At 41.2% G+C, this 72,089-nt stretch overlaps 3 protein-coding genes across 6 annotated transcripts in view; 2 read left to right on the forward strand and 1 right to left on the reverse strand.

Moving 5' to 3' along the window:
• Positions 1 to 427, reverse strand: part of serinc2 (serine incorporator 2) — a 22,388-nt gene extending 21,961 nt beyond the window's left edge. Inside the window, exon 1 of the mRNA XM_035992830.1 lies at positions 288 to 427. Coding sequence (XP_035848723.1) covers positions 288 to 326 — 39 coding nt within the window. The 5' untranslated portion in view covers positions 327 to 427. The remainder of the gene's footprint in view (positions 1 to 287) is intronic.
• An 8,089-nt stretch (positions 428 to 8,516) lies between these two features.
• pkib (protein kinase (cAMP-dependent, catalytic) inhibitor beta) lies at positions 8,517 to 39,252 on the forward strand. Of its 2 annotated transcripts, XM_035992833.1 has the most exons (4): positions 8,517 to 8,781; positions 18,346 to 18,445; positions 36,162 to 36,315; positions 37,374 to 39,252. In XM_035992833.1, exons 2-4 carry the CDS (start codon positions 18,425 to 18,427, stop codon positions 37,454 to 37,456), a joined length of 258 nt encoding a protein of 85 aa, XP_035848726.1. In that variant the 5' UTR covers positions 8,517 to 8,781; positions 18,346 to 18,424; the 3' UTR covers positions 37,457 to 39,252. The 2 variants fall into 2 exon arrangements, with proteins under 2 accessions (XP_035848726.1, XP_031134792.1); XM_031278932.2 differs by lacking the exon at positions 18,346 to 18,445 and having other exon boundaries at positions 8,519 to 8,781.
• Positions 39,253 to 68,116: 28,864 nt separating this feature from the next.
• On the forward strand, positions 68,117 to 71,554 carry LOC116035775 (stathmin-like). Of its 3 annotated transcripts, none has more exons than XM_031279094.1 (5): positions 68,117 to 68,263; positions 69,980 to 70,026; positions 70,116 to 70,288; positions 70,493 to 70,684; positions 70,772 to 71,554. In XM_031279094.1, the coding sequence occupies exons 2-5, from the start codon at positions 70,008 to 70,010 to the stop codon at positions 70,829 to 70,831; spliced, it is 444 nt and encodes a 147-aa protein (XP_031134954.1). In that variant the 5' UTR covers positions 68,117 to 68,263; positions 69,980 to 70,007; the 3' UTR covers positions 70,832 to 71,554. The 3 variants fall into 3 exon arrangements, with proteins under 3 accessions (XP_031134954.1, XP_035848725.1, XP_035848724.1); XM_035992832.1 differs by having other exon boundaries at positions 68,121 to 68,196; positions 69,973 to 70,026; XM_035992831.1 differs by lacking the exon at positions 68,117 to 68,263 and adding an exon at positions 69,565 to 69,583.
• Positions 71,555 to 72,089: the final 535 nt, after the last annotated feature.

Below are 72,089 nucleotides of genomic sequence, written 5' to 3' on the forward strand. Positions count from 1 at the left end.
CACCTTCACGTCATTTTGACGAAACATTTTACAAGTCGGTCTAAAAGTTTGTTTAAGTTGGGTGTAACGATTCACTTAGTATTAGGCTATTCAAAATAAATACAATGTGACGTGAGTAAAATGTCGCATTTTAATAGCCAACTAGTTTCACATGACGTCGTGTTGATATCATACCGTCGTGTTTTCTTGGCTAAACAACGCGCAGCTAAAATAGTCAAGAAACTGTATGAAATACTGAGTCTACATAAATCATGTAACAAAACTACAACCGGTAAATATATACTTACACAACTGCCAAGGGAACCCAGAGCCAAACAAGCACCCATGTTTATTAATTCACAATTCCGATGAAAGTCGTAAAAGCTTGAGAAGTTCAGGAAGAAACTGAGTCAAAAATGGCGAAGTCAAGTCAACACACGGGAATTCGTTTACTCCCTTCAAAATAAAAGCTTCACGTCACTCTGTGATACACGTACGTCATTTATATAGCACATTGCCGGGATATTATATTATTTCATTCATAAATTCATATTTGTTTATTCATGTATTTTGATGGTAAATGTCCATATGGAACACAACGAATCCATGGAGTATTATAGCACGTGTTCTTGCTGTATATATTCCCGTATTCATTGGCGTTCTCGGTTTTATTTTAAAGGCACATTCCCTCTACTTCCGACATTGTTTGGGGGGAAAAAAATCTGAGCGTTTACTTTACACGGTTTCGTTGCTGCTTACAGTTTTGCCCGTTGTAATTCAACACCGAGTCTGTGATTGGCTTACTGAGTCGTCACTCAAGCGGTTCGACCAACTGGATGCTAATGCGCAAAAGAAAAACACTCCCTTTATTATAGTCCTTTAGGTCCACCACCTCAAACACTTAAAATACTTAATATCCAAAATGTTCAATGCTAAATTGATTTTATTTTATTTTGAAACCACATCATTCATTAAACTGGTTATGCAAAAGCAATTAATTTTAAACTAACCAACATGTTATGTTTTTTTTTATTGACATTTGTTTTTGTGACAAAGGTATTTGCTATTTTTATGGAGAGAAAAAATGTTCTACATTGCATGTATAGGCCTTATTAGTTAAACAGGCCTTAGTCTCGCATTGCCGGACCTTCCTCCAGAGCGCTGCGGAGGAGGGTCTGGCTAGTCCACACAGCATTCTGGGACGGGAGAAAAACGTGCTCTGGTTTATTGGCATTTCTTTAAACCAATCACAATCGTCTTGGGCGGCGCTAAGCGCTGGATGCAGCAAACGTGCCTCTGCGAAATAGCCTCAGGAAGGAATTTGTTTTGGTGGAACATGTAAACTCAGATTGGACAGATAGTCTAGCTAGCTGTCTAGATTTACCCTGCAGAGATCTGAGGAGCAGTTAACCACAGGCCTCATAAATCCACCGGAGTTTAGAACGCCAACACAAAGAAAGAGGAAGGAAGGAGGAAGGACATCCGGCGGAACCTCTGGCGGCACCTGAACAAGTCCTGCGAATTTACGAATCCTACTATGGCCACGCCAATACCCGCCCTTCAGTCACAACTATTGGCCAGGCGTCCATGCTTATGCAAGGTAACGTAACCTGATTTGTACAGGTCCTATCCCCTGACCAATCAGCTACCCTAACCTTAACCACTCGAGGGTCAATGCCTAACCCCAACCAATCGAGCTGCTATTGAAGGGCAGGTCTTGGCATGGCCATAGGATTCGTAATTTTGCATCCCTGAAATTAAACGTCGTCGATATAGACTGCTACAAAGAAGATGTGTTGTATTTCATTGCTCAGAGTGAGAAAAGTAAAAGGATCAGGTGAGCCATGAAATATGATCAGGAGGGTAATTTTCACCATTATTCCGACACCATATGAATGCAGCACAAATGCCCTAACTCAAATTTTTAACGAAAGCGAAAAATAATTGGTGTATCTGCCCCCGCGATTCAGATCCACTATAAGTTTAATGGGTCCTTCCCTGGCCCATGCTACACCCTTCCTTCCATCAAGTTGAATGAAATCAGGGCCAGTAGTTATTCCCTAATCCTGCTGACAGACCGACAAACTGAACCGAAAACATAACCTCCTCGGCAGAGGTAAATATGGTTTCAACATAAGTCATTTAGTGGGCCTTGTCTAATAACTATTGAGTAACCAAGAGGAGAGGGGGAAAAAGTGATTTGCAAGTGATAATGCAAACTGAGATATGCAATTCATTTTAACCAACTGACATAATCAGAAATCAGAATGACAGGTAGACAATAAAGGTAATATATAAACAATTTATGTAAAGAAGCTGCTCCCCAAATAACCACTTTGCTTAACTTCTTTGTATTCTATTTTTTTCTATGATTGTATACATTTTTTTTAGATAATATTTGTATGTTTTGTATTTAAGAACAATGCAAACGATCACATCAAACTTCATATATCAACACATTAATTCATCGGAGTGCTCTATCATTTGGTAGTGGGCCTATCACACAATAAACTCAAAGTTGACTATTATAAACACACTATATATCTCTATTAGGTGTGTCCTTTCTACTATGTGTGTGCTATATGTATGCATGGGTGTGCAACATGACACATGTTCAATGTACACTTCAATGTGAGGCCTCTGTGCTACTTACATTAAATGTTTGCAATAAACAAAGAGATGGGCGCACCAGATTTAGCTAAAAGCTACATTCCATCTGTAGTCCATTGCTACTGGATAATAGGTTGGGTGTAATTGCATTCGACACTATTGACCATACCATCCTGTTACAGAGACTGGAACATTTAGTTGGCATTAAAGGAATCGCACTAAGCTGGTTTAAGTCCTATTTCTTTGAGCGATCCCAATTTGTTAATATTAACGATAAACCCTCCAAGTACGCTAAAGTTAGCCATGGCGTTCCTCAAGGCTCGGTGCTTGGACCAATTCTATTCTCCTTATATATGCTTCCTTTAGGCAATATTATTAGGAAACACTCAATTAACTTTCACTGTTACACAGACGACACCCAATTATATCTGTCAATTAAGCCAGACAAAAGCGGTCAGTTAGCTAAACTTCAAGCGTGCATTAAAGATATAAAATCCTGTATGACCTACAATTTTCTGATGTTAAACTCAGACAAAACTGAAGTTATAATGCTGGGACCCAAGCACCTACAAACCTCATTATCCAAAGATATAGCTACTCTGGATAGTATTGCCCTGGCCTCCAGCACTACTGCCAGAAATCTAGTTATTTTTGATCAGGATATATCCTTTAATGCCCATCTCAAACAAACTTCAAGAACAGCCTTTTTCAATCTTCGTAACATTGCCAAGATTAGGAACATCCCGTCTCAAAACGATGCTGAAAAACTAGTCCATGCATTTGTTACTTCCAGGCAGGACTATTGTAATTCCTTATTATCAGGATGCTCAAATAAGTCCCGTAAGACTCTCCAGCTGATCCAGAATGCTGCAGCGTGTGTTCTGACAAGAACTAAGAAAAGATATCATATTTCTCCTGTATTAGCTTCTCTGCATTGGCTTCCTGTAAAATCCAGGGTTGAATTTAAAATCCTTCTCCTGACCTACAAAGCTCTAAATGGTCAAGCACCATCATATCTAGAAGAGCTCTTAGTACCTTATTGTCCCACTATACTGCTCTCCCAGAACTCAGAGCTATTAGTGGTTCCTAGAGTCTCTAAAAGTAGAATGGGAGCCAGAGCCTTCAGCTATCAGGCTCCTCTCCTGTGGAATCAGCTCCCAATCTGGGTTCAGGGGGCAGACACCGTCACCACATTTAAGAGTAAATTTAAAACTCTCCTCTTTGATAAAGCTTATAGTTAGGGAGTGAGGAGTTGCAGCGTATGCCTAGACCGGCGGGGCAGGGTGTATAGCTGCAGACACAGCACCCCTGCTTCTCTCTGCTTCTCCTCATAGTCATCAGATCTACCTATCATATAATCAATAAAATAGTAGAGTAGAGGGAGGCAGGCCAGTACAGCCCGATCCGGCAGGGGAGAGTTCTAGCCCGATCCGGCTCCTCTCTTTAACCTGCCTCTCTTAGTTATGCTATTATAATTCTAGACTGCTGGGGAAGTTCCTTCCTTCCTATGACACAAAGAGCTGCTCTCTTATCTCTCTCTTCATTTGGTTCCTTTGTGTGCATCCTTCTCCCAGAAATGCTTGTTACTAACCTAGCTCTGGGGAGTTTACTCCCCGGAGTCCTTATGTTTCTTCTTCACCCAGAATATCGCCTTGGATTAGGGTGGCACCAAGACCTCGTCGTGCCAAGGCAATTGGAGATTTTATAGGTGAAGCAGCAGGTACCTGTTTACTTATTGCAGTGGCAGCCTTTGTTCCTCGTAAAAAGATAAAGTTAAGGATGACTGAGGCTGTTCAGGAGATTAGTGATAAAGGCTGGCACCCCTGGGACTCCAGAATCAGATTGGGTGGGTGGAGCGCACCCGGTGCGATGTCATCATCTGTCTGCCATCGTATGTGTTAACACACGGTAACATGAAGCCTGGTTTCCAAGAAAGAGCACGGTGTGGAACAGATGATAGAAAGTCAGATGACTCACCCAGCGGTGACAGAACAGAGCAGGCTGCCAGCGACGTCGGTGTGAACAAAGTAACTTCATTTCCCATGATATATATTAACTAAGCAAGTTCAAATACGACTAGGGCTGACTGTATTCCCATGTCTACAATACTGCTGCTGCATCAACACAGTTCCACAGCCATATTTTGAAAGATTTCCCATCTTTAGCTTAAGTCTATATTGTAGTTTGCCAACCTCAGAGCTATTTGGTTCACTGTTTATCTAAAAGTCTTATATTCATTTATATTATATTGTCGGACAACTTAAAGCTTTTTTTTGTGGTACTGAATCACAGTATTGATCGGTGAAAGGTGACACGTAGAGTGTCAAACCTACAGAAACGTATCACCCAACCCCAACTATCCCTTAGAGTTTTTGGTGCCATTAGCCTCTTTTATCTTGTTGTTTTGTTTTACTCTCACAGCTTTCATTAACCTTGTTTAGCTTATAGTTGTGTTTAACTCTCTCTTTTTTTTTTTTTTTATTAGATTTTTTTTTTTATTAATTAATTTCTGTCGGTCATCATGATTAGGTACCAGGAAGTACATCAAAGAAGGGCGATACAACAACAATGAAAAAAAATTCTGAATTTCATCAAAATCAGAGTTTCATCAGAATTTCATCTCTACTTTTACATACTATGCTTCCCTCAATACTTATTATTGATTATACCGACCCACCCCTACCAACCCACCTCCCTTCCCCCAACCCACCCTACCATCTGCCCACCTCTCCTATCCCCGCACCCATTTACCCGCCCTCCCCGCACATTGATGGTCCTCATTCAAGACAGGTCCCACATACACACACACACACACACACACACACTCTAGAGTGCATTATAAATTTGGCTCCATTGGCTATCAAATTGTTTCTTTTTATTGTTGTCCTCAGACATTGATCTTTCAGTACACAGGTAATACTTCATTAAGGCCTTCCAGTTCTCTATTGAAGGTGCTTCCTTATTTTTCCAGTTTTGCAATATTAGTTTTTTAAAGGGTGGTGATGGCGCAGTGGATATGACACATGCCTTTGGTGTGGGAGACCAGGGTTCGATTCCCACTGTGATACATCAACCAATGTGTCCCTGAGCAAGACACTTAACCCCTAGTTGCTCCAGAGGCGTGTGACCTCTGACATATATAGCAATTGTAAGTCGCTTTGGATAAAAGCGTCAGCTAAATGACATGTAATGTAATGTTAAAGATAAGAGAGGAAAAAAGTGTCTGCCAGCTAGTTGGATATCTTATTCCCTCTATATCTCAAAAAATATACACATTCTTAGAGAGAATATGATTTTTCTGTTAGTATATTTAGATAACCAAATCTCTATGCTCTCCCAAAATATTCTTAATTCCTTTGCAGTACCAAAAGGCGTGCATGAAGGAGTCACCATATAGGTTACATTTTAAACATCTAGCTGATGATGTGTTATCAAACTTGCTTATTTTATCACTAGTATAATAACGCACTAATATCCTGCATGCACAAAAAGGCCATTGCAAAGTCACTGTATAGCCTAATGATATGGCCATATAGGAGCAAATAGGAACTGGTTTAGTTTCACCAGAAGTAGCAAACAGTGAGGAAACAGGTGTGACAATGAAGTTCAGACAGTGAGTTTAAAGCAACAGGGGGCCAAACCTCCATCTGTTTGTGTCTGACCTTCCTGTGAATAATCAGCACAAAGATAAAGCTTCTGCATTCTCTCTTTTTTCCTACAGTCTAAAGCAGCAGCAGGCTTGTAACGTCCTCAACGGAAAGCAGAATCACGGATCACATGAATGCATGTGTTAATGAGCAGTCTAATGAATTTGATGTAGATAACGGCTTCATTACAACAGTATGCCAACATTCCTCGGGAGATTGATATTGGTCGAAGTGACCACCGTTCTCTTCATCTTTGATAATATTTTATATTTTTATAATAATCCCAGGACCTTGTGTGTCTGCCTATGAGGCTGAATACTATATATGTTACCTATGACTGTCCTTAAGCCTGTTGGTGGCAGGGAGTTTATTGTAATGCAGCTCACAGACGTATCAAGGGTTGACGGTACACTGTATAATTGTTCTCCTCATTTAATAAATGAGATGAACACTACACAACATTGAGATAAAAAACAAATAGCCTGTTGAGTGAAACCATTACATTCCTTGGTTAAAGCACAGTTGACTTTCCACTGTTTTCTGTTTCTATTTAAGGTGGTGGTATCTAGCCTATGTACAAGTGCCTTAGTTTTTTTTAATCTGTGTAATAGGAATGAGATAAGGAGAGATATAGGATTAGTGTAACGCTTATCAGTTCAATTTTCTAAGCACAAACGGACATTTGGAAAAACAGAAAGATGGGTTCCAATATCCAATTTTTCATTTTTTCCATCTTGACAAATTACAAAATTGGATCTTTAAACAGTTTTTCCAATTTTCTTTTTTCTATTCAGAGGATCAGAAATTTAGAAAATTACAAAATTGCGTCTTGGCTCCAATTATTCAATACTTCAATGATAGGCCTATTCTCTCCCTTGTTCTGCCTAGCTACGCCCCCCCCACTCGAAACCATAAGTTGCAAGCACCTCACCAAAGGCTATCAGTTTTGTTTTTTTTGGGTCCATATGCAGTTAATGACTGCTGTAGCGTCCCTTTTCACTACTGTTTAACTTATTTTACTATTTATTTAAATTTATTTTATCGTTATTAATACGTAGTGTGTGTATATGTTTATACTTATATTGTTTATATCTTTTTATCCTTCTTATATTTGTATGTGTGACATGCTCCAACAACACCATGACAAATTCCTCGTATGTGCAACGTACTTGGCAATAAAGCCCTTTCTGATTCTGATTCTGATTCTGCATATTCCGCAAAGTAGAGGAAGAGAATATCATTGCATGATTGAATAGTTGGAGCTCAGACGCAATTTTGTAATTTTCTCAATTTCTGATCCTCTGAATAAAAAACGGAAAATTGGAAAAACAGGTTAGAAAAAGGAAAATTGGATATTTGAACCCATTTTTCTGTTTTTCCAAATGTCCGTTTGTGCTTAGAAAATTGAACTGATAAGCGTTACACTGACCATATAGCCTAATAAATGATCCATGTAATTTAGGACTGAGGACAAATTACTGAGTGACAGGATTCTACCAAAAGACAGGTGAAAAAGGCGATTCCATTTCTTTATGTGCGAATGTGTAGAGACGGTGCACCCCTTACTAAAATAAACAATGGTACAAACCTTTGAGCAGCAGCGGCAAGACAAAACAGCCAGAGTTACACAGGAAACTGTACCACTGTGACTTCAAAATAAAACACATTTGGAAATGACCAATTTAAAAACATTTCCTGCATCGTCATTACTACTATTACGACTAGTTCTACTACTACTACTTTTAATTATAATAATAATAATAATAATAATAATGTCAAAATTTAAAAAAAAATTCAATTGGCTACAGAAATCTATTATCTATTTTGAGTAACCGAATTAATGAGACTAAAACATAGTATGGTATTCTTGAAGCAATAAACTGTATTATGGTTAATGTTATTTCTGCTGAAAAATGAAATGAAAATGAAAACGTGATGTTCTGTAACACTACACAGCTAATTTATTTTGAAATCAATATTTTGTGTAATAGGCTATAGGTCTCTAGGCAAAACATTGTCATCACTGACAGATGCATTAGACATTTTTTTTCTATAAATGTTATATTTGTAGTATAATGCTCCCTTTTTAATTAATTTATATTTTATTTATGTGCATATCCTCCCACCAAAAAAAACTTAGTGTTTTGTTCCACTTTTCCTCATGGACATAATTGAAACAAAAAAGTCGGTTCCCTCTTCTTTCTCGACAGCTGTTGTGCTTTTACTTTGAAGGCCACATCCCGTCTTTTCCTGTATCCTCCGGGCTAAGTGTGCTTACATTGACGCCCCTCCCTGTTGCTGCTGGGACTGAGCGCGCGCACGGTGCTCGGCTGTCCGTGGTAACAGCGCGGTGTAGTCCACTATGCCGCGGGTCCAACGGCGTCAGCTGTAATGAAGCAGTGTAATGTGCCGTACCGGACCGAACCCCTGACACTCTGCACTTAGGCTACTCTTCTTCGTCCATGCAGAAGATGGTGGCTGGCGGCTAGTTCCAGCTTCGGACTCCGTGGTTTCTTTCCTCTGCGAAGCGCACTGAAATCAGTCGGTGAGTGTCCGTCGTTGCGCACATATAGGCTGCACTGTCTGTCACCTGTTCTGCTCCACAGGTAGCTAGGACAGCAGACTGGCTTCTGCTGCTGTGCGCTAACACCGTCGACAAATCTTCCCAAAACAGGCAGAGGAATGAGAGAAGCTGGAGAAGAAGCTGCTGGTTACAGGGAGGAATAAACAAGACTGGAGCCATTATATGCTCAGAAACTCAGAAAAAAATATCTCAACAACAACAGAAGCTGAAACAACAAATCCTAATGTGACCAATCTGTCTGCCAACACCAGTCACCTAGATATAGCAAATGTTAAAAACAGGCCGACAGTAGGCTTCAGTGGACTCCAGCAGCCTACCTGTCACCTCCATATGGGCTCACAGCATTGTGTGTATCAGCTGTTCAAATGAAAAATGCCACTGGCTCCCAACAGAGATCTATAGCAGCTGGGTTATCTGCTTTGGTTTATTAAAAGCATGCAGTAAACCGTGACCTTAAGATGATGATCGTGATATATGGTGAACTGTGAAGTGAAACCATGGTCAGAATCCACCAGTATAAAACTTATATTATTTTACAATTTTAAATGCTAAAACTACCACGAAGAATATGTAATAACATCACAAAGCATACTTTAGGCTATCATGTCATTGAGTCAGACCTATATGGCTTTTCCAGGCTATACAATAGTAGTTAACAAGTTGGTTCAGTCAGGACAAATCTAAGGTCTAGTGGACAGTATTTTGTGCCAATATTTAGTTTTAAATGTGACCACTCTGCATTCCCAAAAAGTAGACACAATCTAGACCTACTACTTAGACCATCATGAGATGCTGAAAAAGTAAAATCTGCAATGAAAACAATATTTCATAACCCTACCTGGCTGATATGACATGAGGTAATTATTGGCAAACCCTTAAATCTAAATCTAATCTAAATAAAAGGTATACTGTGTGTTTTAGCCCTTTGTGTCCTTATCCTTAGGAACGCAATCTATTCCCATTCAGACGAGTGCCTGTGAACACACCTCAGTCTTTATGCTTTGGTGAATGTGTAGCACTAAATGTCTCCAGAAAAACAGTGTTAGAGCCTCTGTCTTTGTCCAGCTGTTATAATCCTGGTCTTCTTATAAACGTGCTCTTTAGTAAATCATTAATGTGATACACAATGTCATGTAGGGGAAATGAAGTCTGGCTCTCCTGGCGCACTTTAGCTCCATGGCATTTCCATTCATTTTATGATTTTGCCCTGTGTTAATTACATTTGCATGAGGTCATTTTGGAAAATCAGTCTCATTGCATGGTCTCTGTGAAGTGGCTGGCTGCTGTAGTGCTTTTGCTCTGCGGTGCAGTGATCACCTGTCCATCAAACAGACTTTCACGTTTCCCTTAGGTGTTTTTGGATTGCTGAAATTTGTGCGTCTTGGTCTGGAGTTTCTGTTCAGCCAGGTGGACTCTCACTGCTCATGCTAACCTCGGAGGTCTTCTTTTGTTTTTTCAAAAACACAGGGATCATAAAACACATCGCTTCCTGTGATCTTTCCTAGGAAATGGCCAACTAGAAAAACATGTTACAAAAGTAAATGTTAAAGCTTTTATAAACTGGCTATAGGTTAAATAATTCTTTTTGGAATATGATTTGTTTACATTAATGAGATATACAGTACCAACACTTATTTGTAATAATAATAATGTATTTCAAGCTGCTTCAAATAATTGTTTTTATTTGGTCAATTGGGAGCAGCTTACAGTGACATAGTATCACCTTATGGCAAAGTTGTTAGCAAACAGATGTCTATTTCCTCATCCATCAGACATGCACTAACACTAGCATTCATTTGAGGTCGTGTTTCTGGCCACCTAAAGAATACTAGTCCAATATTCACTTTTCTTTTAGTCCTGTGTTGGTCTCCACCAAGAAAAATATCTGGCTCTTTAGCAGCTAAATGCTAACTGTCTGCTGTTTGGTGTTGAGACACGTAGCATACAGTAGGTTTATCAGAGCTGTTTTTGTGTTGCTAAAAAACAGCTTCCTGCTGCAGCTGGAAAAGAGGCTAACACACAAAGTGAGAGTAAACCAAAATAATAAGCTAAAAGAGGCTAATAAAAGCAGTGAGAGCAAACCAAAAACATAAGATAAAAGAGGCTAATACATGCTGTGACAGTAAACCAAAACAACATAAAATATGCCAAATAAAAAAACAGTGACAGTAAACCAAAACTATAAGCTAACAGAGGCTAATGAAAGCAGTGAGTTAACCAGAACTATAAGCTAACAGAGGCTAATGAAAGCAGTGAGAGTAAACCAACACAATAAGCTAACAGAGGCTAACGAAAGCAGTGAGTTAACCAACACAATAAGCTAACAGAGGCTAATGAAAGCAGTGAGTTAACCAACACAATAAGCTAACAGAGGCTAATGAAAGCAGTGAGTTAACCAAAACTATAAGCTAACAGAGGCTAATGAAAGCAGTGAGTTAACCAACACAATAAGCTAACAGAGGCTAATGAAAGCAGTGAGTTAACCAACACAATAAGCTAACAGAGGCTAATGAAAGCAGTGAGTTAACCAAAACTATAAGCTAACAGAGGCTAATGAAAGCAGTGAGTTAACCAACACAATAAGCTAACAGAGGCTAATGAAAGCAGTGAGAGTTGAGTAGTTTTCTTTTTTGTCGTGTGTGTGTGTGTGTGTGTGTGTGTGTGTGTGTGTGTGTGTGTGTGTGTGTGTATATGTATATGTGGGACCTGTCTTGAATGAGGACCATCAATGTGCGGGGAGGGCGGGTAAATGGGTGCGGGGATAGGAGAGGTGGGCAGATGGTAGGGTGGGTTGGGGGAAGGGAGGTGGGTTGGTAGGGGTGGGTCGGTATAATCAATAATAAGTATTGAGGGAAGCATAGTATGTAAAAGTAGAGATGAAATTCTGATGAAACTCTGATTTTGATGAAATTCAGAATTTTTTTTCATTGTTGTTGTATCGCCCTTCTTTGATGTACTTCCTGGTACCTAATCATGATGACCGACAGAAATTAATTAATAAAAAAAAAAATCTAATAAAAAAAAAAAAAAGAGAGAGTTAAACACAACTATAAGCTAAACAAGGTTAATGAAAGCAGTGAGAGTAAACCAAAACAACAAGATAAAAGAGGCTAATGGCACCAAAAACTCTAAGGGATAGTTGGGGTTGGGTGATACGTTTCTGTAGGTTTGACACTCTACGTGTCACCTTTCACCGATCAATACTGTGATTCAGTACCACAAAAAAAAGCTTTAAGTTGTCCGACAATATAATATAAATGAATATAAGACTTTTAGATAAACAGTGAACCAAATAGCTCTGAGGTTGGCAAACTACAATATAGACTTAAGCTAAAGATGGGAAATCTTTAAAAATATGGCTGTGGAACTGTGTTGATGCAGCAGCAGTATTGTAGACATGGGAATACAGTCAGCCCTAGTCGTATTTGAACTTGCTTAGTTAATATATATCATGGGAAATGAAGTTACTTTGCTCACACCGACGTCGCTGGCAGCCTGCTCTGTTCTGTCACCGCTGGGTGAGTCATCTGACTTTCTATCATCTGTTCCACACCGTGCTCTTTCTTGGAAACCAGGCTTCATGTTACCGTGTGTTAACACATACGATGGCAGACAGATGATGACATCGCACCGGGTGCGCTCCACCCACCCAATCTGATTCTGGAGTCCCAGGGGTGCCAGCCTTTATCACTAATCTCCTGAACAGCCTCAGTCATCCTTAACTTTATCTTTTTACGAGGAACAAAGGCTGCCACTGCAATAAGTAAACAGGTACCTGCTGCTTCACCTATAAAATCTCCAATTGCCTTGGCGTGACTGAGCAGCAATGGCTAGGTTTGGGTACCGAATACCGGGTAACGGTACTAATATGGGGGAGCGTGCCTATGTTCCCACAGCCCTATGTTCCCACATTTCTAAGAAAAAAAAATTTCACTGAAAATTAGGCCCTATGGTCCCACAGCCCTATGTTCCCACATTTCTAAGAATTTTTTTTTCCACTGAAAATTAGGCCCTATGTTCCCACATTTCTAAGATTTATTTTTTCAAAATTAGGCCCTATGTTCCCACAGTTCCCACATTTCTAAGATTATTTTCCAAAATTAGGCCCTATGTTCCGACATTTCCTTTTTCATAAATTTGTATCAGATTGTATCCCCTTTTCTCCCAATTTGGTAGCCAATTACACCCAACCTCTTATCCAGTAGCAATGGACTACAGATGGAATGTAGCTTTTAGCTAAATCTAGTGCGCCCATCTCTTTGTTTATTGCAAACATTTAATATAAGTAGCACAGAGGCCTCGCATTGACTAGCTTCTGGTCAGATCAGTCGAATGAAGCGCAGGGGGCATAGGGCCTAATTTTAAGAAAGATCTTAGAAATGTGGGCTGTGGGAACAGAGGGTTGTGGGAACATAGGGCCTAATTTTCAGTGAAAAAAAGAAAATCCTTAGAAATATGGGAACATAGAGCTGTGAGACCATTGGGCTGTGGGAACATAGGGCTGACCCCCTAATATGGCACCGGTGCCTAAACGACCGGTATCTACTGGACCGAATAACAAAGCGGATTTCAGTGCCACTGAAATGACTGTGCTTCTCTCTGATGCTCCGAAACGGACATTACGGGCAACCAAAGCATCGCTGCGCCTGCACGTGGCGCTAGTTAATGCTAAACTTGGCAGCAGGTAACGTTAGCCTACCGTTAGCTTGTAGCTGGATTAAACACGGTTAAAATGCTGACAGCTAATCAGTGTAAAGTGTGACTATATTTCACAGTAGGGGATTCCAACACTGTGACATTAAACAGTCTGCAGCTGCCGTTGTCGTAAAAACAACACAGACGGTGCGTTCATTGACACTGGTAAGCCTCGTTGTGCATTCAAAGTAATTGTAAAATACCCTTTTCCCATCTAGTGGTGTTTTTTGTCGTTTAACAGCAATTCACTGGTGAAATTAGTTATTAAAAAGTTATTATTACATTATTAATAAATCATTTAATTTTACCATATGGCCTTAGCAATAAACAAGCCATTCTCTAATGTCGCCGACTGTTGTGCTCTTCTTTTTATCTTATTTTAATCTTTTTTCAAAAGTATTGGTTCAGGCAATGTTTAGAATCGCTTTAGGACCAGTATCGGAAAAAAACCCAAACGATACCCAACCCTAGCAATGGCCCCTTCCCTAATTCCTACTCGGCCTTCATTTTGATCTCTATGACACACCTGTAAAGCATCTTGTAAGTTTGTGACGACATAGCGGTAACAAACAGACACACATACACACAACGCCTCCTGGCAAGTACTCAAAGACACCGTTGGGGTTGTTCCTGCTACTTTAGGACACACACACACACACACACACACACACACACACACACACACACACACACAAAAACCAAGGTCGCAGAAATGGCAATTTAGTCTGATTAAACTTGTGTATTTTGTTTCAGAGAAGTTGTTGTACAGCAGATTGTGTTCAGACAATATTTAGACATTTGTCATCTTTTTTTTGATGTAAAAAAAAAAACAGTGTTTGTGGAAAACTATGTTCATATCCCTCACAGTAAGGTATCAAGAACGGTGGCATTTCGGTTTCAGCCCCAAACCTCGGGTATTGTGGCGTCAGTAGCAACAAAACATTTCATGTGATATCCCTGCTGCAGACTTGTAGAGTGTTTGAGATGAAAAGTGGAGGAATACGTGCTGTTTTTTTTTTTTACATCTCCTGTCTGCCATAAAAGTGCCATTTAAGGAAAGAAAAATGTTCACTTTTGAAACTTGTCTCTTTGCAGCAAGATAAAAGGCAGCCAAGTGTCACCCGTCACTTACAATTTTGCCACCCAGCGCCTAATTTAATTCCTATTGATTGCGGGCCCCACCACTCTGAGAATGGAAACTGTAATTTGCCAGGCTAAATTCCAGTCATTAATTATTCCTATGTATTGACCAGTGACCTATAAGAGTTTGGTCAGAGCCGCTGCTTCTGTAAAGCCCATTGCCCTTTACTCTGACCTATTGCTGGCTGCCATTTGGTGATTGCTACTTTTATCTTTCTGCCATTAAAATGTGTCAGTCAATTCTTTCCTCACCTCTGTCTGGAGGACATATAAGACAGCCGACATGTTTTTCAGAGATGTAGAGGACAAAGGATGATAATAGGAACAGAGGGGACCCGTTTCCCACGAAGCTGTGTAAGACTGTTCTGACCTCAACCTCTCCGTGCCCATTTTCCCAGCAGCCCAGTGTGGCGAGAGGCAGGGGATGGCGGTGTAACTCAATAGACTTCCCCCAGCATGCCTCTGCACGGCTCTATGGGAAAGGAACTGTGGTCTGTCAATGTCATCTCTCCTGCTGCCAGCCTCTCCATACTGATTAGATGGGAAGGGAACAGTAGGTGAGATGGGATGGTTCTTCTGTGGCGACAAAGAGTTTATTGTAATTCCCAAGGCATCCATTCAATCCACAGATCAGTGACCTTTTCACTGTATCCGACCACACAATAGAATCAGCTGCTTAGTTTTTAGTTTTCCCCTATAATTACCGCATGGAATGCTGTCTGCCCTAGAAACTGGCACGGCATCTCGAAACGGTTAGTCAGACATCAACCATTTGGAGAGCTCATTCCGTTGATTGGCAAATGGAGAGGCTGTACGAGGGTGATAGGTGCAACTGCTGTTTTGAATAGCGTCTCAATGGACACCATCAAACACGGTTTTCACTGAAGGTGCCTCTTTACAGCTGGAGCTGAAAGCTTTGCACATTTGCATCTTCAAATGACAGCGAGACGGAAATGTTTGAACATTTTGAGTATCCTCAGCTGGAAACCAAAATAATCTTGTCTTTAATCTTCATCCGAGTCAGATTTACTGTAGATTTGTCCAGAGTCTAAAGCCCAGTTCAGCCCACAGATTCACGACGAGATGAGTTGAAACTTGCAACTACTTGCAACGCCCCGGTCTGCAACGATCTAAAACCTGCCAGTTTACACCAATGTGACGAGATGAGACGGTGTATCATCTCCATAGCAATGTCTCTCTGCACTTCTGTTCTAACTTTCGATTTTTCAGGCTTTTTTTGTAGCTGGATATATCATTTGTTGTGTCTGAATATGAATGTGGATAACGTTAGTGATAGTGAGATGCTTGCTACAGTTGCATTTCTAGTGATGAATCAGGGAAAACATTTTATTTAAGTCAGTGGTTCCCAACCTTTTTTCCTTGGCGCCCCCCCTACTTATGTCTAAGAAAAGCTGAGCCCCCCATCTGAAACCGAAGTTGAGGTAACTTTCCCTTACTTTCTTTTTTGATACAGAGGAGTTATCAGCACTTTTACGTTTCTCCGCCATGTTTCGTTCATAAAATAGTGATGCCGTGGCGGCAGGAAAAACGAGGATGATAGCAGCTAGCAGCTGACCTGATGACAGCAGGGTCCCAGGTTAAGAGGTCCCGGAGGTTTGGCCTACTAAGTAGCCTGCCTACAAGTTTAAGCGAGAACAAAAATATATAGTTTTTATACACACTTTTGTATACATTATATATTCTAGTGTATTATCGTAATTTCTTTAACATGTGCAAATATTTTTTTTTTTACCTCAACCTCAAACAAGATCTTTGCCGCCCCCCTTAGGGGTCCCCGGACCCCAGGTTGGGAACCACTGATTTAAGTGATTCAGGCTTTGTTCTAACGCCGCTCCCTCTCTTCAGTCACTCTCTAGCTCGCTTGACCACATACCTCGCTTGTTGAGCCTCTGTCTAAAACTTGGCCATTTCGACCAGCTGACCATTTCGACCAGTTGTAATATAGAAATAAAAAGGATTATGTATCATTTTATTTCTACAGTTTGTAACTGACTTTACAAGATGACTTGGCTATTGGCTGTTGAAAGAGATAACAGCGCCATCAGCTGGCTTGAGTCGAGCGGAGACGGGCCGGTTCAGACCGCTGAAACTTTCCCCTGCAACGTTCTAAAACGGTTTCGTCTCATCCCAAATCTCTGGTCTGAACTGGGCTGAAGAGTCATTGATAGCTACTGGTGCTCATATACTGTGGCAGAACTTAAAGCTGCACTAATCAATATTTCCATATCAACAATGGATCAAATGACTATGCACAATGTAAATGGTGTCCTCTGTAATGACAAACCCAGAGAGAATTACTCTAACTTCCGTCAAAACACTGGAACCCAGATATGTTCGAGAGTAATTGTAAATCATACAATGTCACAGAATTATACTCAGTAACTGTAATACAGCTTTTTTTCTGACACACAAATACAACACAAGACCTTGACACTGCTGATGCAGTGTGGCGGTATGTGTGTTGGCCTTATAGCATGTGTGTGTGTGTGTGTGTGTGTCTCAGCCGATGCCTCATTTGCCAGGGTTGTTGTCAGAGGGTGCTAGAGGCCCATGGGTGGTAGCCAGCATGCAGGAGCAGCACGTGCAGCTGCAGCCACCCAGGCCGCATCGCTGTTGCAGAGATGGTCTAGTTCGGAGAGCGCCTGGGGTGGAGGACGGCCTCCGTTACACTCTTTCAAACAACAGGCTTTGTGCTAAAATATTGATGTTACAGCAGCACACACTGTCCTCCCGGTGTCACACGTATCGGACATGTGTAGATTTATTGTCCTGGCCTTCATGCAACTACCCGGGAGCAACTGATATATGGATCCTGAAAGCTGATACTATAAGTTTACGATGGATTACGTGCTGAAACAAGTCAAATCAAGAGCAAATTATTTTTCTGATATGATTTAAGAAAAAAAAAATCTCTAAACATTCTCTCGACTGTGAATATTACTGCAAAGTAAATTCAATATCTTTGTGTTTTGGTCAGGCTGTTCTCATTCACTGTTTGATCTACTGTATACCTATCAAAAGTAATGCACTGTAATTCAAATGTAATTGACATATTTATTACTGTAAGCCCCACATTGACTTTTGCTGGAAGGTAGCAACCTCTAGTGCACATAGTTAAATATGACCGGAGCAAAGAAGGATATCAGGTGACCGTAAAAGAGCGCCAAAATCCACGTAAGGAGGAGGTCGGGTGGTGTAAGGGTCCCAAAACACAGGACTTTCACCAGGGTGACCGGTATTCGTGTCCTGGAAGTACTTAATTTAACCCAAACCACAAACGTTTTTCTAATCTTAACCAAGTCGTTTTCGTAAACTTAACCGTCACAGTCACGTACCGGTTACGTAAGAGTAGTTTTGGTGCCGAAACTTGACCGTCACGGTCCCATACTGGTCATCGTTTAACAGCGTTACATAGAACAGTCACATTAAACTTAAATGGTCACACTTTAACTTAACCGTTGTAACAGTGACGGTCACGTACCAGCACCGTTTCACATTGTTAAAAGAGAACATCATATTTTGTAAGATATCATACAAACTCGTTAATGAGAATGCATTTGTTTTGGACTGTTGGTCAGACAAAATTAGCACTTTGAAGATGTAACCATGGACTCTGGGAAAGTTTTTTTTTTAAAAGATTTTTTTAGGGGTTTTATGCATTTTTATTAGATTGTATATACAGGAAAATGGGGAGAGAGAGAGAGGGAATAACACGCAGCAAAGGGACGCTGCCAAGAACTCAACCTACATGGGGAGCACGCTCTACCGGGTGAGTTACAGGACGCCCATATTGAATAATTTATCGTCAGAGTAGTTAGTGATGACAATAATGGTTAGTTATCTAAAATCTCAATACTTGGCATTAAATGTCTGATCAGATTTTTAATTAATTATTTGACTGTATTGTTTATTAATTAAAATGTCTCCAATTTTACACATTTTATTCGGCAAACTTCTCATGCGGCTGCTTGTGTTTTGACAACTTTGGCTTTTTTAAATGGGGAAAAAAAAGCACTGGCTCGGGTTAAGTAGTAGTTAAAGTCTAATCTAAAAAGGTATTCATTTCGTATCAGTATCTAAACTTACGTATATACGTATAATATTGGCACCAGTGTGTTTCCCCCAGAAATCAAAGGATTCCAAATTTCTCCTGCTTCCAGTACTTAGACACCTAGCCTAACAATAATAGGGATATTACTGGCTTTTCATGCATTCTTGTGTGAGCTTTGGTGAAAAAGTGCAATCAATGTAGGTTGCAAGATTAAAGTTGCAGTCTAAATGATTGATCGTTGGCATTACTCTGGTATTAAAAGAGTGCTCCAGTGATTTAGTATTGCACTCCCACAAAGTTGGGGAACTCGCAAGAGATTAAAAAGTAATGGTCAAACTTGATGCAGCAAAGGCAGAGATATCCTGACTTCTGGTTCCTGGTATGAGTTAAGCTCCAGTAATGCTGAGAAGAAAGAATCCTATGCTTTCCATAATGCAGCTCAACAGTGTCATTGTGTAAGACCCTGCCTGCTTGGTAAGCAGCCATGCTGACATCATCTGGGTTATTTCCTCAGATTTACAGCTCCTGCAGAGCCCAGAGTAGTTCTCCTATTGACAAGTAAACTGGCACTGATGCGTAAAATCTGTGGAGGTTCCTTTGTAAACGGTTAACCTGTAAAGTTCAGATTTAACCAAACAGGTAACGATTGGAGTCGAGGGCAACCAATCTGTGCTAATTTGAACAACAATGGCAACACTGGTGTCACGTGTGCAGCCACCACCAGGTGAAAAATAAGACATTCACCATGTAATTTTGTTCATGTTTGACCTTGCACATTGGAGGGCCATATGCTCAGGATTAGTTGATAATCACTTGAATCAGAACATGAAGTGTAAAAGTCGTAGATCCCCCAAAACAGTCTGTTCTTGCTCGACATGTTCTGTTTTCAGATCATCCTTGAGGCCTCTGCCAGCGCTGCCTGCCAGCCATTCTTTATATCTCTCTGTCAAGTGTGCTAATTGCTGTAAATAGCTGGGTGCTCTGCTGTTGTGATTGACCCTTATGAAACCTGCTCAATCTGTCTCATATTTTGCAACGTGGAGGGCAATTTGCCAGCCTCATTTCGTATAATGGCTTGTTGTTATTGCACATTAAACACAGTTAATTACAGAGAGGGCGGATTGCTTTTAGGTGCTATTTGAAGGACTGCGACGGGAGGTCCTCTTTGGACCTGTGTACCAGTAAACAATATAGCTGAGTGATATCAGTGAGCGTTTGTAGCTTCCTTTTAGGCCCTGTTTACACTTAGTTTAAAAATGCGTTTCATTGATCCGAACACAAATCCGACAGCCAAAGACGCACTGCCGTTCACACCTGTGTCCATAATGGGTCTCCAGCTGACCACTTGTGTTCAGGTTTAGTTACTGCCTAAGTCACTTACGCTCAAAGGTCAAGGGGCCCCGTGCACAACTATTACGTCCACATTTTCGCCAGTCACGTTAGCGGTTGTGTCGGTACAGCTGGAGATATCGCTGTCAGCAGCTTCCAACACATCTCCTTCCACAGGGCGAAACGGTGGTACGGTCACGCAACACTTCGTACAACTTGTCGTAAAATGGGCAAGTTATAGAGCGTTGGCACGCTGTCACCGTCCTGCGTTGAGGGCCTATTTACCGGTTAGGTCCTTGTCGGTGACGCATCAGGACGCATTAGCCTTTACACTAAAAAAGATATGTGGTCAAATGCATCTCGGATCACCTCGGCAAGTGGTTTGAGTAGGGCTGTAATGATATGCGATATTCGGCAGGGAGGAGATTTTCGGCACGAACACCGGTAACGCTAACGGAGGTGTAACATTATGAATGGCCACTGTTCTGACTCCGGTGCCTGGGTCTGTTTCCCGACGGTTCAGTAAACTGCCGTTAGTGTCCTTAGCACCGGAGTGCTGACTGGGTTTGGATTGCTGTGTAATGATAGTGGCTGGCTGCTAGCTGGCTGGGGGCTGACTGTGGATGTGTCCCCTGGGCTGTTGTCAGGTCTCATTCCGACTGAAGCCTTGCAGCGCCAGGAGAGTGAGGCAGACAGACAGGGGTGTGCTAGCTGGCTATTTAGCCTGGCTATTTACCCTAGCTGGCTATTTAGCCTGCTAGCACATAGACGACTAATCTAATATTAGATTAGTCGTCTATCTATACAGTTAACATTACTGATGAATTAGTGGGTTAGCCCAGAGTTGTTAACCGTGGTCAAAACAATCATACTAAAAATAACTGAGCGTGTTGAACAATGTCGTAATCTTATGTTACCCACCAAGAATTAGCTAGAGTTATAGACCAAGCATTAGCATTAGCTACTTGTCAACCAGCACCTTTATAGTAGGCTAACCTTAAAGCAACAGCAAAGCACTTTTCCTCTTAGGTCCCCCTACAGGTTGGAAGTGGAATTGTCCATTACCGTTACCATTATTCTTATGTCTCAATCGAACTACAGATCCGCTACCCGATCTGGCAAACTTGCATAGTGCAGTTATAGCCGATAGAGGGACGCAAAGCGAATGCAGAAGTACCGTTCACCCTGTTATGAGTTGAACTTATGAGTTGATTATTTTAAGGTACAAAAGAATCTTTGGTGTTGGATCGATCGATATTGAAATCAATCAATATCAATAAATAAGGTCTCTGTTGTATTACTGTGTTGCAAAGTGGCATGTAATCAATGACAAAACGATGCCATGTGGCAGAAAAAAAGTTGTATTACGTTTACTGAGTATAACTCTCCTCCAACCCCCCCAAAAGAATTGAGGTTTGTATCAAATCGTGGGTCATAAATCGTGATACGAACCGAATTGTGGGTTGGTGTATCGTTACTAGGTTTGAGTGATCTGATCACAATGAGCCCTGGTGATCGTTTACACTCGCCCAAGAAGCATTTTAAAACCAAGTGTAAACAGGGTCTATAGTGTTGTGGGTGGTTTCAAAAACAGTAAAAAAAATGTAATTGAACCTCAAAACCAGACTGAAGGTAAGAGCTGTTTTTTTTTAATTGTATTTTAGAATAAAAAAACAAATGCAAGGGATGATGTAGAGCGAGCCGGTCATTATTGCAAATTTGAACTCATTGACTGAACCTCACCCTGAAGGTGTTCAATTCACAATAATGACCAGCTCGCTCGACATTATCCCGCTTATTACACGGCTTATTACACTACTCATAGTGCAGCTACTCACACAGAGGTTACCCACTGATGACGCCTGCGTCCCGGTCGGGAAGGTTAACTTAACCCCTGATGAGCACGGCTCTAGGGCGGAAGCCAGGTCACCCCGGTGAGTGAGCTAACCATGGAGCTAACTAATGCTCTGTTTTCACTGTTGCCATTAGCGCTGTTAGCGAGTCCCGTTTCCTCCACCCTGTCTCTCCCTTTGTGATCCGCTGAACAGCAGTATGAGCTCCATATTTATGCACAAATATGGTTTTAAAATGATTTCATTTGTATTTATTTATTTATTTTGAGCATGTACAATTCAACATAAAAAAAGACAACAGCAGTTGTTGAAGACCTATTGAAGAGATAGACAAAAAGGTTGAAAAGAGAAACGGAGATAACATTTAATTTCATTAGCGAGTTTCCACGATTTACATGCGCGAAGAGGAATAGGAAGAAGTATAAACTTATTTAATCCTACCCCTTAACTGATTTATAAATGGGCCCGAGAGAGTCTATGATCAGAAATGCGTCCATTGCAATGGTCTGTTATATAGAAATAGCAGACTGCAGGATGCCTGATTAGCTGTGTAATAAAAGACAAGAACTGACTCTTTGCCTGCTACGCCTTTTAAACTTTCCATTCTAGCACGACTCGTATGCAGTTTACAGTGACAACAGCCACAGGTTTACCACTTGAAACTCATAGTATTTTTTCAAGCAATAACTCCTAAATGGCACACAGAAGTGAACAAAAGCCATCTCCTCATTTCTTGACCCGCAATCTTGTCGACTGAAATGACAACTGCTGCTAGCAGAGTTTATTAGCTGCAGCTAGCTAGCTAGCTAGGTAGCTTAAGGCTAACTCCAAGAGTTGGCTGTTGTGCCGAGTTTTATGGTTAATAAGCTAGGTTTGGGCTATTGCTGATCGTGGAAGATGTTTAGCAAATGGTCAATTGAATGATTCCCCTAGAATGTAATTCATATTCGTACAGAAGGTTCTCTGAAAGATACTTTATACTACCACAGGACACTAAAAGTAATACCACTGGTAATATTGATTAAAAAAAAAACATCCATCCATTAGATTTAGAAGAAATTGGTGATATTGACTGGTTGATTTCTAATAAAATACCTGTAAAAATTTCAAATTCATTACGAGACATTTCGCCCACCAAGATAATCATCTGGATTATACTGTACATGCACAGACCTGTAGCACTTACTTACTTACTAAAGCAAATTATCTACAAAGTAAAAGCCTGCGCTGATGCGTTTTTCTCTGAGAGCCCTGGCTTCTGAAACACAAAAGCAGACAGCCGTAGTGAGAAAAAGGGCTGCGTGGATCAGCGGAAAAGACGGGAGGATCTGCCCTGGATGTTTCCGAGATCTGAAGGGAGGCTGTGATCACGCTGTCTCATTAGATCAGTCTCATCTCTCTCTCTCTCTCTCTCGCTCTCTCTCTCTCGCTCTACTTCTGCTGCTGCTGCTGCTGCTGCTCAGGAAAAACACAACTGCTTTTGTGAAAATCAACTGCCGGTATCAGAGTCACACTTTACTACACACCTTCCAGCTTTTGTGCATATGTATGACCTTCTGTGCACCTGTTAATGGGAATATGATGAGAGAAGCCTATTGCTTTCTTCATCACATTTTTTTCGTCTCAATATATTTTTGCAACATAAATGGTGCATTTTTCATCAATCTTTTTTTTTTGTTGTTGTTTCATGGTGATTCATACATTTAGTTGTGTTGTGTGTGTATTGTGTTGCTGTATTATTATTATTTTCATTGCATACACCGGCAGCAACAATCACAGTTTCCCCAAACTTAATGTCAACATGAACTTTGATCTTATCATAACAAAAGACATCTCCATGAGCAGAGGGGAAGAAAAAAAATGCAGTATAAAGATAGTCTGCTTCTTCCTTGGCTCCCCTCCTCCACTGTATAGCAATAGTGCAGTTTCCATGGCAGCTAGAGCATGCTAAGCTTTAGGATAACAGTGAAAAAAGTGGGGAGAAGGACGGGGAATAATCACCGGGTATGAGGGACTAAAAATAGCCAGGGATCTAATCCCAGGCATTATTTATTCATCTAGAACGTCTCATGTCTGCGCCGGCTGTGTAAACATAATTTCGTCTGCACTTCCTTGTCGAGCAGGCGTGCCGTTTTCTGACCTAAACCCCACAGTCTTACTAACTGACTAATGCCATGACCATAGGGAGAGGCGAGGGGACACAGTCACAACACAAAGACTAAGGGGTTGGATTTACTGTGCTGAGGGAGACTGCATCTGGATTATTGCAAGCAATCTATTACTATTCCTACTTCCTTATGATTAGATGGAGCACTAGAACAAGACTGCATACTGTAATGGAAAGTGAAATGAGCTCTATTGCTTTGTCACTGAAAAACATCCACAGTGACAATTTGTAATTAAACTCTCAATGAAAATGCAATTATATTTAATGTAATCATTGCCAGCTCCTGGGTTATATGCACTGCTTTGTCATGTACAGACTGTAGTGAAGCTGTAGTGTGTGTGCAGTGACTGGGGCTGCCACACTGCGAGTTTGAGACGGATAAGAAGCAAAATAGAGGTCAGCCTCCGGCAGCAGGCATGGCCAGGCTGCTGATATCTATCATTGGCTCTCGTTTGGAGAGAAAAAGCTTTGACCGATATGGCTTTTTAAAGGCCAGTGTCCGTGCTTAACTTTCTGTACTGAAGCTGCCAATAGCTTATATTTTGTGCTAGTATTTTACATGTATAAACAGTAGGCTCTGCTCGATTATGGAAAACAATACTGTATACTTGAATTAAATGTATTTGAAAGCTGGCCAAAGCTTGGCACTTTGCAGTTTTTAGTTTTCTAATATTTTGCAAGACGTTTTCTAGAATTATATATTATTTTCAGCAAATTACAGGGAGATCCATGTTCATGTTGCACACTTATTAATACACTAATTAATTCTTAGTGTAGCCTGGAGAGCCTTTTAGTCAGTGCATAGTAATGGTAGGCTGATAAACTTCCCAGGCTGATATGGAGGTTGATATTAGCTTATTTCAGATATTGGTAACAGTGTATATGTTGGCAGATAAGTATTCCATATATGGAATGTATACCAGTACACATGTTGCCGACCAGAGAGGTGTCATCAAGTCACCTTAGTATGGATTGCAAGGCTGGTAAAGCCAGTGGATACAGTTGAAAGCTTCAGGAAAAAAATAGTGTATAGAGTATTTTATACAGATATGTACGGAAGAGGATTAGGACCACATGTGAAAAAATTCTTTGAGTTCCTAGTCAAAATTGTGAGATTAAAGTCAGAATTCTGAGAATAAAGTCAGAACTCAAATACTAATAATAATACTAATACTAATAATAATAATAATAATAATAATAATAATAATATGTCCCACTGGCCTTAATCCTCTTCCGTAGATATGTGTACCCCAAGGTTAAGAATGATGTTATTTTCCTTTTTGAAGAGTTAACAGTTCCTTAAAAGGACAATTCCGGCGCAAAATGAACCTATGGGTTAATAGCATATGTGTACCGAGTCGACCGTTCTCTGGGATCTGTTTTCATGCTAATCGAATGTGTCTCTAGCTTTGAACAAGCTAACACAAACCGGTGGTTAGCTGCTAACGCTAGCTTCCGGGGCAGATGGTAAATTGCTATTTTATACCACTAACAAGGCTCAAAATAGCACCACACTTAAACGGTAACATAACGAGGGTCCCTACATGTAACCGAAGCATTGAGAACTTTGTAAGTGTACAGACAGTTTATTAAAAAGATAGATTATGAAGACAGTAGCATTCATGTTTACATGTGGGCGCCATCTTGGAAAACAGTCATGACCAGTCGAATCACGAACGCTATGTTTGAGCTATGTTACTGGTTACTATTTCCACAGCGTTTGTCGTTCGACTGCCCGAAGCAGGGAAAGCTAACACCAAGCTACTGTAAGCCATTTATTGGGTTTCCTTTTAGTGAAATACTCAGTGAATTTAATTCCCTCTGGAAAACAGTCTAGAATATGTCTAGGGCTTTTATTGTGAAAGTTGAGAACGGAAAGAAAGTCTCTGGTAAACGCTGCCTTTGTGATAGTTGAAAGGAGAAATAAAGTTTGCCGTCTGTACAGTCTGTGGTTCGGAGAGCAGCCTCCGTGTTGTTGTATTATGATCCTAATCAGATTCAGAAAATGTCACAATTTGATTTGATTTTTTAGGCTCAAAATCGATTTTCAATTCAAAAAACGATTCACAGTATGTAAATGTAGTTACTTTTCCCATGTGATTGCAGTAGACATACAATTTAAAAGAAAAGAAACAACAAATTAAATGTAGTTTGATATTACTTTATATACAGTATGTTCTCATACAAAAATAAAAACTTTTGCAACTAAAAACTGCAAAGTGCCAAGCTTTGGCCAGCTTTCAAATACATTTCATTCAAGTATAAAATAAAACTGTTAAATAAAAAGAGCTTTTCGTTCAGAGTTCGGTGGGAGTTTAGAGCATTGAAAGAGAGTGCGTTGGTTGACTGGCATGTTAGGTACTTTAGGTTGTTGTTCGTCCACGTCTTTAATGTTAATCTCTGGGTGATGGCGTATCGTGTGAATTCTCAAGTTTGTGGTGTTTCCAAAATACTTAACTTTCGCTTTGCAAAGCCTGCATATAGCATGATTCCTATCAAGTATACACTCCATTACAAAAAAAAAAAAATAATATATATATATGAATCGATTTTTGGAATTCTATGAATCGATTTTGAATCGGTAGAGCTTGAATCGCGATACAAATGTGAATCGATTTTTTGCACACCCCTACAATGTGATTGGTTGATGTGTTTATTCGTGTTGCGAAAGCTCAGAAAAATCGACGTCGTTTCGGAAAAAAAATTACGCCACTTTATTGCAGCGTAATCTTCGCGTTCTGCGAGAAAGTACTCGTGATAAAAACAGTTTTAAAATTTTTTTTGACGTGCAAATTAATCGCACGAAAAAAAAACGGCCCCGGTGGCCTTAAGAAACACATTTTAAAAGTGTAATCAATAATAATACTAAAATATGCGAGGGAAGGTAGTTTTCACAGACTATTTCACAAACAGTTTTCCCGTAGCTCGCGTCATTATGATATATGATTATGGGTCTATATGCACACCTTACACACAGAGGTGTAAAACCTTCACAGGATTTATGGTTTATGTTTCACTCATGTCACGATCTAATACATTTCCCAGCAAAAATAAGGAGTGCCTGAGATTGTGCACATCACTTCCATTTTCAAGTCATTGCAGTATTCGGCTTTATAAAAATGTAATGTTTGAGACATGAGAATCAGACATAGGAGTTTTCCTGACCCATTTAGAGAGTGGTGTTCTCAGCTCTTTGTCCTGGTTTATTGCTAAACAACACCGTTTCCAAGTGTCTGCAATCAGTCGAGGAGATGAGACTGCAGAACACATTTATTCTGACAGAACCACGGACTGTAATGGACATGACATTTTCAAACACCTTTGTTCATGCATTTTTGTGCACAGCAGGTAGATCCTTAAAAGCTTCTTTTATGCAACGTGCACATGTTAAAAATGACCCATTTAGTAAATCATAGTCTTGACATTGTACCGGATTGCTGATTATATATTTTCAAGCCTGAAACCAGTGAGCTAACAAGTATTTTGTTTTTTTGATATATACTATTTTGTTGAAATCAGCTTTACAATTTTTCAAAACCAACTGCTGCACCTAACATCCAAATGTTGAAGCTGCTCTAATCAATATTTTTTATGTTTATAATAGATTTAATGATTATGTGCATTTGTGAAAGAGGTCGCTCAGTGACAAACTGTTAGAATAATTTCATTATCAAAAATAGACAGAACCACTGAAATAGTCAAAGTTCAGTTTTACTTGTGAACATAACAAGGAGACAGTTACAGTATCACTCACAGCATGAGTACAGAAGTGACCTAACGAAAAGCTCTTTACAGCCGCTTTTTATAATACCAAGTGGAATGTGATAAAACTCTATAGTCCATAGTCAATGTCGTCAGTTATCTCAGTCAGGGAGCGCCTGTTCTTTCCTCAGCAATACACCGTGCTCCAGACAAGGACAAGAGAGTGGCTCCCAGATACCAGATGGCGACAGCAGCAACTGTGTTTTGTCTTGTTATAATGCAAACAGTTTTAATAATAATCAGAGAAAAAGTATGTATCATAATTTTTCATAATTCAACACAAACCCACGGAGAATTATTAACTCGACTGCCGTTTCCCTCAGCTTCACAGAGCGTTGGAGCTTCTTTCAGCTCATAAGGCCCTTTCACACCTGTAGTTTGGTAAACTTGGTGCAATTTGGGGTGAAGTTGCAACATTGTTGCATTTTTCATTTGGTTCGGTGTGCGTTCACACTGCACTTTGTCAAGCGCACCAAACGTTGTAAACAAATGTCACACGGTTGAAACAGTCCAGATCTATTGTACAGAATATTCGAGTAAACTGGCCGACACTTCTGGTCTCAGAAATAACGGAGCAACACTAAATTAATAACGTCTTGGGTTTTCTGGTTTGCTTTACTGTTTCTTATATTTTAGAACAGGGATCTTCAACATCTTCACCCTTAAGCCCCTGACACACTAACCCGACGGCTGACCGTCGGCAGAAAAGGCAGTTGGACTGATCAGTCGGCTCCCCGAGGTCCGAAAAGTGCCTTGGAAAACACCGAAGCGACGCCGACTTGAGCGTACGTTCTGCGTGTGCGCGAGACGTAATAGAAAAAATGAAAACCGGAAATGACAACGCGTCACATGGGTCTGGCTTCTCCAGCCGATAGTAATGGCGGCTTGTTCGAAATACGATCTCATATTTTACGAAAATAGTTCACTGAAACGTGTTTCTGAAAACATTCTAAGCGAGAAATAGGCCATGCAGTTGCTGAATCTGTCTTCATTTCAGATCGACAAAGGTCAGTTTAAAAGATTTTCTTCCGATTTTGAGAGGCGTTCGTCGCTCGTCCCGCTCGTTATTTCCGGGTTAGCGCTCAACCAATCAGATTGGTGGAGTGAGTCCGACTGCCCGCCCTCCGACCCAGCATGTCAGGTCGGCCAAAATGAAGGCCGGCAGCTCCTCCGAGGGATGACGGCACGGAACACACCGAACAGACTCCAGTCACTGACGGACGATTATCGGGTTGGTGTGTCAGGGCCATTAGGGGGTCCTCAGAGTCAATGCAGGGGTCCTCCAAATTATTTTTAATTTTTGAAAGTTTTTAAAAACCATTTAAAAAGTCTCAACATGAATCCAACATATTATTAGCAAATATAAATCCCCACTGCTTACTGGCCTATAGGTAAGGTAGTCACTGAGATAGCTATCCACAGATACATTAATCCTAAGGATTCACTGTGCCACATGTATGTTTAACATTAAAATGTGATTTGTAAAATCACACCAACAATTAGTAGGCTATTTTAATAGCTTAGTATTCTATGCAAAAAAGGTAACCCTAGGGTTTTACTGAATATACTGAATTTTTTACATTCAAAGCGTGTACCTGTGTAACATAAATACATGTAGGCAGCAGGCTGGTCCAATAAGGGCATAACATTTTTTTTATACTGTACGTAGCAACATTATGCTACGACAGAAACAATGCTCTGGAATTATTTTGAAATGTTTGGACCAAACAAGCCAAGAACAAATGCCGCCACCACTTGAATCTAATTCTACAAATAGTATATATATTAATAATATTAGTATAGCCCAATCTTTATCTGCAACTGTGCAGAAATACCAGGTTTAAACAGAATGAATAGACATTCAAAAATAAATCAAATTAAATAAATTTGAATGTTGTGGCTCGGGAAAGGGAAGTTTGGGGTCCCCCTGCTGGAGCTGCTGCCCCCGCGACCCGACCCCGGATAAGCGGACGAAGATGGATGGATGGATTTAGAATGATGTCAACGTTACAGATGAAGCTTTTCGGTTCCGCCCAATCAAACCCAAGGATTGCATTAGCGTCAGTATTGCAACAATTCAAACAATACCCTGGCCACATTATTATATCTTTGACATTTTACAAATTGCATTTACTTTGGTCTTTTAGAAAGCAGCGAGAACTACTGGTGAATCGAAGCGCGTTGTTTCTGCTCTAATAAAAAAGTTAAAACGTTAAAAGTAAAAATTGAAACGTTGCGTTCTAAGATCTTCTTGGGGCATTATAGTTGTATACTGAATTGAAGTGTGGATCCTGACTGTTCCTGAAAGGTCTCCGGTCATTCCATTCTGTCGATACCAAGGGACTATTTACTTGCCAGGTACTTGAATAGAGATTGGTTTTTGACATTTTCTACACACAACGGAAGAGGCGATGACATACGTGGGCATTGGTTGCACAGATGCACAAAGTCCAAGTTATTGAGCTCTCAGCATGTCTTGCTGTTTCTTGCTCTGTCCGTGGTGCTGAAAGCCTCCATTCACTGTCTGAGAAAACGTCTGCTGAGACCAGCCTTCTTTCTCATGGTCCTTGGACTTGTATTTCCATTTAAAAAAGCAGACGCTCTCTGAAAAAAAAAAAAGCTAGCAAGGCTTCTTCTGAATAGAGGCACTGAAAGCACTCGGAGACTGTGCTCAAAATGACCCTTCAACGTTAAATGTGATGGGCTCTTCAAGTTCAGAGATACACCAGACCTGCTCTATTAAACACATAGAAGAAGACGCGAGAAAACAGGCTTTTTTGCATTTGCATTTGCACGTCCAACTGAAAAGATATGAAAGCTGCATGACTATTTGCACACGGTGTCCCTGCAATATAGATAATTGCAAGTACGTACTGTTTAATTTGTTGCTAAATTATAGATGTCACTGTGTTTAGAAATAGCCTAGGTAGCAATTTGCATCATTAATGAGCTCTTATCTGATGAAAGAGCTGTCACATGTTCGCCTTTTTAAAAAAGATAGCCCTTTTGTCCTTTATTTTTTTTCTTCCTCTCAACATCTTTACACCCGCTCTGTAAACAACCCTTGACCTCTGACATTTCTTCACTCAAAGGGCTTTTATAACTCTACCTTGTTGCTAACGTACCTGCGGCGTGTTCCTGTGTCTGACTGAGCCCGCGCAGACATCATAGTATCTAGGTCAATTTACTTGACAAGATAATCCTATCTAAACTGTTGTCGGATTATAAATAAACCTGTTCAGAGGATGGGGGACTGCCCGTTCAACACGTAATCTGACGGTTTAATGTAACAGATGTTCTAATTAGGACTGGACTAATGGTGGAGGTTGTTATTGACACTGATAGTTAAGCTACTGAAAGCCAATGGGCAATGACTTATTTAAGCTACATTTAAATCATCATTGGATGCTAAAAACAAAGCTAACGTTTTGTTTTTGTTTTAGATGGGAGAAACAGCTTCTTAAGGTGGACTGAGGCATCTTCCACTCCAGGTTTCACAGATTAAAAACCCCCTGAGGCTGCTGAGGGAAATCCTCCCACATCGACGATTGGCGATTGTGGCCAGTATCATGTATTAAACAGAAGGTCAACATGGACATGACATTACAAGCAAGTCAATATTTCAGCCAAAGTCTAGGTTTAATTATTCAGATCATCACATACATCCTGTCATTTCAGTGATAATCAGTTGTTTAGATAAGACTGAAGCAGAAAGGAGAGACGAGCTGTGCCAGGTGCCCTTCCTCCTGCTTGGCCCTGATTAGACTCCTATTGGCGGACTTTCAGTTTAACTGTGGCCTCTGATCCAGGACAAAGAGCAGCTTTGACACGTGGGGCCAGAGAAGGAAAACTGGAACAATGTTCTGGCTTCCTGGGACGCCTACAGTAAGATCCAAACTGAAAGGCCAAGTTTAGTACTGCAGCTACAGAGACCTGGAATAAGAGTGGTTAGGGCTGGGACGGTATGGATTTTTTCTTACCGCGGGAGGAAAGAGAGAGGAAAAAGAGATAGCAAAGATGATGTAAAGTGAGTTAAAAGTGAACAATAAAACAATAAGCTAGAACTTCAAGACACGGTGGCTTTATCTATTGTCAATACTGCCGGTAAAGTGAATGGAGTCACCCCCGAAAAACATCAGCTTAAACCTTACAACATATGTTGGTGCCCAAGTGCAGCCCGTCTAGCAGCTGAGCAGACAGAGAGCGGAGAGGGCGACTCGGCAGTTTGCTAACTTGTTGCTCTCTCTACCAATATAAGCAGCTCTGTTTCAGGCTACAAAACGTGCATGCAGGCTGAAATTCAACCATGCTGTTTTATTGGGATAAAGCTATAAACAGAAGGAAACTCCGTTAGCTGCTAGGCTGATGTGCAATGATAAACACTGCAGCTGTAACGTTAATGTAAAAACGGAGAAATGTCTTTGCCTTTCCTACCGTAATACACGGTAGGATTGTGGCCTTTCCTACCGTAATACACGGTAGGAAAGACAAAGACATTTCTCCCATACAAGACTTTACACAGGTAGGCTACTCTTGCATATAGGCCTAATAGTCAACACGAATGGAATGTTATTATGTGTCATGGAATATTGCGCTCCCCAACTCGCGAAAGGTCGGATTTGCTCCATCTTTTGATGATAAGTTCTGTTTAGAAAATCTTGAATCCATGTAAGACACAATGTCATGAGACACAATCCATGTCATTAGAATGAATGAATCCATGTCATTAGACACAACGTGCACATGTGCAGGCCAATGTTTTTTTTGTGGTGATGACGGTGACGAGCTCAGACCCGCGGTAGGCATCACGTGATCGCGGTATTGCGGTAACCGTCCCAGCCCTAAGAGTGGTACCATGTTCCTGGTATTTCTATGTTCATGTGGGGAGTTAAGTAACATGGTGATAAAACATTTACTCATGGGGGATTAGGGCTGTCATTTTTTTAAATCTAAATTCAAAACTACCATTCAAAAGTGGAAAAAAAATGAAATAATCACCTGCTTGAATTCAAAATACAGACTGTGCTTTGTACCCCCACTGTTGCTAGGCTAATGGTGTTCTCTTTGCTAACTGCTAACTAAAAGGGAGTAAACTTGCGAGAACTTGAGACGTAATGTTGAGAAGCATTCTGAATTCAACACCAGCTGGAAAAAATGTAAATTAAAGCAACACTAGAGAACTTTTTGTACCTTAAAATAATGTTTCCAAAATCGTTTCAGTGGTTCATCAACTCGTAACAGGGTGAATGGCACTTCTGTATTCGCTTTGCGGCTCTCTACCGGCTATAACTGCACTATGCAAGTTTGCCAGATCGGGTAGCGGATCTGTAGTTCGAATGAGACTTAATGGACACAATTCCGCTTCCAACCTGTAGGGGGGCCGAAGAGGAAAAGTTCTCTAGTGTTGCTTTAAGGTAACAATGAATAAATAAAGTTTGTCAGTGAAGTGAGGCAGCAGAGGTACTGCTATTGAAGGGAACAATGTCAATGTCACGTTTAGGATTACTATTATTATATTACTATAATTAATTCGAACAAATTACTTGCAAATTCCTATTTGTTCAAACTTGATCTTTTTTTGACTTGAAATTTGACAAATTTGATGCCAACAAAATAATATATTAAAGGCTTCAGCAGTTCTCCCCCATAACTGAATTTTATATATATATATATATATATATATATATATATATATACATACATACATACATACATACATACATACATATATGGTTTCTGATCAAAAGATTGTTAGGGGGGTGGGAGGTAGAAGTTCGATCACAATATCATGTCCATTTAAAACAATCAGTTACATTTATATCAATGCACAAAAAGCAACTAAAATATGATTTCACAATTTTATTACTGAGCTCTTCCAGACATTTAAATGAAAAACAATAGATATAGATAGAAATAGAGCTGTTATTCACTAAAAAAGTGCCACATTTGTCATGTGCAAGTGCAAATGTTTTTATCAGTTAACTTGAAGAGCCTTTGATAAGCTTTTAATCATTGGAGGCCATGGGACTTTCAGGGTGCGTTGGGAGGACTCGTGACCTCAGTATTTAAATCCTGACTGTGGTCATGATTGGACTATTGTAAGGCTGTTTGACAGAGCACAGCATTAAATTTGCAAAAGCATTTGACATCAATAAATCACTACTGCATTTATTATTAGAATCTTACCGTATGTCTGCCCTGTACAGTAAAGCTAAGGATGCTGTGGGGGAAAGGTGGACAAGCTTTCTGCTGTGGTTATAGATGTTAAAACACTAACATTTCTGCTGTTAAATAAAGCCTGTCAACCATTTACGGTAATCATAAAGGCTGTCATTCATGTGTGGTAATCATAGGTAGCTCAGTTAATTTGATGATTATACGTTGAGGTTCAAAAATGCTACATGTGTCAACCAAAGGCTACAATTTCAGTTTGTTTACATTGCCTTGCTCATTCCGCCCTCTATGTGCAGAGTCACAGGCTTTGTTATCAACATGTGATTATGTGATGTAAGTGTTGGAGGAAATCTGTTTATACTCGTGGAAATATTTGACAAAATAGGCCACAATTCACTGCTGTGGCTTATATGAGCTCGATGGCTATGCTACAATAGCACTTGAGGCTAACAGATGGCCAACCTGTAGCCTTTTTTTCCTGGAGATCTAGATTGCGTGTGTATTTGTGTGTGCATGCGCGTGCGTGTGTGTGAGAGAGAGTTTATAGCTGCAAGTATGCATTAATTCACATGTCATTCCTTTGTTGAAAGAGAGGGATGGGAAATGGGATTTTGCTCTACAACAAAAAAGGGAGACTGGCAAGAGAAAGTGAGATAGTGAGAGAATGGATTTGAGTCTTATGTTTACCTGCCAGTGGTGCTTTTTCTGTATTGTTGCCATAGCAACAGCGGCTCGCTGTATTTGTGTGTGTGCTGTGCTTGTGGGTTAGTGTGTGTGTGTGTGTGTGTGTGTGTGTGTGTGTGTGTGTGTGTGTGTGACAAGGGATGTAATTCTGCTTGTCACCAGTGTAGCCTAGAGCTGACTCCCCAGCTGCTGGTTGCCATGAGACCAGACAGACACATCCTCCGCTTCAATGATAAATCTTTTCTCTTGACGCTCAAATCACTGAACAAATTAGGTACCCTACATTTTGTTTTTTCTGAGATATGTCAAGATACATGGCCACTGCTTTGCTCTGTATTACTAAAAATGTAACGTCATTAACATGCCATTCAAATGACCAGGGTAAATACAGGCTTGGGGAAAAGTAATAGGCCGACTGCATCATTTAAAATGCACTAGGACATAGTTACTGTGCTCTACAGTGGTTTTCCACATGCATGCTAACAAGACAAAAGCACACAGACTAACTTGATGGTTATAGAAATAAGACCCTGAACCTCATGTAATAGGTCAATCTGTTATAAATCAGGCTAAAATGCACATCTTAATTGTGAATCATTGCAACAATTCTGCTCTCTTTGCTATTAGCTATCCAACTATACAATAGACTAGTAAGCTAGCTCTAGCTACAGTAATTACTATTTTTTTTTTTGGCAAACCAAGCAAACAATCCAGTAATATTGTAACTAGTCAGCTACTGTTGATTTAGCTAATAGCATGATGACTGTGAGTATTCAGAGTGAAAACTGTGAATACTATTAAATTAACTTGATGTTACCATCACGTTAGTTACTTTACTATACATGGGGTTTTCACATGCATGCTAATAGGGCAAAAGCACTAAAACTGTGTAGATGGCCAGGAGTTAAAGACTCTGAACCTCATGTCATTTGTGACCATGTGTGATACTTCAAATGCACCTCCTTAATATTCAACATTACTCCAATTTCTTCTGCTATTAACCATGTCCAGCAATCTACGGTAGTTAGCAAGAGCTAGCTAACTAATAAACAAGGCAATCAAAGCAGTAATACTGCAACTGGACAGCTAATATCCCAGATAACTATGAGAATTTACAGTGAAGTATGTTGAATTAACTTGATGTTACTTTACTACACACTTAGTTAGTTACTTTACTTTCCCATGCTTGCTAAAAGAGCTAAAGAACAGGAATGTTGCTGTTGTTACATTGTTTCGTATAAGCTATCTAGCTGTCCGGCTAGCCAACTAACAAACCAAGCAAAAAAGCAGTGCTGTAGCTGGACAGCTAATAATTCAGTAAATTTCCATTGAAATAGTGTAAATAAATGATGTTTCCATTGCATATAAGCAAAAAAAGATACCTACTGAATTTATTGTGGCATATTACTGTTTTCAAGGCCAGGCAAAAATGTAACATTGTACTCTCTGTCTCTTTTTCTCATAGAGGGGTCCTGAGATGACGGAAGTGGAGCCAGTGTTGGACTTTGCCTCCTCGGGGCGCTCGGGGAGGAGAAATGCCCTGCCTGACATCCTGGGCTCGCCGGCAGGCGTAAACCCTGGCGACCTGCCTCTTAAGCTGGCTGAGCTGTCCCTCAAAGGTAACTTATAAAAACAAGTACATCCGACCAGGCAATTTTATTGGTCAATTAGACATTTAGAACATGCTCAAATCCGTGCGATAGCACTCCACCATTTCAACATTCCAGAAATGAATCAAAAACTGTTTTTTTAATTCATGGAAATGAATCACAAACCACAGTAACACACAGAAGCTCTCCAACACATTCATATAAAGTGATTCATCGGACTAAATGAACGCTCTGGAGTTATCAGAGATGTTTGGATCACATCAGCTGTGCACACATGGTGCTATGTTAAAAATAGCCTACATGTGAAGTTCGCAGACATAGTAGCTAATGATCTATCCATGGCAAAATATTTCTATTCAACGAACATAATGACACTGCTAGATACCTATGTAGTTGAGCGCACTGATGCGACATTTGGTCCCCCGCGTCTGGCTCTGGTCCATATATGGCTGAAGACTTAGCTTTGATAATCAGCTCCAGTAAAAAGAATTTGGGCCACCTTTGGGCGACGATTGCCACTTGGGAATTGGCTAAGACTGGCCATTTCCAATCATCCTAAATCATTTATCGTGACTCTGGCATTAGTGTGGCTACCAGGCGTGCCAAATTTTGGGCTGAGTATTTTTGACTGCACAGGGTAGCAAGGAAATTGCTAAATCACATATAATGACACAATTTGTCTTGCATGTTCCAAACAATGAATGGCTTTGCAAACTCTTTCTACCCTTACAAGCCTATATCTGTGCACTCTCACAAACATTTGAACGTATGTGTGTATGCAAGTAGCTAGTTACTATGTAAAGTAAGCATGCACGTTTCCCCATGATCCTGGAGTTCTGGACACCATGCCATAAATTAGTCCCAGATTTATGAGAAACATGTTTTGAAGCGACTGGTGCTACTTCGGGTGATTTTGAAACTGGAGCCATAAAATGACAATGTAAGCACCTACTGATGTACTAATCATAAAGTAATTGGTATTGATCAACAGTAGGTTTTTGACAGTCTAGTCCTTTTTTTATGACTGCAACATATTTCTTATTGTGTCTTTTTGGGTTTGTGTGCAGATGGCCCGGGAGGGGCCCAGTCTCCAACAGCAGAGGGGCCTCCAGCGCCGCCGGAGAGCTCCGAGGGGAAAGAGGGATCGTAGGGACTTGTTTATTTACCTCCCCAGAGACCTGCCAAGATACCCTGAGAGACGGGACGAGGAGCGAGTTAGAGCGCGACCAGTGGGAGAAAGAGAGCGATTATCTGTGGAGAGCCAGTCTGTTTGTGAAGCAACTGAGCCACGGAGGGAGAGGGACCGAGCGACTCCCCAAGGACTGGAGCCAGGCACTCAGCACTATCTGAAAAGAGTCAGACGTCTATTAGTTATGAACCAGTGAGTGTGTGTGTGTGTGTGTGTGTGTGTATAGGTGAGTTATACACTCACCGCGGACACTACACTGAGAATCAGAAGGACCATGACAGATTGTATACTGTACACTACTATTTTTGTATGATTTATTTAAAACTAAAGATAAACAGGAACTCATAAGTCAAACTGTAATATGTACCATTTGCTTCTCTTTTATAGTGATGTGTGTTACTTTACATTGACAACAGTAGGAGGGATTTTAAGGGACTAAAAGCCTGTAGTGGCTCGAAGCTTTTACATCCAGCTGGACGCAAAGTGGCACGTGACATAAGGAAATTGGGAAATCTTTGTGTTGTCTTCTGCTTTTACACTAACTGTGTATAATCTACTGTATGTTTTCAAATCTGAGGCTGTTGTACTCTATATCTTTATTGTAAATGTACAGTTTTTATCCCCCATTGCAGACTGTTTTGATCCTAACCGATCCTTTTTTTTAGGTGTCCATTTGGATACGTTAGGTGATAACGTAGAAGAACCGTCCATATCTTGAGACATTCCTTTAGTGTCCCACTGCCAGCAAAGTCAGAGGTTTCCCTGTTGGTTTTTGCTCAAGGCTGCTTTTAAAAGGCTCTTCACTTTCCAGAACCTCTGAAAATGTGCCTAGTGGCAGTTCACAACCCAAAACGTGTGTTGTGTTCTTTCTCTGTGAAGTACCGTTATCGACTATTTTTGGGCTACTGATATTTCCTCGGTTTTAATAGGAGGTATCATAACACATCTTTATGGCTTGAACTGTAAATGAAAGATGAAAACAACTTTTGTAACATTCTGCAGACCTGCATCTGCGGATCCTACACTTTGTCAGGAAATAACGTTCAGTTTTGCGTAAACACTTCGGCAGGGCATCTCGGGCTCCTCGCACGTGCTTCATATAGCGACGGCAGCATATGGCCGCTGACTGGGCATGGGAGCGAGCGTCGAGCAACATTACCGCCACAATGTGTTCCGAGTGCCGGAAATGGCAGCGCACTCGCCTTCTGCCTCTCCGCACAGAGAAAAGTCTGTTCACACTCATCAACACATACGCAGAGCTGTGAATAGGATGCAAGACGGACTGCGAGAAACGGCTTCACATGTTGTCAGCTATCCACTCTACTCCACTGCTACTGTAAATATACTGTGTTGTAGTATAACCCATGTGTGTCATACATGCTGCCTGTATGATGACAGACTTTATTCACATACTGTACCCACAAAGAAATTGTTCTGTAATCGTCTCTATTTGAAGATGTTTTGCCGGTGGCTGTGTCTTTATGTGGATGTGTTTCACAAATGTAACAAAGGAAAGCCTGGTGTGCAGCTGCCCAGCCTCAGCCGTACTTTGACTAATACTGATGAGAAGTTTTAATGGTCTACACGAGCTGTATGGTCACCCCTTTTTTTTTGGAGTGATGATTTAAAAAGGTGTATTTTGTAGTGTCCTGATCTCTAAGTGGTGCATACATTTTACTTGGCTGGATTGAATCCCCATGTGTTGATTCTATCTGGTGGTGAAACCTGCCATATTAAACCCACAAGCTTTACATATACAACTGTGTTGAATCGTTTGATTTCTATGCAAGGCCCTCACTCCTGGTGTTGGATCTTTTCATTTTGGCATACGTACGATATGTTTAATGTAATAAGGAAATATTTAAATGATTGTGATATAATGTCAGGTTTTTTTAGCCACAGCAGTTCTCTGTGGAGGACAAGGTCAGTTGGATCAGTACACCACTTTGGTCCAGACTGAAATAGCTCAACAGCTATTGGAATGGAAACGTGTACAGACATTAATATTCCCCAGAGGATAAAGCCTATTGACATTGCAAGATCTGGCAACACAGATATGCTAACGTCATCTAACGTTCGCGAACGCCATGACAAAACTAATTTTCGTAATGGTAAATATGTCTTTTTAGTTGTGTATAGGTCTAATGTTAGCAAAAGAGAATATTAATAAGTTATGCAAATATAACTTCATCCATCCACACAACGCTCACTACACTTTCAAACGACACCACGCCCATTTAGGAGACAGGAAGTGTGTTCCGTTTCATACATAGACAGTTAAAGAAATGGACAAAGCCGCGCCGTAGACGTCCACGGAGACCAGTGAAGTCAATTAGAAGTACTTTTATCCAGATTATCCAGTAAATGAACTGTCATCGATTCAGACAGAAAGAAGAAACAGTGAGCTTACCAGACCTCTGTATCTCAGCTGGAGGCTAGCAGCTGGAGGCTACATCACACTCTCCACCTAAACTGTCGGTGGCCCAGTTGCATTGTGGGTAATGTAGGTGCACTGCCAGGTTTTTGAAAAGGAAGTAGAACGAGTAGAATCAAAACAAAAGATATATTTCTGATTCTGCTGCATTGATTTTGATGCTTATTATGAGTCTGACAATGTTCAAAAAGTACAGTGCAGTGGGTAAGAATTATTAATTCGCTATTTGTACAGTAATAGAGATGACAATGGTACCTGCATATTGATGATGTTGTTTTGTAATTATCATAATGATCAACCATATCATCTGAAGCAGTAGGCCAATAATGCAGAGGTGATGCAGACTTCATATAGCAACAACACTATGCTGCGTACTACCGCTGCTGCTGCAAATATGACAGGTTGACCACACAAGAAAAGCCAACTAAATCAGTAAATACAAGGAGAGCTTGCTTTTATGATGGGCTGGTGTGCCTGGCTGCAGATAGGAATTACATGGAGATGGTTTAAACTCGAAGTGTGATGACTCTTCTTTCACGTCCCTGCTCACTTTCTCTCCTCCTGCCCCTTAAAGGATGTTATCAAACAGTTGATAGTTGATATGTAGCTATATTAATGGTGGTGGTTATTCGGTGACTGGAGGTGATGCATTAAAGGACAAATCCGGCACAAAATGAACCTAGGTGTTAATAACATACATGTATGTGTACCGAGTCGACCGTTCTCTGGGATTTGTTTTCATGCTAATCGAATGTGACCAGTTTTAGCGCAAACCGCTAATTAGCTTATAATGCTAGTCGTCGGTGAACAGGTAAAGTAAAAAGAAATCGCTAAAAAAGATAGTTTATAAAGACAGTAGCGTTCACGTATACATGCGGGTGCCATCTTGGGATAACAGTCATGACCAGTCGAAGATGGCGCCTGCCTGTATACGTGAGGGGTACTGTCTTTCTAAACTATCTTTTTAATAAACTGTCTGTACACTTACAAAGTTCTCAATGCTTCCATTTACATGTAGTGACCCTCATTATGCTACCGTTGAAGTGTGGTGCTATTTTGAGTCTTGTTAGTGGTATAGAAACAGCAATTTCTTTTTACTTTACCCATGCCCCGACTACTAGCGTTATAAGCTAATTAGCGGTATGCGCTAAAACTGGTCACATTCGATTAGCATGAAAACATATCCCAGAGAACGGTCGACTCGGTACCCATGTGTTATTAACCCCTAGGTTCATTTTGCGCGGAATTTGTCCTTTAAGCTTTTGGCAAATTAACTTACAAAACAAAGTATACACTTTTCTACTTATTCTTCCTATGCTATGTACTACATAGGTCTATTCCATTCCATTTCAGCCACCATCTCTGATGAAAGGCACCAGTGGGCGCCAATCATTATTTCTACATCTTCTGAAGTGTAAAGTTGGAGCGTATAAGGAGCACTTGAAGGGAGCACAAGACAAGACTTGGCACTCTTTCTGTTCCTTCCAGAATAGCCATTTTAGCACACTCCTGTTACATAATGCAGCAGTTCCTGGGGGTGTACAGCAGATGGAGACATTCACTACATTATCATTCACCCCACACCATGCTTCCACACCGACGGGGGATTTCTTTGTTATGTCTGCTACAAAGAAAATGGCTGAAATACCATTTTTTACCACAATATTTATACAGATACATACATAACTTACATACATACTGACTATAATCATGATTTGGAGGTTTTAGTTTTCACACTCCTGCACACATCTTTCACTTTCAAACCTAGTTAGGAGTTTGACTTGGACACACCCGGCGTTGTCTCGATGCCTATGCAGCAGTGGGGAGTGATTTGACAAAAATGGACACTTTTGTGAATTTGGTTTTGGTCCAATCCTCTGAAATACTGCTGCTGACCGGTCGTGGAGGTGGACGTTCATAATGAAGCGGGCGTGGGTACAGAATGTACTTGGAAAGCTGTGAGTGAACCTTTGTGATTGTGCATACTGGTTGTCTGGCTGCATCCCAGCATCCCTGCTGACAGGAGATGAGGCCATGCACGCACCCAAGGGCTCTTTGTCTCTCTGCAGACACAACCACAGTAAAGCACTTTGTGTGTGTGTGAGGCGCTATGTTTGTGAGCTGATGCTATGGTCCGTAGATTATGTAACAGAAACATTAGGCTATTTATCAAATACATAGCAATGGCCCTCCTGCGTATGGCACATTTATGTTGTAATACTGGTCATTATCAAGCACAACAGAAACGTGTAACCCGTTTGAGACTTATTGTTTTTTGCGACCACGTCCCTGTTTGTCTCCACCTCCCGTTCTCAGGCAGCCTCTCTCTCCTCTGATGTAGCTCCTTCGCCCAGACGGCTGCTACGTAACTTGTTGCTAGGGTAACCTAGCCTTGAGAGAAGCTTGGGCCTTGTTGCATTGTTTGCAGTCATGCTTTTTTAGAGCATGGAGGCGAAGAATTGATTTGAAAGCTTTGGCTGCAATGATGACAGGAGTCATATGCATGATGTCAACTGGGTATGGCAAGGTGTGACGCCCTGTTAGCCCCAAGTGAGCGCCAGTTTGACCTAGCAGTTTTAAATTATTATGATAAAATATAGAAGCCAAAAATGACCAGAAGTCAACGTGGAAATATAGCTTTTGGGTGGAGCCAATTGCCAGCACTAAGTGCTGACATGAATCTCTCGTAGTGTGACTGTACACACTTTTACAAATCTGAAAAAAAACAAGACAGTGTGTTTCTAATTCCACAGAACAAAGCAGCATGGCACAGAGGGAGAGCTCTCGGTCTTCTTACATAATTGAATAGCATGGTAGCAGCGGTTAGCTATTTGCATTCCTCAAGGAAATTGTTGTGTAATCGCCTCACAGAAATGCACTGTGGTTCCTCTCACAGACAGGTTTCTATAGCCGAGCGCTCGGTTATCAATCGAAGCTAAGTGAATGAACGGCAGCAGCCTTTTAGGTAGTCCACCACTCCCTCCCTTTCAGTCTCCATCTCTCTCTCTGTCCCTCTACCCTCATGACCAGGCCAGTGAGTGTGGGATCCAGACGAATGTTAGAGAGGCGTATGGAGAGAGACAGCGATAGAGGAAGGGAGGGAAAGTGGATGATACGACTGCCACTGAAGCCATGTAGACGTGGGTCACAGAGAGCATGCCAGACAGGCAGACAGGCAGGCAGGCAGGCAGGCAGGCAGGCAGCCCAGCAAATAGAAAAGTGTTCACGTGGAAGTCAACGTGCCATTCGCGACACACAGCAGCCTCAGGAGGAAAGATGGAGAGAAGAGGAGAAGATGTAAGACATAAGAGAGAGAGAGCAAGAGAAAGAGAGAATAGAAACACAAGGTAAAAAAACTGCTGGAACATCAATTCAACAAAACTCCCAAGCCATGGCAATGGCGCTGCATTGAATATCACTCCCCACCAAGATATCCACACCTGCTCTTATCAATAGTGTGTCCTAATATCTAACTCACTTTTATTCTTATTCGTCACATACACACAGCACAGGGTTTGGATTTCACAAGCCTGTCTGTGGTACTCAGCCTCATTCAGTGTGCTAGTGAGTGTTTCTAGATGGACGTTGTATGCAGGATTGAGTCGATAATAAACTACAATGTCCGTGTTAAAAGGTGCTCTTTTTACATACATACAACATTTTTTGTCACATACAGCAAACATCTCCTCACTATCTGTGAGCTGCCTGTCCCCTGAACACACTGTAAAAAAAAAAAAAAAAAACGCGGTCTCTGTAGACAGCCCAGGCTCCACAAACAGCAACAAAAACAAAATGCGCCAACCTGCACCACCAAACATAACAAACAGTGTTCCAGCCAATAACCGACAAGAAGGATTTGGGGGTGGGGGTTGGGGGGTTAGTGCGTGGAAGGGAGGGGGAGGGGATGGGATGAGGAGGAGGGAGGGGCGAGCTAGCCTCCGTTTTGTTTGACAATACTTCGAACGTTAACAAGAAGTGCTGTCACCCAACATCGCTTAGAGCACCTTTAAGCATGGCTTATTTCTGTGTTTTTATGGGTTTTAAACAACAATGGAGTCTATGGCACAGAGGAATAAGTTACATTTCCATCTCTGGCTGCACAGACTTATACTGGTTAAGGCTGTATTACGGTTCCCGGGGCTGTACATAGGCAAACGTGGCTGTTTCTTTTTTACTTGTACGTAAAACTTGTATAATGTTTTATTTTTTTCAATTTTCTCAGTTTTGAACCCTCCTCCTGGTGTCGTATCAATCAATTAGCCGTTTAGCCAATTAGCAGGCCTGCAAGACGCGACGCTGGGATTTGGGAAGTAGGATCATTTCTTTTGTTGGTTTTGGTCTTTTCATGAGATTTCTTGACAATAAAGAAAAACAGAGAATAGTGCCAGCCTTATGCTTTCATTTCTGTGGCGCAAAATAAAGAAGATGTGTACTCTTGCATTTTTGTCAAGCTGATTTAAGCAATAGCTCACAACAGGCCGTGGTATGTTGTCATTATATCACAGCTAAGGGGCCTGCTGTTCGGCCCGGTGCAAAGCCATTAGAAACCAGCACCTTCTTTATCGCTTTGAAGTCATCTTCTGATATTATGATGAAAAGTCTTTTCTTTCGAGTTTTCACAACGCCGATGAATACACGTTGCACGTTGTAAACTCTGTGTCTTTGAGGAGACACCAGGACCGACTGAGCGGTGGGTCACTAGGCTACTTTGAGAAAAAAAAAAAATTATGGCTGATGAACTGATACAGATGCGGAGTAAAACTGAAATGTGCATATTCATTTGTTATATGTTGTGATTACACCACGGCTATGACCCAACAGATTGCTTGATTTGAGCTACCCATTTTTTATATAATTATTAGACATACTGTAGGTCCCAATGTGAGAGGAAGGTCTCATTGCTTCCTGCTGTGTTTTTCTCCCCTGAATTTTTTTTTATCTTATCAACCATCTTATCTTACACCCTGTTGTGTCTAATTTACTCTCAGGGCTGGGTTATGCTACAAAAGAACTGGTTCATGATACGGCACATTCTCTGACCAAATTGGAAATCGAAAGCCGGCTGTTGTACAACGGAGAAAGGCCTGCTATCGTTTAAATGCTGGGATGACGATGCACATTTTCAGACAGTCTCTCCTTGAAGACATTCATAGTACTGCTGTCGATGATTCACATGAAAAGTGCTAGAAATAGATGAATAAGAAATGAAACAGACCCTCCTGTCTCATCTAAACAGTTGGCCGATCCCTGCGGGACAGGGGGCGATTCTAGGATCAAACATTTAGGGGGGCTCAGCCCCTAATGATAATATGACACGGATACAGTGCCTTGCAAAAGTGTGTTTGCAAGTAGCTACTGAACAACAACGTCAGCTAATGTTTTTTGACACTATTAACACTGTGACGGAACTAAACCTGACACTTTATAAGTCACAGTGATAACGACCAATTTGACAGTGTTCTAACATTCAGTCTCCTGCTCTCCCTCTGACAGATCAGATAGAGACTCGGCCAAAGGCAGGAGTCTGGCACAACCTCCTCCAATTGGCCAACACTACCTTTCTGTTAACCCTTTCCTTGACTGGGTTACAGGTGGATAGCATCGGTGACAGACACACAGGTACGGTGGCCGACAGGGGCAAACGCCCTGCAACTTAAGAAAACACACGCAAATAGACAAAACACAAGCAAATTAAGAAAACAACTTCATTAATTTGACAACATATGTGCAGCATTCAGCAAACGCGCTGCAAATACCACAACACAACCAAATACATAAACGCACTGCAAATACAACAACACAACCAAATAGATAAACGCACTGCAAATATGAAACGATGCAAAAAGAAAAGCACACAAACCCAGAAAACAAATGCAACAAAAAAACGCTGCATCCAGATTACACAACGGAAGTTCTCCAGACCTCTAGAGGGAGCAGCTAGTGGAACAGCTGGATTTTCGACCTCACGGGGAGGGAGGGAGGGAGAGAAAGAGAGAGAGAGAGAGAGAGAGAGAGAGAGAGAGAGAGAGAGAGAGACTGTAAATATTAAGTCTATGTTTGAGATATGTTTTCTCTGGTTTGGTGGGTGTGTCTCCTCAGGTCCCAGCTGATACTCAATCAGCAGAGACGTCTGTAAACTCGTAGTAATAAAACATTTAAAACTGCATCAGTGTTTAACGTTGACGTTTGTTTAAGCCCTATTACATGAGAGGGTTTAATTTCGAGGTCCGAAATTACTGAAGTGTAGGCCTCCTCAAGTGTAATATTGTGATTATACAACAACGGTTACCAACAAAATAAGTGATCAATCTGTATTCATATTGTGGAGCAATTCGCTCTTGAAATACAAAAAACAGACAGGATTTCTAGTCCCTCCCTGTTTAGTAAACCACCAACATTACCGTGGGATTTATCAAACTGAATAAATCCCGCCCGCACATATAAACATAAAACTGCTTTGCTAACTCCAATGTGTTGTAAGTAAGACATCTACTGAAAAAGTTATTGTATTCATTAGCATGATTGCCGTACTGTTTAGTTCACAAACACCCAACCAGTGTTGGTCAAGTTACTTGGAAATAGTAATTAGTTACTGATTACTGATTACTTCTCCAAGAAAGTAATCCAGTTACTTTACTGATTACTTATTTTCAAAAGTAATTAGTTACTTTACTAGTTAAGTTACTTTTCAAAACTATGATGCACGACCTGAATAAAACAGTGGAAATTGGCAGCATGTCCTCGACAATATAGCCAGCGACGAGCTTCTTCAGTTCAGCGACACTAAGTCCTGTCGCTTTTAAGTCTATTTTCACCTGTTTAGCAGGAGAGGGGCCCTCGGAGGTTCGCCCGGTGGAATTGGATGTAGCCGCAGCGGTCATGTCAGTTGGGGGTTTAGGGTTTTTTTTCAGTGAGTTTCACATTCCTGTGCCGGCTTGCTAGGTGCTTGTTCAGATTTGAGGTGGAATTTTTCGCTGTAGATAAAAGTTTTCTTCCCACACAGAGTGTACAGCGGACGCTGATGTTTTTGTCACCTTTAACCGAGTCAAACTCAAAGTAATGTCGGTACTTCCAAGCATTAAACGCTGCATGGTCCTGCTCTCTCCCGCGCTCCATGTTGTCTCTTCTTCAACACTACACATGTCGGTGTTTACCACTGACGTCGCGGCGCACGGTCTCACGAAACAAAATCACGGTTAAGTAACGCAGTAACGCAGCCTGCTTACGAGGAAGTAACAGTAATCTAATTACTGTTTTTGCAATTGTAATCCCTTACTTTACTCGTTACTTGAAAAAAGTAATCGGATTACAGTAACGCGTTACTTCTAACGCGTTACTGCCCATCAGTGCACCCAACACACCAAAGTACAAACACATAGCGGACCAGACGCGAGCTTTTATTTTGAAAAGCTGAAGCTCGGGGACAGCACCAGCCGGGAGGGCATGAGACGGGAGCATAGACTGTATATTAATAATATATTATGTTATTAATAATAATAATAATAATAATAATAATAATAATAATAATATGAATTTAATAACGGTCGAAAATCCAGCTGTTCCACTAGCTGCTCCCTCTAGAGGTCTGGATAAATTCCGTTGTGTAATCTGGATGCTGCGTTTTTTTGTTGCATTTGTTTTCGGGGTTTGTGTGCTTTTCTTTTTGCATCGTTTCATATTTGCAGTGCGTTTATCTATTTGGTTGTGTTGTGTGTATTTGCAGTGCGTTTATGTATTTGGTTGTGTTGTTGTATTTGCAGTGCGTTTGCTGAATGCCGCGCACGTGTTGTCAAATTAATGAAGTTGTTTTTCTTTTTGCATCGCTTCTTTTTTCGGGGTTTGCGTGCTTTTCTTTTTGCATCGTTTTTTATTTGCAGTGCGTTTATGTATTTGGTTGTGTTGTGGTATTTGCAGTGCGTTTGCTGAATGTTGCACATATGTTGTCAAATTAAAGAAGTTGTGTTTTGTCTATTTGCGTGTGTTTTCTTAAGTTGCAGGGCGTTTGCCCCTGTCGGCCACCGTACACAGGATATTAAATCTGTTTCAAACCCTTTGAACCTGTAATTGTTTATCCTCTGTCACTAACTGACAAATTCGCAAACTCTCACTTGAAGCACCAAAATTGATTAAAAAAAGTTTTTTTATTATAATTTTTAGGGGGGCTGAGATGAAAAAGGTTCTAAATTGCCCATGTTGCAGGAAGTTGGTGTGAATGTCGGACTGTCGATGTTGGAAAGTTACAGGAATTGTCAGGCAAAGCTTTTTGACCATCAGACAAGCCGTTCTGATTAAGTTTACTGGCCCCTTAAAGGGTGCAGAAGGAAACAACCGACAAATGTTGTGTATAAGTGATACGAACCATATAGATTCCTGTGAATGTAAATTGCATGATTTATTATTACGAAGCCACGGGGCTTCACATGTCTGGCGATATTTAATATTCTATGTCAACAACACCTATTATCTGTGTATTCAAAGCCTGATATATTTTCTTCTTCTGTGCCATATGGCTCCATTGTTATCCAAAAACTATTACACACACATCAATGAGCCAAATGGTGGCACTGGGTGGCACCTTCAAACCACCTTTCAATCACACATCAAAAAAAGTTGTCCAGTCCTGTTTTCTTCAACTAAGAACCATCTCCAGAATCCAACCCAGGCTTTCACACTCTGGCCTGGAAAAAGTTATTCATGCATTCATCTTCGCATGACTTGACATCGGTCTGCAAATCCCTCCTTTCCAGCGTCAACAAAAAGTCTCTCTCTCTCACTCGCCTCCAACTAGTTTAGAACGCAACAGCTTTGCTTCTCACTGGTCAACATCAAATAACTCCAACCCTGGCTTCTGTCCACTGGACTTTAGATTATACTGACCACTTTTAAAGCTTGTCTGGGTCTGGCTCCAAGCTACAGTACATAGCGGAGATGATGACCATATATGAGCTAGTTCGCAGCCTTACCCGCAATTTCCCCCAACTGCGGAACGGCTGCGGAACGGCTCCGCTGCGTGTCGGCTCCGTGCTCCGCCGTCCTTCAATACCCACCAGGTCCGGATTTGTTGCGGAACGGCTGCGGCCATGACTGACAGCTGAAGTCACGAGGACCCACAAGATCTCGCCAATTCACGTATGATTGTGCGATATAACATGATGTAGTTTCTATAAACAGAACCACAAAACCAACAACCCAACGCCCATTATGACGTTTTCAAGGTGTAGTGCAGGGAAATATGATCCGCCGTGAGCATAGTGTATTTTATTTTGAAAATCAACCAGATGTTTTATTTTGTTTCTTTGCTCGACTTCCTGTCCCGCACTATCTGCCCTGTGCTGAATTGCTGCGGAGCTCTCCGGCATCCGTCAAAAATAGAAGCTCTATATCTGCTCCGGATGGCTGCGGACCGCCGGAGCTAGGACGGAGTCGGAACGCAGCCGTTCTGCAGTCAGTGAAAATACACACATTGACTTTAATGGAAACCTATTGACTCCACCGCAGTTCCGGAGCGGATCCGCAGACGTTACGCAGTTGGTGGAAATTGCGGGTTAGATTCTCAGGTGGAGCACTTCCAAAGTCGAGGCTTTAAAAGGTGACCATGTTTTGGGCCTCTCGACTTTGGAACGACCTGCCTGGGGAGACAAGGCTCACCGAATCAGTGAACTCTTTTGAATCACTTCTCATTCAATCAACCAAGGGTTCCCAATCTAGCGACACCATGTGACCAATCGCAAACATGGAAGTCTACCAGAGATATTAGACCAGATATTTTACATAAGAAGAGCAAACGATAATCCTAAAGAAATATGACCAACACAGACACGTAATACAGGCCGGTTAGATGTTCAGCACAAGTTACCATGGCGATGTAACCCGGTAACAAGTGACCCACCGTCGTGATACACAAAACCCTGGGTTGAACTTGAAGTTACCTTGGTAAACCCCAAATCTTGCTTCGTAGTACAGGCCTCAGGTGGCTCACAATTGTGTCTTGATCTGCTAGTGAAAATAGTCCCCTTCTCCTGTTTGAGTTATGTTTGCTAAACACAACTCTGCCCAGCTGTTTTAGGAAAATGTCTTCAGCATGAACAAATGGTCTCCGGGGTGAAAGGAACGTTGGAAAGTGTTGACAGATTGTTGATAAATTGGATTTCATGGTTTTAAATGTAAAGTGTGTTACAAATAAAATTTATTATTATTAATATATAAAAATGGCAGACTTATTCTTTCATGAACATGAACTGTAAGGTGAAAAACAATTACCTCAAAGCATTTGGTGCCTGACATTTAAAGCAGATTGACAGTGAGTGATTTGACCTTTCTCACTGTGTAATCTATGAACAGGCTGCTGGGCAGAAGCCAAACACCAATCGGGTTGAGTAAGTGTGAGCAACACATCAGTCTAATCCTCTGCCCAACGTATAGAAGAAACCAAGACAAGTCAAGAAATTAGGGGGTTGAAACCTAATGTGCTAAAAATTAAGTCAAATTGTTCATTTCCCCATCAGAATGGTTCTAAATTTGCCTCCCCTCCTTCTTCCGCCGCATCAAAGCTTGGCAGTGACTTCATTCTTTGTCCAGCGACGGATCACAAGGCTGTAAACACACACATGCTCTCAGACATATGACATCACCCAAGCAGTGACACACACACACAGACCGACAGACACAGACAGACACAGACAGACACACAGACAGACACACACACACACACACAAACCACTGGCATCACTCTCTTCCAATAAGACGAAACGAGCATTTGCCTGACCCCGTTCTCACGGAGACCAAATCCCTTTGCCACGTTATGTGGTGCTATCGCTCGCTGCAGTCTGGGATGTCTCCCTGTCATCTTCCTCCTCTTCTCCAGCATATTCCTGATAAAAACTATTCTCCGATGAAAGGAGCAGACTTTCCCCACCCACCCAAATCCTAACCTCTCCTTTATCTCGCAGATGAAATCTGTTCCTAATTGGTTCTCTTCAACAGCAACCTCTGAGGGGAGGACTGCCCCTGTTCCTGTTCCATCTCATCAATATTCTGTGCACAGTTATAGGTCAGTGGATTCACTGTTAGCTATACTCTGTAGACTGCCTTTTATAGACTTTTACTGGGCAGAGCACATTGAACCACGAGCACTTACTGTTGTATTGTATGTCTTCCAAGCCTGTCTGCAGCGCCCTCTCAAAGGAACAACACAAATATGTGATGTCTAACGTACTCCAGGAGCTATTTTGGGATGACTTGTCTAGCCTACATCTAACCTATGTTAATAAGCACCTTCATTTCCCATAATGCCTTCCAATGCCCAGACAAGTGTTCCTAAACATGCCTAAGCATGTTGGACAGGAGCTCCTGGATGCAGTGGTGGAAGAAGTATTCAGATCCTTTACTTAAGTAAAAGTACATATACAGTACCACACTGTAAAAATAGTAAAAAGTCCTAGAAGTAGAAGTAAAAGTCCTTCATTGAAAATGTTACTTAAGTAAAGGTATGTAAGTGTCATCAGGAAAATGTACTTAAAAGTAAGTAAAAGTACTCAATCCAGAAAAATCCTCACATTTTAGAAACTGGAAACGATCAAAACAGTTTTGTGTTTAACCGGCTAATGTTTCAGCTGGACTTGTAGGCTGTTATATTGTAGCAGTTTAATTTATTAAAAAACATAATATTTCATAAACTACATGTGTTTTATGTGCAAACATATTAATTTGTAAGTAACTAGTAACTAAAGCTGTCAGATGAATGTAGTGGAGTAAAAAGTCCAATATTTCTCTCTGAAATTTAGTGGAGTAGAAGTAGAAAGTGGCATGAAAAGAAAAGACTCAAATAAAGTACAAGTACCTCAAATGTGTACTTAGGTACAGTACTTGAGTAAATGTACTTAGTTACATTCCACCACTGCCTGGATGTAAAGCTGCATGGCTGTATCCAGCTACCACCTCTGTCATGAATGTATGTTTCCAGAATAAGAACAAGACTACAGTTTGTCTAGATATCTACCAGAATAAGAACAAGACTAAGGATCAACCACGTCGGAAGGCAAACAAGTTTATATCCCAATTCCCATTCGACAATCACGCGGTAAAGTGGGTGTAATTGTCAGTTTCTAAAAGTTACAGAAATAGTCAGACACACCCTTTCCCTGTTGGAAAAGTGTGGAGAGAGGGGATTTCCGAAGCTATTCGGCCATCCAACAAGCAGTTTTGTTGGAGTGTACTGGCACCTGAAGAGTCTATAGCCATGCTAGTGACTCTGTGAGGTGCAGGGTTGGGTATTGTTTAAAAAATGTCAATATCAATACCAGTACCCTTGAAGTGATTACGATACCAATAGAGTACTTCATTCAATACCAATCATGTGAATGGAAGCATTCAGTTGTGTAAAATGCCATGTTTTGGTGCCATCTCTGCTGCCAACTCCGTCAAATGCACTGCGCTCAACTTCACCACACCACAGACTGTATGGGTTGTAGTTGCTTCGGTAGTGGGCCAATCACACGTTGCATCCAATCAAAGAATGCTTGCGGTGATTGGCTGTGAGCAAACCATACAAATAGCAATATATAGCATTTGCAATTTTAATAGCAATAAAGGTTAACTCAGCCGGTATTCTCCCATTGCCAGCGCTGCGGTGGAGGAAGGTCTGGCAAGTCCACACAGGAGAAAACTGTGCTCTGGTTTATTGGCATTTCTTTAAACCAATCGCAATCATCTTGGGATGCGCTAGGCCCCGGACGGAGCAGTGGTGCCGCTGCAAAATAGCCTCTGGAAGGAACTTTTTTTGGTGGAACGTGTGTACGTTCAAAAGTAGTTTTAGTCGTGCAACAGAAAACTCAGATTGGACAGATAGTCTAGCTAGCTGTCTGGATTTACCCTGCAGAGATCTGAGGAGCAGTTAACCATAGTCCTCAGAAATCCACCGGACTTTAGAATGCCAACACAAAGAAAGCGGAAAGTGCGGACATCCAGCCAAAAATGAGGGACGTGGCGGAATTTCCTGCGACACCTGAACAATCCCGTAAATGAAACGTCGTGGATATAGACTACTCAGCCGGTAACACTAATCTCCGTCTCCTTGTCCCTACGTGTGAGGATGGGACTAACTTGCCTGAGGGAGTGTAGGTCTTCCCCTAATTCTAAAGGGGTTGTGCGGTGTCAAGCTTGACTCACCCAAAGCTGCATGGTGTCACGGTCGGAAAACGGCTGCTGGCCTCGCTAACCCCGAGAGTGAGCTGCTCCAGCGTCGTCTCTCTCTCTGGGCAGCGTTTCCTTCAGCGTTCATTCAGGTTGTTTTAAAAAGGTGTATTTACAAAAGTTTGTGTTTTGGGGAAACAAGAATAGTATGTCTGTCTATAATCAGAAGCAGTATTTCTCTCTGGGTGTTTCTCCAATAGTTTACCATGTTCCAGCCTGCAGCAGCCTTCCTTGTCTCTCTTCTCAGTCCATTTGATTGAAACTCCCAGTATGGCAGTGCAGCTTGCTGGGCTGATTGCATTCCAAAAACACCTGTTGCTTGTGGGCTTGATTGAGTCACACATCACACCCCTCATATGTTCACCAGTCAGTCAGTCTGACCCTGCCCACTTCCTGAACGACCTATGCTATTATCATAACAATACCCTAAAGGTAGCGAGTACCAATACCCAGCCCTAGTTGTACTTAAGCACAGTGGTGCTTTGAGCTAAAGGCTAATTGCCAGGTCAGAATCGCGATGCATTAATGCAATGATTAATTACAACCCCCCCCCTATTGTTTACGACGACAACGTTATCATGACGTAAGACCTTGAGACTTGTAGGAACAAAAGCTGATTGCATGTGCTAATACTTAGAAGCAGCAAATCAGTTATCTGTTGAGATAAGGACACAATTGTTCCTCCTTCCACACCTTTATTTAATTTCTCACATCAGTTACAGACAGCTGTATGGGATCTCACAACATGGCAAAAGTGATCAGTGTCATGACTAATGGTACGTGTCCACACGTGTTTTTTGACGGCAGGGATAGCCCCGCTTTCCAGCAATGGATGCTTGGTTGGCTTGCCACTAGCAGTTATCAATTTCTCTTCAATGACCAATGAAAAGCAAAGAAAACAGGCTACACCCTCCTACAACTGATGGCTGCACCTGATTGGAGGAACGCTTCACTTCCGGATATTTAAAACAGACCAGCATGGCAGCTCGTTTGGAAAACGACCTCTTATTTATTTATTTTTTCATAGCTTACCAAAATGTGTTTCTGAAAACATTTTATGCGAGAAATAAGATATGCAGTTGCTGTATCTTCAGTCTTTATTTTAGATCAACAATGGTCAGTTTAGCAGATTTCCGTGAGTTTTGGAGAAGCGGCGAGTTGAGCTGGACGCCCCTCATTTGCATAAAGTAGCCTAGACTTCAACTTTATGCAAATGAGGAGCGGGCAACTCCACACCTTGCTTCTTGAAAGTCGCCACAACGCTACCAGAATGCATGGCCCCGGCTGCTTACATAGACAATGAATGGGAAACGTAGATATGATGCTTGCCAGTGGACATGTACCATAAGAACTGAGAGCTACGGGCGACTAAAACACTCGGACAGCCTGGGATAATACTGAGCCTCGTGTGGATGTCCAACAGTGGATGTTGTATCATGTGCATGATAATATCAGGATAACACCAATCGCCCAGATTGGGATTATGATTATCACCCACCAGGACACAAAGAGAGTTACCTCAGGACTAATCTAAACAGTTTCTAAAGCTGAGGCAGTCCAGCTTTGAGCCAATCAGCAACTAATAAATAAATGTCATTAAGCCAATCATTGCAAGTCAGAATAATTCAATAACATGTCAACATATTCTAGCCATAAAACTAATTTCATCATGGGGGGCAAAAATCTGATTTTCAGCTCTCTAATATATCTCCCCTGACAGCCAGTGTTTGCCTGCAGCATTCAGCAGCCATCTGTGGATCATCTCTGCATCTCAGTCCCTGTGTGGTTTCCCCTCTCCACACCTCTGCCTCCCTTTGTTTGCCTCCCCTCCTCTCTCTGTCCCGGGGCTGACATCACAGTCCCAGAGGAGCCCTGTGATGCCCTGATTCAGCACCACGTAGTCCCATCTATGCCCCCGCCCTGCATCACTTCTCAGGCAGCCTTTCCTCCCTATCTATATTGGATCCCTCGCTTTATCTTTCTTTTTATCCTCCTAACCCTCCTCCCTGCCCACCCCTCCCATCATCCCACCCCTCCATCCTTAAGCAGGCTCCGGGGCTCAGACTGCTTTTACTGTGTTGAAAACAAGCTCTCCCATGTGGGCAGGGCTCTTATTTCACCACAGACTGTGGCTGGGATGGCTGCAGTACATTACTGGAAAACATCATGGCAACACCAAAATGAAATATTTATCCAAAGCATGAATATGGAGGAGGACATCTAAGTATTACCTTCTACATTTCACCTTCTTTTTAGACTAGATTGCTTCCCATTTTCAAGTCAGAGCATTTGGGTCTCACTTGCAGCAAAGACATGTCAACCAAAAGGAAAACTCAAAGTGGTTTGAGGCATTGAGTTCCAATTTTTAAGATGCAGCTTAAAAGCACCATTGAAATGGGAAATAATTCTACACAGTGGCCAGCAATGGCTTTAACCTGGCAAACATGAACAGATTAATTTAATGTGACATAATTCAAACAATAAGAACAAAAAATGAAGACTAAGAGAAAGTCTGAGCAACACTTAAGCTCAAACATTATCATATAATGTTGCCGTAATAATGTTTTCTTAAGACATTTAAAAAATATTTTAATTGTAAAAAACAAAAATTTTGTAATGTGATAATTAATTGTGACAAGGTTGGTTTCATTGGGGTCCAAACATTGCATTGTGTTGGTTCGATCGATGCTACTCTCGTGTCTGTGCATTAAGTAAGAAGCCTGAGCCCGGAGGTGATTAGCCTAGCTTAGCATAAAGACTGGTAAAGAGGCTGGATTTGTAGTAGATGCAAAGGGGTTAACAGGAATCTCGTTAAAGATACCTCCGGCATGAGTTTTGATTTATAGTTAAGCATAGGATTTTATGAGTTGATAACGTTGACAGCAGGTGCACGTCAGCTACAGCATAAGCCACGGCCTAACCTCGGAGCCTGTGCATGGCGCTATGTTTGGCATAATGCAGATGTATGAATAACGCTTAAGTAGGAGGAAACAGCTAGCTCTTTAAAAACGACAATATGTTCTTTTTTGGCGGAATAGAGTGCTGCAGGGATGACATTTTTGTAAGCCAACTCGGAAGCATCAATGGGATTTTTCCGTTGGCTTTTGGATTATAGCAGAAAATAAGATAAACATTATAACCTTTGGAGGTGCAAAGCACTTACGAAAGCATGGAACCACCAGACAGAAGACGCATGCAGCTGTGGAGCAGTACAGACAATGTCCCACCTACTGGAGTGTGAAAACGCCCCCCAGTGCAGCCCTCAGGACCTGGCCGAACCAGCCCCATCAGCTGTGACCTGCGCTAGATATTGGCAGAACGACATCTGAAATTGCAACGGACTCGAAGAAGATAATTTTTATGAGGGTAGGACTTTTTGCAGGACTGTTGAATAGACTGCATTACTTTTAGCATGGTGTTTAAGTGTACTGAGTGTACATTTGAATCAAATGTTCACCAAAAAATGTGATTAGATCCGATGACTCATAAGGGATAACAATCGATAGCTAGTTGTTGTACTGAGACTAGACTGTCTACTATCAAAAATTGCTGATGAAGCAAAGCAGACACAGCCGTAAATGCTCCATGCTGCCAGCATGCATTATTAATCCAGTCATTTAGAGCTAATATCAACTCGTGCTAGATGCTTTGTTCCCGCTCGATGTTCCCTCTTCTGATAGCTGTACAAACTACTGCACAGTGACGCTGCTGCTCTCTGTGGGCCGGTGCGGCAAAAAGGTTGGTCACCAGGGCTTAAAATGAATTTGTTTGATCACCAGCCGACACGGCTAGTCGATTTTAAAGTTGCCAGCCAATCAGATTTTCTACTAGCCACGTTAGTTTTTTCCAAACTAAACTTGACTTTCATTTCAGCTAATCTTGTTTGTGTCGCGCCGTTCTGTTCGTCTTCTCCGTTTCAGCATAGCTCGTAATCGCTACAGCACGCTAGGCATGTAGCTGACTGTTGTACGACACGTCACAACAGAGTGCTCATGGGATATGTAGGATTAAGTACTACAAGCAGTGTTGCCAGATAAAGATAAAGTTTCCAAGCCAAACACACAAAACCGCCAACATTTCTGACTTGTCGCATTGTTTCTGCAGCCGGCCGAATCAAACAGACGCAGAGTTATTAGTTTCATTCAATACCGGCTAAACTGGCTCCTAACTTTAAAATGTTACCTGCCAAAGTTAATTTGTACCCGCATTTGGCGGGTTGGTAGGTGTCAATTTAAAGCCCTGTTGGTCACTCTCAGCACTGTCCCTGTCTGCTGTTTCAGCGGGTGGTAGTCCCATCTGTTTGGCCTCATTAGGCAGAAAAGCCCAAACAGGACTATTGTGTGAAGGCTGAGGTGACAGGGCAGTGGGAGGTTGACACCATGGTGAAAGGGTAATATAATGCAGAGGCTAAAGGATTATCTAATGGGACAAGCCAGTGAAGGATAGGTGGTCGCTGAGGTTAGGGATGTGGACAATGAAAAGGCCAATCGCTTTGACCTCAAGGGTCAGCAAGTTGGGGCAAACATCTACTATAAAGACAGCAAATGCCCACCAGTAACACTTTATAATAACCGCCATTAATACATGCTAAATTGATAAATAAACCATAGTTTAAAGTTATTTTACAAATTTGAACAAATATTGCACAAGTGTCACTTTGCTTGACTGAGAGACACTCCCATGGATAAGTAATTGTCAATTGACCCATACCCGGGGACACAGAATGGGTGGAGCAGAATGTATTAAAGACCATCGTTGTATTCATGGGTGGGAGCTAGGGCTGGGCGATAGGGAGAAAATCAGATATCACGATATTCTTGACCAAATACCTCAATATAGATATTGTGGCGATATTCCAGGGTTGACAATTGGTGCTTTAACAAAATATCTTCACACTTAGATTTTAGATAAATAATCATCAGTAATGTGGATATAATGACTAAGTGGGTAAAGGCAAATAATAGAACAGCCAGAACAGTCTGGTAAGTTCAGAAAAGTACATCACTTTACTGTAATGCAGCCTTTAAAACCAGGAAAAGACAACACTTATGTCATATTACGATATCCAAAATCTAAGACGATATCTAGTTTCACATCACGATATCAATATAATATCTATATATTGCCCAGCCCTAGTGGAAATACTCTTGACGAAGGTCCAGTGGGACCGAAACGTTAGTTTCTTTAATAAATGATGGATCGTCACAAGAGCAGAGTGTGCGGTTTTTCCTTTTTCCAAATCTGTGATATTTTCCAACGCACCTACACAGAAGAATTGTTGGATGTGCAAATTGTTTCTTCGAAAACTGTTGATAAGCAATACAATGATAATTTCTTAGAACGTTTACTAATTATTAGTAATGTTAAAATGTATGTTTTGATCATTAGTTTAGTGTAGTATAAAATAATGAGTTTATACATTTAGATAGATAGTTAATACTTTGTCAGTGGTTAAACATTGTTTTGTAAACCATACAGTATATAAGCATTTTTTGGATGACTATTATAAAGTTGCAACTAATGCTTACAATAATTAGTTAATGATTAATAAGTGGTTTATAAATCATCAAGTAACATTCATTTGGCCCCATTAAATCATAATAATGATGCACGTGTGTACTTTGTGTGTGTGCGTAAGTGTGTGTTGATGTCAGTGATGTATCCTAACATACTGAATGTCCTGTAGATACCTCTCAAAGGCGGAGGGCCTATCTCGCTTTGTGTTTCCATCTTTATTTGTGTTTGTAAATGATTCAACAGCCACAGAAGTAAAGTAGATTTTATTTGGAAGAATAAATCACATAAGTTTAGGAAATGTGTACTTTCCAATAGTCCAACAGAAGGAGGTCTTGATGTCCTGGATTGTGTTAATACTGTCAATATCTTTGAAGTTAACTGGTTGAAAAGGTGTCTTAAAAATCCTGACTCAATTTGGTATTTTATCCCAAATCACATTTTCACCTAAATCTGAGGTTTTTCTTTTCTTATATGTAATTTTTTTGCCGAACAAATTGACACTTAAAATTATCGAAATTCCATCAGCAATCCCTTCCAGCTTGGAAGCTTGGTCTGTGAGGTTAGAAATTGTGGATACAATCTAGCTTCCTCGCACCTCCTTGCACGTCGGAGTTACTGGCGGACGCCGCTCCTTGCAACCGTGCATTTGCACTCAGACACTGCAAATCGTCACCAATGAAAAGGGAACTCTCTGCTAAGTTCAATGATACCTCACACAAGACTACGTCATACAGTTCATTAGCTGTGAAAGGGGGCGTGGCTAAATCATAGGGGGCGGGCCAAACCATGACCAATGACAAAGGAACTAACTGCTGAGTTCAATGATACCTCACACAAGACTCTACCTTAAACGCTTAAAAAATGACAAAAGGGGCATGGCCTGAGTAAGTGGGTGTGGTTAAAGTATAGGGGGCGGCTCAGTATCACATGTAGACCACACATTATAAGTTTCGGATGATGTTTGTCATATAAGGCTGATTTCCTGTTGCCAGCCAGGGGGCACTATGACCAAAAGTCAATATTGGCCTGTATATGTCCTCAGCTCTGGACTCTTGTTGATTGTGGGAAATTTCAAGCAGAACGGACAATATACACTCTAGTTACAGCCACTTTGTCATTCATCGCTAAAAACACTCAAAATGGCCGCCATGCCACGCCCACACCGTTTGAGGAAAAGTTTTGCTTTTAATAACTTTTCATCTTTAAGGTCTTAAGATGGCACAGACCAAATTTGAAGTCGATCGGATGAAATCTTTAGGAGGAGTTCGTTAATAAGTATGACGTGGAAATGGCCAAAATCGCACTAATTTGGAATTTTCAATTCAAAATGACGGATTTCCTATTGGGTTTAGGGTATGGCTCCGATGAGCTTTTTTGTACGTCTTGACATGCTACATATGTGTACCACGTTTCGTTAGTCTACGTTAAACGTACTGCAGGGGCTCAATTCTTTTATTTTTGTAGGGGGCGCTAATAAGCCATTTTTGTGCGCCTATTCCCGAAACCCTTAAAATACGTACATTTTCACCAGGCTTGATGCGACCGCCAATTTTGGTGAGTTTTTTTAGTATGTTAAGCCCCTCAATTCATTTGCCGGAAGAAAGAAGGAATAATAATTCCTTCAGTTTCAATAGGGCCTTCGCCGCCACTGTCGGCGCTCGGGCCCTAAAAAGATGGAGATACAAATCGAGATAGGCCCTCCGCTTTTGAGAGGTATTTCTACAGTACATTGTGCATGTTGGGATACATCACTGACATAAACACACACACAAAGTACACACATGCAGAGCAAATTGGGGGTGGGGGCAGGGATGCTGGAACCACTTCTAGACAGCCTGCAGTTTCCCAGAGAGGAGAGCAGCTGAGTTGTTGATTATGTAACCCACAGTTACATAAAAGTTATCACTGCACTTAGGCATGTCTTCCCTTTAGATTTAGCGCCATGGCAACGGAGGACATACTGTATCGGCTTTTGTGTTCCTTGTGAATCAGTGTTAGGGGTGCACCGTGTTTGTGTGGACTGAAAATGGGTCAGGCTTCCAGCTCCTGCCACAGTGCGCGCACACACACACACACACACACACACACACACACACACACACACACACACACACACACACACACACCAGCATGGCTGAAAGGAGGGTGCCACCCCTCCACTGTCTTAGGAGGAATGCTTCCTGCGGATCAGCCGCTGATGTGTTGTGTGTTGTGTGTGTGTGTGTGTGTGTGTGTGTGTGTGTGTGTGTGTGTGTGTGAGACACAGTGGCAGCCCAATAGGAGATGCATAGATTAATAATAACCCCCCATGTTTCCCCATCATGCAACCACTTGTCCTCTCTTTTATTACAAAGCTTTGAAATCACCAAGCGTTTGTCGGGCAGCATCCATCTTAAGCATAACATTATTTTTCCAATAGTTTCACAATGCAGGAGACTAATTTCTGAGGAGACGGTATGACTAAATGCAATCTAAACTTCTTGTTAAACATATAAACCAGACCTTATAATTCTTTAAAAAAAAAAAAACTTTGAACAAGCAGATTTTACTCCCCGATGATCAAATTGGACCATGAATCATTTCTGCCGAGCTGTTTTTGGAAAAGTGAGGCGTAGAACGTTTGGGTAAAGTTGTTGAAAACTCATTAAAAAAAATGCTAATGAGTAAGCAAATTCCCTAATTCAAAGCAATGACCTGAATACCAAAATCTCAGCCACAAGGCAGTGTATAAAAAGATAATCAGCAACACAAACACACATAAACTATCTAAACATCTCTCCCCCAGACACTGGTCACAGCTGATACTTTACCAAGACCCAAATCCTCTCTCTCTCACACACACACACACACACACACACACACACACACACACACACACACACACACACACACACACACACACACACATCTGCAGAGTTTGGCTGGTGCTGCCACTGGACCAGCCTCCCTGTGCCTCCCCCTGCTCTCCCCAGCTCTTAGTCTCGGGCTCTCATTGGCCCGTCTTTGTCCTGTGGAGCACCACAGATCCAGTTAGTGAGGGAGACTGATGCTGGCAGGCCGTGAACACCATCTGCTCCTCTTCACACGGACAGAGCAGCTCAGCCACACTGAACTGACTGGGACTAAACTCACAGGATACTGCAGGCTTCTATTGATAGGTGAAAAATACCAGGCTATGACACTCAGCGTGCCATTGTGAATACGTCTGCATAACAGTAATGTCAGACATGGCTGAGTGGTGCAAGCTAATAAACTGTAAGAATGTAACAAGAATGCCATTTTTCTGAAATATGCTTAGTCACAATGCAGTCTGCATGGAGTGCTACTCAGGTGTGTAGAAAGTGTGTCCCTCCGGTGCTCTGCAGCTTGGGGATCCAAGTGTACAAAGGTTAAAGGATACTGAGGCACTCAGGAGGGTAACGTTTAAAAAGCTTTTATTATATTTCTTGGCTAAATCATTAAAACAAGGCAACACGTTTCGGCCATTGAGGCCTTCATCAAGGCGAGTATAAAATGTTAGCATTTGAACTGTATCTTATAGCCTATTGGCCAGTAGTCACATGGTTAGTAGGTAAAGAGTCACATGATTGTTGTGGACAGGTAGTCACATGACAGACGACATTCAGCAGTAAATCAATCAGCAGTCAAACCCAATGTAAAGACAAAAAGAGCAATAAACAAGGAAAGAAAAAAAAGAGCAAAAAATACATACCAAACATTTAAACCTCTTAGGCAGAGCAGCCTTTTCCATCATTTATCAGGACAACTAGAAAAAAATATATATACACAACTTCTCTATGTCTCTCAGCATTCAGGCATGAGGAACACACTGAAACAGCACGTCATTTACAGGATGCTGATGGTTAAAGGTCCTATGACATGCTGCTTTTTGGATGCTTTTATATAGGTCTTAGTGGTCCCCTAATACTGTATCTGAAGTCTCTTTTATATAGACCTTAGTGGTCCCTTAATACTGTATCTGAAGTCTCTTTTATATAGACCTTAGTGATCCCCTAATACTGTATCTGAAGTCTCTTTTATATAGGCCTTAGTGATCCCCTAATACTGTATCTGAAGTCTCTTTTATATAGACCTTAGTGGTCCCCTAATACTGTATCTGAAGTCTCTTTTATATAGACCTTAGTGGTCCCCTAATACTGTATCTGAAGTCTCTTTTATATAGACCTTAGTGGTCCCCTAATACTGTATCTGAAGTCTCTTTTATATAGACCTTAGTGGTCCTCTAATACTGTATCTGAAGTCTCTTTTATATAGACCTTAGTGGTCCCCTAATACTGTATCTGTAGTCTCTTTCCTGAAATTCAGCCTTGGTGCAGAATTACAGCCACTATGAGCCAGTACCACAATGAGCTTTTCTTAGGACGTGCCATTTCTGTGTCTGTAGCTTTAAATGCTATTGAGGAGGAGAGGGGGGGGGGTAAGGTGGAGGGTGGGGGTGTGGCCTTGGCCAACTGCCATGCTCAAGCCATGATGTCTCTTTCTCATGGGCGGGCCAAATTCTCTGGGCGAGCAAAGCAGAGAAAGGGGAGGTAACCTTTCCTCTTATGACGTCATAAGGAGGAGATTCCAATCGGCCCATCTGAGCTTTCATTTTCTCAAAGGCAGAGCAGGATACCCAGAGCTCGGTTTACACCTATCACCATTTCTAGCCACTGGGGGACCATAGGCAGGCTGGGGGAACTCATATTTATGTTAAAAAAAGTGAAATTTTCATGCCATGGGACCTTTAACAAGAAGAGGCCAATTAAGAAACTCAAAGAAAAGGCAAGAAGTCAAGTTCATTATTTAAACCAAGATATTGCATAGCTTTTAAAGTATAAATCCAAAATGATTAGCTGTGATTTTTTAAAGATATCAGGCATAGATATATAGGGAATTCTATAAGATGTGGAGACGGATTAAAAAAGCTCCTACAAAGAGAATCATTTTGGATCCTCTTGAGTGCCTCAGTGTCCTCAAATCCTTGCTTATTTGCTTCCTTGACAAGAGTCTCATTTTACAGTACAGTTACATATGAAGCTACAACCAGGAGACAGGTAGCCTAGCTTAGCATTACGGTTTGAAAAACAGCTAGTCTGGCTCTGGCCAAAGATAACAAAAGAGACCTACCAGCTCCTCCAAAGCTCAATGTTTAACAGGTTAGATCTAGTAGGGGTTTTATGGATTCTCTGCTTCCAGCTCCCAGACTTTGTGCTAAGCTAATAACACTGACTATGGATAAGTACTTCATACAACCATACTTCAAAAGATTAAACTATCCCTTTAATTGCATAAACAATCTTCAGTAACGTGAGCTCTGACGCTAATCATTTGAAAGGTTTTAGTGTTCAAATGACAAATTTTTACCAAATTTGGATTGGTTCTTTTCTTTTAGTGTAGAAACTTTTGTTTGTTGTAAATTTAACTTCCTTATGAAAATTCTGAAAATTACACCAACGGGTCATAACGATTTCTCAACAACCTGCACGCTCTGATCTAAAATCATCCTTATATCAACATTCTTTCTTCATACGTGCAAGAAAGTCTCCCATTTGTATCTGAAAATGAGTTCATGTATGTATGTATGTATATATGTATGTATGTATGTATGTATGTATGTATGAGTTCAAACCAAGAGTTTTTACGCTTTAAAGCAGTGTTTCTCAAATTGGGGTACGCGTCCCCCTAGGGGTACTTTGGAGTAGTGCAGGGGGTACGTTGGATCTTTTAAAAATGTTTATTTAAAAAATATCGGTGATGCATAATTCCTAAAATATTATATACTATAAAAATGAATGCATTCAGTGATACATTCTAAATATTAGAAATTATTTGAAAGCACATAAGTGTTTTATACTAACAATATCATTGTTTGGTAAATCAGACATTGATGGCGGAGCGCTGTATTGTGCCTCTTTAGCTAGGCATTTACTTGGGCGTACTTACTTGGGATTTGCTCGCAGCACCTGAGAAGCCCCGTGGTGAGGAGCAGAGAGTTCTCCTGGAGTTCACTCAGGTGCTGCGAGCAAATCACTCCGCCCAAGTAGCAGAAGTAGCAGTGCTTCACCTTCTGAGAATATAGTTCCCAGTATGTATATGGTTAGAAGATGGCTGGGTCTCATGTGACCTTGTTATTTGTACATGCTGTGACTATACAAATCACAACATGTAAATAGGAAAATGTTGGTGTTATTTTGTCACTTATTGGGAGCAGTAGGCTAGATGGAGCCGGTTACCTCCAGGATCTGTGCTAAGCTAGGCTAGTGGTGGGGGCAGACAGAGTTACAACACACACGGAGATGAGAAGGGTATGTATGGACTTATCTAACTCTGGGGGATACAGTGAATAAGACAAAGTCCCAATAAGTCGGCGGGTTCCTTTAAAGAACCAAAATAACTCATCATTGACCACTGCGCAGGTTCTGCGGTAACAACAGCCTTAACAGCGGCGTCTGCTCTCAAAGGCACCTTAGCCCTTATCTGTGAGAGTGGGTTATTCCTTCAGTTTCCCCACCCAGACCCAGACCCTGGGGATTTGTATCAGTGACCTTTGTGGGAATGAAGAATGGTGTCTGAGTGCTGACATGAGTAATCATTTTTCCTCTCCGACTGTGAAGCCATGCAGCCCTGTTGGTGACTCTGCTGCTGCAAAGTGTGAGGCTGAATCAGGCTGTCGGTAACCATCTGACCAGACCAGCCACAGCTCCGCTCAGTGACCTGACGGAGGACAGGGTCTTAGACATGCCTCCAGTGTGCAGCATGGACTGATGTCTCTCTCGCTGCACAAACATCCCACTGCAAGTGCCTTCAACAAAAACATAAATCAGTGGCCTCAATCACAAGATGAAACGACGTCCACATGGCAACAGTAAAAATAGATCTAACTGCAGGCCCTGTTGTGACAAATATTTTCAGCACAGCGAGTGAACACTGATCTGCTCCTCCGGTCGTCAGAATACTGTTCAGCTAAAAATAGTCCGAAATCAAATAGGTCGATTGAAGCTGAATTGAGTCCAAGCATTCCCATTTACATAACGCTTGACAGTTTTATTGGAGAGCTGTATGAAATTGTTGAGCAGGAGCCACAAAGATTCTGAGATATCACATAAAACGTACTGTTTAACGCTAGATTGGATCCAAACATAAATAAATTAAGAAGATGGCAGAAGCACATGAGGTCATTTAACTTCTGGGAAACGCAGATGAACAACGGCTTCGATAATCGAGTTAAAAAGGAACAGAACATTTCTATCTGCGAGGGACGAAGATCAGGTTTTCAAACAAACACACAGAGTTGAATCGGGCTTACAGCCACATTGTTGTCAGAGTATAGACAAATAAAAAAGGGTGATAGCAGGAATAAGAAAAGCTGACCAAAATATAAGTCCTATTCTGAAAGCCACAGTACAGCCCTTAAATCATGCACCAGTTGTTACCGCTCATTCAGCTTTGTTAACCTACACTGTAAAGGCTGTGTGGGCTGATGTCACTGCCATGTATCAGCAGAATAGGAACAGTGGGCTGCAGCAGACTGCTCCCAATCGATTCCTAGGACAGTTTGCTTTCAGGCCTTCTGCCGTCTGCACTTCTCATAACATCTATCTTATATTTTCTCTATTGACACCCCATTCTCCTCCCTTTCCCTCAGAGCCCAGGGAGGTCAGAGGTCACAGTCAGAACTGGGAGGGATCACAGACACTTTAGCATGGTGGATGCTTGTCAATATAGGGGCTTGAATCTGCATGGTCTGTCTCAAGCGTGGTCTATTCCAGCGGTTGAAGAAGTATTCAGATCCTTTACTTAAAAATACTAATAATACACTGTAAAAAAAGTCCTGCATTGGAATTTTACTTAAAGTGCTCATATTATGCTCATTTTCAGGTTCATAATTGTATTTAGAGGTTGTACCAGAATAGGTATTTTTGTCGTACTGCACATTGCTGCAGCTCCTCTTTTCACCCTGTGTGTTGAGCTCTCTGTTTTAGCTACAGAGTGAGGCATCACACTTCTGTTCCATCTTTGTTGGGGGTCGCACATGAGCAGTAGCTAGGTAAGGACTACTAGCCAGTCAGAAGCAGAGTATGAGGGCGTGCCACGTTAGCAGCTATAGGTGAGCATTATAACGTGTGTTACAAAGTGACGCACGTTCGTCACGTAAGTAAAGGCTGGACTACAACAGAGCTGTTTGGAGCAGTTTGTGAACAGTGTTTTCTGTTGGAGATGGTAAGTCCCTTTGGGGTGGACTTTGGGCTTTTTCACTTTGTAAACCTATAACGTGAACAAAAAGATATATAACACTATAAAGGAAAGGGGAAAAGCCAAAAAGCATAATATGAGCAGTATGTAAGTATCATCAGGAAAATGTACTTAAAGTATTAAAAGTAAAATCAATCAATGCAGTAAAACCCTCACATTTTAGAAACTGGAAACGATCCAAACTGTTCTGTCAGCCAACTAAGTGTTTAATGGTCTAATCATGTCAGCTGGACTTGTAGGCCGTTATATTGCTGGGTTGTTTAATTTATAATAAAACATTGTATTTTATAAATGACATGTGTTTTGTGTGCAATAATCTTAATTTGTAAAGTAAGTAGTAACTAAAGCTGTCAGATGAATGTAGTTGAGTAACAAGTACAATATTTCTCTCTGAAATGTAGCAGAGTAGAAGTAGAACATGGCATGAAAAGAAAAGACTCCAGTAAAGTACAAGTACCTCAAATTTGTACTTAAGTGCAGTACTTGAGTAAATGTACTTAGATTACTTACATTCCACCACTGGTCTCTTGCTGTTTCTTTTCAGTGGCTGCTCCAACACCGGCCTGTTTATATTTCATTCGTGGCTTTAAAGCTCCTGTGTATGGCACGGTTTTTCTTCTCATTTTGTTTCACTGTGAAATATGTCTTTTTTTCATACTTATAGTGATGTCTTCTCCTGTTACCCTGAAATAAGGTAATGTTTCACTTGCTGCCATGTTACTTTTAACTTGATCTCTAGACATGTTTTAAGACTTGAGGAAAATCCTCTGCTTTGAATAATATTTTTTTTTTCAGCAAAAAAAAGTGTATTCATTTAGTTCAAATTGTTTGTTAAAATCAATTATAACCTAAATGCCTAAAAAAAAAAAATAAAAAAAAAAATAAAAACCCAGTAGATTAGGCAATGTTTGGAGCATTGACTAAGATCACTGTAAAAGGGAACAATGACCCAAACAATATCCATTTTATTTCTCTATTAACTGCTTTCCAATATGTATTGCTGAATCACCTCGTTTGCTCTCTATTTATTCATTTTTTTTCCTAGTTTTATCTATTGTAAACACTGTTAATCGATGTCGACTCATGGAATGGTTAAAGTTCATTGTCTAACGTGAAGTCACCAAAATATAAAATAAAAACTACCATTCCCAGAAGCGCCTAGGAGTGAGGAGCCAACCAATGATTGGCAGCAATCGGCGTGACGGCACTCGCTTTGGTCCATTTATGTGCGGGCTTGGTAAGCTCGAGCAGAAGGCTCGTGGTAGATTCAGAGAGAGGAGCACAACATCCAGAGCTTGTTGAAAGTGGGTGTGACAGACAGCATCGTTACAAGCGAAGAAGTAGCCTACACAGGAATTCTTTTCCCGTCTGTAAGTACAACTATTGTTGAATACATATAACGTTGTAAAGAGATGCAGGCGAGACAAGCTTAATATTTTTGGACAGCATGCTCAATTTTCCTTAAGCGTTTTTTGTTGTGAATGGCGTGCATTGCTTTTGTTAGCGTAGCACGTGAGTTATCTATTAAACTGGACAGATTGTGGGTGAATATCTTCGACCTGTTGAGGCATTTTTGTTCGTTTGGGGGTCAATTCAACGAAAAATCGACAGAAACGGCTGTTGTTCACTGCACTTTATGTGGGCTGGTTGGCGGGTTGTTGGCCTATTGTATGGTGGCAGACAGTGGCACAGTTGGCACCGACAGAGAAGACAGACTGGACTGGACTGGGCTTTCAGCAACGTTAATTCTTCCATTTCCGATAAAATGAGACTGCTAACGCTATCCACAAATTAACAATTTTTGTTCTCCACTGAATAGCACCAGTTTGTGTGCGAAGTTTTTATTTTATTTTTTTAATGATATTTTCAGTGGAATCAACCTCGCGTCAGCCCGTCTTTGTTTGCAGCTGCGTGTAACGTTGCTGTGAAAAGCGCCTTTGTTTGATGCTGCCCGTTATGTTTGAGCTAATGACAACACAAAGCTCATTGCCAACGGAGTCTAAATGAAGGAGATAAATGATTTTTGTCAGCGAGGACATTAAGGCGACGTCAGGCAGCAGTTTCTCTCCCAACCGTGGTGTCAATTTGGCAAGGTGTGGGCTTTCAACAAACCTTATTCTAATCAAGTCAAAATGAGATTTCTGTTGCTTCGGCATTGTATGGAACGCACAGCTCATACAACTGCTACATTTTAGCTGGTTTATAGCATTTATGAACAATAAGGGGAGGGGTCTTTTCACTCCATTTGATTTTGGTCATCGTTTATGACTCACATTAACCATTTGACCAAGATGCGTGGCAGCTGTTGTCATTGCGCAAACGATTTTTCAGATGCAAGTCGATATTGAAATTTCAAATATAGCATTCTGACATTACATTTGAGCCCAATGATCCAGCTATTCGAGCACTCCTTGCATGTTTATCCCGCTGTTGCAGTACACTGGTGTGTACGGCCCTCCTCGACTCCAACACATGGTGCAAGGAACAGGTGCACCCTGGTGGATCATTTCCCCCCCCGGATATGCTCATTGCTTGGGCTACTAATCTCATTTCAGATGGTGCATATTGGCTGTTTAGTAGGCCGACTCCAGGCCTGTCTGCACCTGGCACTGCCAGTCGTACCCGCCCTGATCACAGCCTTTTGTTTCAAAAAATGTGACTTGCGTCGTTCATTAACTATTAACGCGGCGGTAGGTAGGCTTTTGGAAAGCCCTCTCCTTTTTGTCTGATGGAAGCAGTTCGGTTGCTCACAGATCTGAATGTCGCTGCTGCCACAAGTTGGAAGATAAACAATGCTGTGGGCGTAACATGCAGTCAGAGGATGCCACTGCCGTTTTGTGTGGATAGATGGGCGGTGGTTACTTGCAGTGCTTGAGACGGCCACGGGGTGTTGCCACTGCGTCTTGTCGTTTTTTGTTTTTTTTTTTGTTTTGTTTTTTGTTTTTAGCTTGGCTTATTTTAGATGGGGGTGGTTGCATTATAAATGTTTTGAAACTTCCGCTAGAGGGCACTCATTTTAAACCATGTGCTAATATGAATTCAACCAATTGATCACAAACAATTTTTTTTTTTTATTTCTGCTTCAGGTAAATTGACCTGCAGAGCACTCTTAAGATGGCAGCCTCAGCTGAAGGTGAATTATATCTAAGATTTGAACGTCAATTATTGCTCAATGGGTTCGTTGTGCCTGAATGCAGTGATTTACCTTTTTTGTATGTTCAGATATCCTGGTCAAGGAGCTTGACAAGCGGGCCTCTGGCCAAGCCTTTGAGGTCATCCTGGCTGCTCCTGCCCCAGACGCCAAAGCCGATTTCCCCCTGTCTCCTCCCAAGAAGAAGGATGTCTCGCTGGAGGAAATTCAGAGGAAGCTGGATGCTGCAGAGGAGAGACGCAAGGTAAATGTATTCATTATAATGCACCTGGAGGCCAGAGTATCATAGAAACCTAGTGTTTTGTTTGTATTGCAATTTGTAATTTCAAACTATGAGCTGTTTAAGTCTGAAAGGCTTTAGTCTCAACAGTTTTTCAGCATTTGGATGTTCGGGGAAACCAATGGGATGAGCTGAAGCCAACTTTTTTTTTTAAACCTACTTTTTCAGAACCATGAAGCTGAGGTTCTGAAGCACTTAGCTGAGAAACGTGAGCATGAGAAGGTCGTGCTACAGAAAGCTATGGAGGAGAACAACAACTTCAGTAAGATGGCAGAGGAGAAGCTCAATCAGAAGATGGAGGCCAACAAAGAGAACCGCACAGCACTTATGGCAGCAATGAATGAGAAATTCAAGGAGAAGGTCAGTGTTGTTAAAATGCATGCAATTGTAAAAACCTTTCACCAGGATGTTGGAACTTAACCCTCCATTTTTTCTGTTCCTTAATAGGACAAGAAGTTGGAAGAGGTGCGAAAGAACAAGGAAACCAAAGAAGGCACTGACGACTGAAAGTTGCAAACGGGGGATTGTATAGGTTTTTTACGTATCCAAAGATTGATTTATTTTTTGTTCGGCCAGTATTTTTTGTTGTGCTCCCTACCCACCTTTTTGAAATAAATCCCAAGTTCCATTTTGTGAATTTTTCAATTCTCCTGCTTAAAGTGTACATGCGCTGGTTTTACATGTGGATCATTTCCCCCCACTCGTTGGGTCTATTACATTTGATATGTAGCTTTGTCAGTGCAGCTTTTGCCCTTTTTGAAAATTAGCAGTGTACTTATCCTTTTTGAGGAAGCATGTTTCTATGCATAGGTCTTTAATCCCTGCCTATTTCATAGTGCGTTTTGAAAAAAAGAAATGTCCCTGTGAACCACACCTGTTTGCACTTGTTGTATATCAAAATAAAAGTAGCACATAGTTTGACCAAGGCGTCGGCTGTTATACACGCAGGTGTTTAGTGCAGCTTTGCTACTCGGCTTTTGCTCCTGCAGATCATGTTTTGTGCCACTGCTGATTCTTCGCTTTTGTAGAAATATGGGGTTGTCCTCAAAGCACATAACTTGTTGCTGAATAGCTGTGAATTAACATGCCAGACGTGGATGTCATCTTGAATATCACCGAACAGGGGTCTTCACATGGAATGCAAATGAGCAATACACTTTGGCATCTCGATAGATACAGTGGCTAGTTGACTTGTACTGTTGTTCCAAAACAAATAAAATGTAAACACTGCTTTGCTTGCTTTTGAAACTTTCTTGTACTATGTTAAGTATAGTTCTACTGTAGAACTTTCGGCAGGTTGAGCAACAACACATGCACTTAATGAGCAGATCCAGTTAAAGGTTTCATTCCAATACTGGTTTTTAGGAGGCACATTAAATGAGACTTGCGTGTGGGGTTTGGCCTGTTTTTAATAACATGATGCAACCAAAATGCCCATTTGGGTATTGATGTATCCCTTCAGAGTAAAGTAACAGATTATAGACTTATCTAACATAACTGTCCATATAGCTACAGTACAGACTGTAATGACAGTGTATTGCTCCCTGCTGGAGGAAAGATTGTCCCTTAGTAATTATTCTAACTTGTCACATAAAAACAGTGGATCATCACAGATTAAGTGAAGTAATACCTCATGATGCTACTTGTGAACTATGAAATCCAACATTAAAGGAACAACTTCAAGTTAACTGAGATGTACTGTAGCTGTGACATCACTACACATAATCACAACTAATTATCTGTGAACCAGCTTAAAGTGCTCATT

This window comes from Sander lucioperca, chromosome 16, assembly GCF_008315115.2.
Source record: "Sander lucioperca isolate FBNREF2018 chromosome 16, SLUC_FBN_1.2, whole genome shotgun sequence".
NCBI lineage: Eukaryota > Metazoa > Chordata > Actinopteri > Perciformes > Percidae > Sander > Sander lucioperca.

Excerpts from the sequence above, each read along its gene's own strand:
- LOC116035775 (XM_031279094.1), top strand. Across the intron at positions 70,289-70,492 it reads CTGCAGAGGAGAGACGCAAG|AACCATGAAGCTGAGGTTCT; the intron begins GTAAATGTATTC and ends CTACTTTTTCAG. Across the intron at positions 70,685-70,771 it reads ATGAGAAATTCAAGGAGAAG|GACAAGAAGTTGGAAGAGGT; the intron begins GTCAGTGTTGTT and ends GTTCCTTAATAG.
- pkib (XM_035992833.1), top strand. The coding sequence starts at position 18,425 with ATGGGGAGCACGCTCTACCGG. Across the intron at positions 18,446-36,161 it reads TGGGGAGCACGCTCTACCGG|AGGGGTCCTGAGATGACGGA; the intron begins GTGAGTTACAGG and ends TTTTTCTCATAG. Across the intron at positions 36,316-37,373 it reads GGCTGAGCTGTCCCTCAAAG|ATGGCCCGGGAGGGGCCCAG; the intron begins GTAACTTATAAA and ends GTTTGTGTGCAG.